Genomic DNA, 72089 nt, shown 5'->3' with positions numbered 1-72089 from the left:
TTTATTTATGTAGCTAAAAGTACATGACTAAAAGTAGAGTTTGAAGAATTTAATTGTATCTTACTTTTTCCCTTACCTCATTTCAAATTCTAATTCTCTCCTCCAGAACATTTATAGGTCTTCCCATCTCAGTGTCATCTATAGATTTAATAAACATACTTTTCATTCCATTAGCCATATAATGAATTAAAATGTTCAGCAAGTTGAAACTCAAGACAGGAACCAAAGGAGCACCAAAACCAATGCAAAAAACCCAATGTTCTATCTTGAAAACAAACTACTCTCAGCACAATTTTTCAGTGTTTACACCTGCATTAGAGCAGTTTTGTTCAGAATGTAAACCTGCAGCTTACTTTTAAATGTCTTGAAAGTCAACATCAGAAGCCTGAATCCTGAAAGCTAGAATATCTATGGTTTTCTCTCTCCCCAGAATATCTGTCACTTTAACAGAAAGATATTGGACTGATTTGATGCACTTTGTTGCCAACACCTTTTCTTGATTCCATTGTATCTCATTAATTTCTAGGTACTTGCAAATAGCTATATTATAATTTTCTGTTTGTTTGCTTGTTTACTTTTCCAGGAATTGAAATTACATTGGATTCTAATTCACAAAATACTTCTTCCTGCCTTTTGAAAACAGAAATCTAATTTGTCCTTTTCCAGACTTCTAAAACCTCAAATAATAGTCATGAGATTTCAAGGGTAACCTTTCACTCTTCAAAATTTGCTTCATCTTGCTTTTTAAGGAGCTTTGGATAAATGTTATATATTTTCAAATTGTATGAATCTGTATTCTGAATACTCTCTAACCTGTACTTTCTTTAGGTCTGTCAAGTATTTCTGGTTTATCATTCTTGTTTTGTTAACTGTATTAATAATCTGAGCACTGTTGTTTTTTGGTGAGAACTAAAACAAGGAACTTCAGAATTTCAGACTCCATCACATTTGGTGGCTTTGCCCCTGTTTTGAGCAGTGACAATTTTTTCCTTGACTCTCTTCTTACTAATAACATAATTTCTTGTTATCCTTTACAGCCTATGTAACATGCATCTTTATTTATTGATCTTGCCCTTTTGTCTTTGTCCTTCCAGGCAAATCTGACTGTTTTATACTTATATTTAGCAACTTGATCTGTTTTCTGAATCCACACAAGTCCTTCTTCTGCTCAAGGTCATTTAAGTACTGAGGAGTTGGCCATACTTGCTCTTTTACTCTCTAGCCTCCCTCTACTTTCACTTGTAGCCTTGGAGTAACTTCTTTAAAGGTCTTCTGTCTCTCTCGAGCAACATTTTCTCGAGACTTATTTTATATGAAAGCAGTAAGTTTTCTGAGGTGACTCTGTTCTTGCCTTACTTCTCTAAGTTTCTCCAGGTTGTTTGTACAGGAGTGCATCATAAATCACCAAGAAATACTGACTTACGATTTTGTAAGACTTCGTTATAATGTTCTGCCAGTGATGAATGTGGCTTTTTTTTCCCCATATCTTTCCTGGTGTTGTTTTTTGTTTTTTGTTTTTTTTTTTTTGGGGGGGGGTGGTTTTGTGGTTTTGGGGGTTTTTTTAGTCTATTCTTTATGCTATATAAAAAAAACCAGAAATGGTTATGGGCAAGTAAACAGCAGCATAAAGGATCATTTTGGTGAGTAGAAACAAGAACCCTCACTCTCTCTCTTTGCCCACCTTCACAGGCAGGATGCCTTTTAGAAGACTAAGGAACAGATACTGAAAGGCATAAAAGTAAGTTGTAAACATACCAAGGAAAAGGTATCACATTAGCAGTCGCAGCTAGAAATGGACTCATGCAATCAAATATATTCCCTTAGACAACTCATGAATACAGACAGCTCTCAGGCAGTCTGCAACAGTCCCTTTCACGGTGTCATCTATACAGCTACATAACAGAGGAAGCAAACACCTGAACCAACTCAGGCTTTCGGTACAAGCACAGAGAAATCCACCCCAGGAATTCTGCAGCATTTCAAGGTCAGTCTCCATGGCAAGGGCAAGAGATTTCCGCAGCAAACGTTCGTCAATCCTGCGGCTGTAATAACGCGGTGCCATCTGCAGCCCCACACCCCCCGAATCCCCTGTCAGCTGCTGCCGAGTCGGAGGAGCCAGGGCTTTTCGTAATTCCGCGGTCACACACGCGCTGCCCAATTTATTTAACTCTTTCTCAGCACTTTGGTATTGAAACAGCAACAAAACAACCTAAACAGAGCTCAAGAGGACATGTAAAGAGAGCTGAGCAGCAGAGGTGAGTTCTCACTAGTCCAGGTACAGCTGAACACTGGAAGGATGGACTAGGGAGCGGGAGGGGAGCCGTGCCATACGCTCACAGCACAGAGCGAGTACCTATTGACGTGGGAGAGGCTGCTGGGTCCCGGGGCCTGCTGAAGCCAACAGCTGACACCAGTCTGCGAGTCGCTACCCAGACAAGCCCATGCTGCCAGGTTCAGGCTCCAGTGGCATATCACAACTGAGGAGAGAAAAGAATACTAGCACGACAACCACGTTGTTGACTTTGACTCTCTTTCCAATTTCTAGCATTTCTCTAAAAAAAAAAAAAAAAAAAGGGCATTTTGTTCTGCTCAAATCTTCTGGCTTGCGTTTCTAAGCCCTTGAGCAGGCAGAGGCTATCTCACGTTTATTTCCAGCACACGTGCCATCCTGAAGCCTGGAGCTGGGAAGTTTGCCCGCTTCTCTGCAGACCCTACAGAGCGTAAGAAGCACCATGTAGGTTTTACATAACCTTAGCCCAGAGCACATCCACTCCAGGTTCACAAAGGTGACAGCTATTCCACAGCTTGCCACAAGCTGGTAGTGTGAAAATTAGAGATGGAGGTACAAGGCTGGCATTCAAAGCCACAGCCTAGCTCAAGTTTCCTTAAAATTTGTATGGATGCAGAGAGGGATGTGGATGAGGGGTGGGACGTTTGTCACACAGACAGTTACGAGACACAAAGAAATGGTTCACATCTGGCTTGAGCCAGCAAAAGCCTCAAATTTTCCTGTTCTCAGGACATCATCCAAAGGCAGCAAATCTGTCCAGCTGGCTGGGAGCAGTTCACTACATCATTCATCGTTCATTGCAATTTCAATGCTTTTGCATTTGCATCAGCCTGGCAAAATTCAAAAACCTCTGAACTGACATCAGTGAAAGCATGGAAGTGCAGAAGGATAAGTGAGGGAGAGCAGGAAGCCTTGTTGCTTCACAGTAAGTACTTCTGTCTTCAAAGCATTGCCTTAGGCTTGGCTGGGGCTTTAAATTTCCAGTCTGACTGCATGGCCAGTTCATTTCAGCTTGGCCACTAAATACATGAAATTTAACAGCATTATTCCACTCTCCAGCCCAAGCATCTCTGCCTTAAAACCACTTGGTTTGTCAGTGCTATACCAAAAGAAAACAAGGAAAAGTTTCTTTTAATAAGTCGTCTTAAATATCACAAATTGCATGCCATTCAGGACAAAACTTTAAAAAAAATCAGCTCTGATATAAGACAAAACCTAGCTAAATGGACACATTTTCATATACGCTAGATTTTCTTCAGTTCTGAATATTCTTTTCTTTTCAACTTGATGACAGTTCCTGAAATAGCATTTACTGGTAGTAAATTCTCCTAAATTATCATACCAGCTATTGCAACTGATCAATTTAATTTTGACTGATATGTTAAAGTGATTATAGAGGGACTAGGCTTCTGAATGTAATTGAATTTCAATAGAACTGTGGCACTTAGTTCCTTTCAGTATGTAGAAGATTCCAGACTCTAGGACTAATTATTAAAGCTTTTTAAAAAAGAAATTGCTACAAAAAATTTCCAAATGACCCCCTTTTTTACTTCAGAAAGTGCTCCCAAGTTTACATCATTTTTCACCACCACCAAAAAAAAAAAAAAAAAATCTAAAAGAAAATCATAAGAAACCAGGGAAATTTTTTATTGAAAATGATTTATGAAACATTTTTTTTAGCAGAACACATATAGGCCATCAATTTTCACGTTTTTGATTAAAAATTCTCACCCACTAATGAAAAATTAACAGATACCTGATCTAAATGAATTTAAAGCTAAGACAAAATATTTAATAATTATCATAACATACAGTTCTAGGATTGTAGCTGTTTCAGAGCTTTCTTTTTCTATCACATGAGCTAATGCAGATTAACATGGTTTCTTCAGCACTTAAGAAAATTGAAAATAATTAATCTGTAATGGCATTGATGGAAAAAGTGTTCAAAATGTCAATAAAAGTGCTGCTTTAACAGTACTTCAAATAGTCTACTTACGCAACTTAAGAGACACATTATCTGCCAGACTACACACTTCTCCATTAAAATCTATGAAAATCTGCAGGTGTTTAATTACCTGCTCTCCCATTGTTCCTTGGTTGCAGCAGGAGTAGTGAACACTACGTAAAAATTAATGTACAATTTAACATAACAGTTATGCAGATTAAAACTTTCCCTGGTTTCTATTTCGTATGAAGAGTCTCACACAGATAAACCATAAGTTGCTTTTCACCAGAAAGAGTTGTTTAAATATTTTCATTAATTTCAAAACATTTCTGACTTACAGAAAGAGTTAAGTGTTGTTATTGCAATAATCAACATAAAACCATAAAATACCTGGGGAAATACTATGAAGAAAATTATATCTCATGAGAACATAAGTTTAAATCCATGCTCCTTTTTCCCAAAAGTAGGCAACTGTTCAATAAATTCTTATTTCAGGAGATCATTCAAGTTTTCACGGAATCAAAGCATGGTTGAAGTTAGAAGGGACTTCTGGAGAGCATCTAGTCCAACCCCTGTGCTTGAGCAGGGCCACCTAGACCACATTGCTCAGTACTATGTCCAGATGACCTTTGAATATCTCCACAGATGGGAATCCACAACCCCTCTGGGCAACCTATTTCAGGGCTTCATCACCCTTATGGTGAAAAAGTGTTTCCTCATCTTCAGAAGGAACCTCTTTGTGCCTCTGGCACTGGACACCACTGAAGAGAGCCTGACTTCATCCTCTTTGCACCTTCCCTTCACATGAGATCCCCCTGAGCCTTGTCTTCTCCAGGCTGAACAGACATCACTATCTCAGCTTTTCCTCGTGTAAGAGATGCTCCAGTCTCTTAATCACGCTTGTGGTTTTTTGTTGAACTCTCTCTGGTATGTCCATGCCTCTCTTGTACTGGGGGAGCCCAGATGTGGACCTGGTCTTCCAGATGCAGCCTCACCAGTGCTGAGAAGAGGGGCAGGATTTGCTTTATCTGCTGGCATTGCTTCACCTAATGCAGCCCAGGGCATCGTTTGCTTCCTTTGTTGCAAGGGTATATTGCTGAGTTGTGTCCAACCTGCCATGCCCAGCAGGACCATGTCAAGCTGCTTTCCAGCAGGGTGGTCCCCAGCACGTACCAATGCATGAGGTTGCTCTTCCGCACACGCAGGACTCTGTATTTCCCCTTGTTGAACTTCACAAGGCTTTTGTTGGCACATTTCTCCAGCCTGTCAAGGTTTATCTGGATAGCAGCATGACCCTGTGGCCTACCAGCCAGTTTGGTATCATCAGCAAATTTGCTGAGGGTACACTCTGCCCCCGGGGCCCCTGGTGGTCTAGTGGTTAGGTTGCAGCACGCTCACCACTGCAACCTGGGTTCGATTCCAGGCCAGGGAAAAACTTCCCCGGGTAGATGGAGCTCGTCAGCCCTGTAAGGCCATCCATCTAAGAGAAGGTCACTCTAAACAAACCTACATCCTGAGGACCTCACTGCCACTGTCCAAGCTTGCTCGGCCCCGACAGATGAACCTCAGGATTAAAGGGTGGGCTCAGTTCAGTGCACACTGTGTCTCACCTAAAAAATCCACTGCGCAGGCTCGAAGGGTAAAGACCTTTCCCAAATCTTTGCTCGCGAAGACTGGTCATACACTCTGCCCCACTATCCTGACAATTACTGAAGATATTAAGCAGGACTGGATGCAGTATTGTTACCACAGGATCACCACTAGTCACTGGCCTCCAACTAGACACTGCATCACTGATCACCACCCTCTGGGCCCAGCCAGTTTTCAATGCACCTCACTATCTGCTCATCCAGCCCATATATCAACAGCTTCTCTATGAGGACCTTATAGGAGATGGTGTCAAAGGCCTCACTGAAGTCCAGGTAGACAACATGCACTGTCCTCCCTTCATCTACCAGACTTGATCACAAAAGTTGATCAAGTTAGAAGTCATCATTGCTGACTACTCCTGACAATTTTCTGGTACTTAATATGCCTGGAAACGGTTTCCAGGATTAGCTGCTCCATCACCTTCCCAGGGATCGAGGTAAGGTTCAGTTTGTAGTTCACTGGGTCTTCCTTCTTCCTTCTTGTCCATTTTGAAGGGCTTCTGGGTCTTTTCAGTTAGGGTTTCATTAATGTCAGAAGGACTCAACAACACAGTTCAATGTTTTTGGCCAAGAACATTTAGCATCCTGGATCTGAACAAAATGCAAAGAAAGTCATGAAATCTGGGATTCCTTCTGGAATTGGTTCAAGACCCAACCAGGTTTTTTGGCAGGCTTCTTAATTTTCTGTTTCATGCCTCATCCTTTCAAGGCAGACCCGCAAAAGGCAGCAAGTATTTAGTTGTCTAGTTCATGAATCCTGAATTAAATGTCTTTACACATATACACAAGGACCCAGAAGGATATTCCACTACATCTTCATTAACTCTACCTATTGCATGGTCTTTAGTACCATGCTTCATCCAAGGTCAGCAGTCCAGGATCTGCTTCTGGGAGCAGGCATCTGAATTCTTTCCTTACAGAGGAGGCCTCTTCTCTATTTCTAAAGCACTGTAGTATGAAAAAACAGGAAAGAAGACAAGCCATATTTTGTGGAACAGCTCAGTGGTTAAATATTCAGTTCACAGCTCAGTGATGCATTCACTCCTCAGGTTTATGTGTTAAATTCAGAGCATTGCTGTCCAAGCCGACAGGGGTTGCAGCATTCTCCACCCTTGCCATAGAAGCTATTCTACACTACAAATGAAGAATTAATTAGCAATGGGACAAAGGAAAGAGAGAGTTTGGATAGCAATAAGAAATAGTCTCCAGGACACACCTGGACCTCTCCCAAGGATAGTAGTTTTATGTGTCACTTGCTGGTCACTTTTAAACACTTTTATCTAATCAAAGCACCCTAGGATTTTGCGGTCTCATGATGTGGTAGTTTGGCCTAGGCCTTCCTTGGTGACCAGTTTGTAACCAAGGAAGGGCCCAGATTTACCCAGTATTCCCTACGATTTTTACGTAAGCCAGGCTATAAGAAGAAAGGAGGAGAGGCTTTCGCTCTCTTTCCTTCTGGCGACTTGGAGGCGCAGGTTCCCTGCTGTTGAGTCTGTCGGGTTGGGGAGCGAAGCCTGGTTAAGCCTTGTCGACCTTGGGAGACGGAGGTTGCCGGCGATCGTTCCAGCGTGACCTTCTGTTGTCCCAAGGAGAGTAGTAAGATAGTCTTTTGCTAATTTCTTTTAGTTGCTAGATCTCGGGCTACTGATTGGGATATATATATATTTTATTTTGGTTTTGTTCCTTTTCCCTTCCCCCTTCCCTTTCCCTTGTGAAATTGTATATATATTTCAATTGTCTATAACCGTACTATAAGTGTAAATATATTTATATATATTGCTTTAGCTGTCTCTCTCTCATTTTGGTTTTCTTGGTTGTTTTTTCCCTCTTCTCCCTGAGGTTTTGGGGGGGACACACTTCTTGTGGTAGGGTTTGGAGACTTGGCAGGGAGCCAGCTTCAAACCATATCACATGAGATTAGCACAAACTATGTACTTTCATCCCAAAGGAACTGGATTACATCCCTGTCCAAAGAGACACAGCTGATTTCTGGCAGTCCCAGCTCCTTGATGCAATGGTGAAGAACCATGTTATGTTTCACTTGACATGATGCTACACACAGTCCCGTAGCATCTTGCAACCCCAATCCCATAGCTCATATTCTTCCTGAACCCTTCAAGATAGAGATTGTCACATCATTGCATCTGCATTGCAGACAGACAGGCAATCTGTACCTTTTACAATCCTTTGTAAAAACAGCTCATTGCTTTCAAAGGTATCTTGGAATATATTTTACATTATTATTGCCTCTTTAGATAAAAGGGCACAATAGGCCTTTCACTTAGCAGATATTCCTTATGTGGAATTTACCTCCCAGCTCTCAAGATAGCTATGGCCATCAGAGGCAGATTATGCCAAAACTGTTGCAAAAATGTGAGATGGATGAGATCAACTTCTTTGTTATCCTTGTAGACTTTCTGATCATGGTACCTTTTCCCTGTGTAGAGAGTAGAACATGCCCCATCAACACCATTACAGTTAGTGATGCTAACTTTAGTTTTATGCAAGTTATTTATAAGCTTTCCACATTATCACTTAGGAACCGTAGAAGTCCTACTTTCATTGTTTCAATGCAAATTTAGGCTTGTTCTGTCTATGCTACAGACTAAGCAAAGGAAAGAAACCTGTAAGTTGGGTAGTCCTGTTAGCAGGCGATTGCACCCAGACTAATAAGCTGTGTAAAAAAACCTCCAAAAGACAAACCAGATATTCCCCAATTCAAGTTACTACCAGATTTTTATTAAGTTTCTGGAGGCGGAAGTTGCACGATCTTTGCTGTTTGGGGCTCAATGACACGCTCAGTCCTGAAAAGTGGTAGTCCCAGGCTTCCTCACAATATGTCTGACAGCATGAATCCTGCATGAGGCAGTAGTAAAAATCTCAAAAAGGGAGCTTCCTTCCTCTTTATACTTGTTGCTGTTCGCCACCAACCCTGACCAGCTGAAAAGACATCATTTCATATGTTACCAGATTTTGCTGATTCTGCTGAAGCAAATTGGCTTATGTAATTTTGATAATTTCACAAAGCTAAAAATAACAAAATAGGGAGTGGAAGGGAAGTGATGAGGGAATCATGTTGAGAGCTTTAAATATATAGAATAGAACTAAGAGAGCAATACTTGTATTTAGTATCTGGAGGAACCTTTCAGAGCATGAGAAAGAAAGAGAGAGACAAAGACTTAAATTCAATTCTTTTCTTTTCCTATTACGCAGGAGTGCAGCATCAACAGCCAGCAATTGAGAGAAGAGATACATCATTAAACTTATTTATAGCATTAACTACTTTGCATTCATCCACACAAGTAAAACTGTAAAAAGAAGAAAAAATTATAAAGGGAGTGTGTGGTTCTTTCATTAGCTTGTCTGTAATGTTGGATTGGTCCATAAATTAACGTGTAAAAGAGGACAGAAAAAAAAAGAATTCAAAGCTTTGCCATTGTAATTATAGCTCTTTAAATATCAAAAGACACAAAGAAAGATTTCTTTTGAAAAGAGCACCGATTCTCTTGGCAAGCCACTATTAAATACTTGCATAAATCTACAGACTGTATCCTGTAAGTTGAGGTGACATTGCTATCATGGCTTACAGGTCGCTTCACGTGACCATTGGTGCACTTCAGTATTATTTATATGTATTATCAGGACACCTTGAATAGATAAGACATCTCCCCTTCTGTCAAGGGTGAAGGGTTAGGAAGTAGCAACTGAGAAAGTTAGCAAGAAAAAGGGCCTTGATCAAAGGTCACCTAAGTGTCTTGGGCTGTTCCAAATACAGACTCTGAAAGTCTCTTTGGTACAACTCAGACATTCAGGTGCAATTTCATCATGGATTTAACAGCGGGTCCTCCAGAGTATGTCCCATATGCAAGTACCATGTCACAGTAGCATACCTGTGACTGACTCCCTCTGTCTTCCAGTTCACACCGTACTTGGCCCCAGAAAGCCACCAAAACTAACAGTCCAAATATAGTAATAAAACATCCCCTAATATGAAGAACAAAGTGGATTGCTAGGCACTGCAATTTCTAAATTATTTGCCACAGAGCTCAGTTCTCACCCACAATTCATTCCCTCAAGGGAAACCGTTCCTCACAGCCTCCAATGAGACTGTCTTTTGAAGGGTGCCACAGAACACAGATCTCATTCTTGACACCTGCCAGGATGAATCAATGTCCTTTGGTTCTATGCATTTCACAGATTGCAAGCTTCCTCAGGTACAGTCCCATATCAGAGCAGCAGCACCAGGTATTTTCTAAAAGGGCCAAATCCCACATTGCATGGGGTCTCATAGACTAAAATAGTCATGCACTACTCCTGAAATAAATCGGGGCAGGCTTTTTACAAAGTTGATCATACTGCTCCCACAAGGCTGCTTTGTGAGTAGCTGCAATATCTAAGGGTTTTTCAAGGGGCTGGCTGTTTCCTCAGGCTGCCCAGAAGTTGCCCTGTTGATGCTCAATAGTCATAGACAGATCTCGCACGGAGTGCAGCAGCATTAAGCCTTGGTAATAGCACAGCCTGTCTTCTAATTTAACACTTTCAAAAAAAGTCCAAGACATGGCTCATCAAACACACAATGGAATGAGAGAGCGCTTTAGTGAAATACAGCAACTTTTCCCCAGCTGCTAGAAACACAAGCCAATGCCCAGAAATGGGCATTTGCAGGACAACTTTTATGAAGCCAGTGAATTTGGGTTCTCTCCTCTTCTTGGTCCTCAAGCACACAGTGAGAGGCACCATCCTTTCCCACTTCCAGATATTAATGTTACTTTAAATGTAATCCAGCTGAAGAGAAGTAGTGTGACTCAGTTGGTCCCCCAATGGGAATGAACTGGACTACAGGAGGGAAAACAGGAATGGACCATTTCGGACTTTGTAACTAGGACATGACAGAAATGTAGACCTCAGAAATAGTGTGGGGCACACCACAGAGAGCTTCTTCGGTTAGCTCATACTGAGATATCATGGATGAAACAGTTAATTTCTAAGTGCAACAAACTTCCAAAACCAGCTACACAGTCTGGGCAGTATCTCTGTCAATGGTTCATATCTGAAGCAAACTGTGTTTAAGATTCAGTGGGAAGAAAAGCAGTTGCTATCACAGATGCCCTAACCATCAAAAACACCCAATACTTTTTCCACTGACTTGCCTGCTAGCGATGAAGAAAAAGTTCAAGAGCAGACCCTCGAGAGACATTGTACTGCCTTCTTCTAAGATTGACTTGACACCATTTAGTACAACCTATACTCTTTCTTCTCCATGAGCTAACAAGTCAATTAATTATGAAAGGCAACAGGTTTTGGCCTAAAGCCAAATTACAGTGGTGTCATTAGTCTTTGCTTTGTAGCAAAATCAAGAGTCCTACCTGGATTACATTCTCTGAACTCTTCAGTTTAAGGATACTGTGCTGTAGAACTCCAAGTAGGTGTTGACACTTACACACACATCCTAATAGCACCCACAATTGTAGCTATAATCATCTATATTTATAAAAGATTATGTGTTCAGAATCTCTTTGTAAAAAATATGACCTCAAACAAGTGCCTTTAGCCTGGAGGATGCTTATCCACCAGCAATGCTCCTACCCCTAACCACAGCTTGTCCCTGCTCTCAGTACTGCCCATCTCTGACTGCCTATACCTTAGATTTTGCGCAGATTATACCTATAGTCTGCTTACAAATTTAATTTCAAGGAACAGTATTTTTAGAAAACAGATGAAGGATGTATACTCGACAAATTTTTTGTTTCAATGAAGATACTTTAAATTAGAACAATACTTACATTACAAAGCAGATCTGCTGGGCATACAATATACATTTTAAAACTACACACATGCAGAAAAAAAAAATCAATAAACTCTGAAGCAGAGACACAATTTCAAGTAAGATGATGATCCCCTAAAGATTGTGCCCAATTAAGCTGCACCTCTACCACAACATTTTAAGGTCTTCCTCCTGAGATATCTTCACTTTCCACCCCATTTCATCACCCAGCACTGCTGTGCTACCCCCTGGAGTCACGCTCTGAATTGCTGAGTAGGCTGGAGAAGCTGCCATGAGCAGCTTCTCATCAGTGCACTATCCATCAGTGCACCATGCATGGTCCAGTGATATGAGTGAGCAAGCTAAAGCAAGCCAAGCAAATTGCTTTATTCATATATTGTAAAGGCTTGGTCTGAATCTCATTCAGTATTATTTATAATAAAGTGCCGTACTTTAAGCTAGCAGGGTCATTGGCTCATCTCATCAGATTTCTGTATAATGTGAAACAATGGGAATTCACCCTGTGACTTCTGTGTTGCTGTTGCTGCTTCTGATAAAATATTATACAAACATATTAAGGAAACCAATAGAAAACACCTGAGATGTCTATCTATGTTAGTTTTATTACTTCTGGGATCTCAAAAGGCTTAGGAAACATCACTGAACATTGTTTCATACATACTCGTGAAAGGGTAACGTAATAAAACCAGGTCAAACAACACTGAATATTAAATTTAATGTAAAGTATGTAATAGAAAGAAATACTGGAGGTGTTGGATGAATTATTAAAAGAGAAGGAACTGTACTTGTGATTGGGGGGGTTTGGTGAGGCTTTTCTGGGGTAGTTTGCTGGGTTTTTTTAACTGGCACACAAACTCATTTCACATCCAAAGAAAGATGCAATTAATTTTCTTCTTTTTTTTTTTCTGACTAAATTTGGAGCAGCTGAGAGGTTGGTTATTTCTATCTTTAAAAATGGACTTATTATGTTGCCATCTGTTGGCATATGACAGATATAGCACCCCCCCAATTCCAGATAGACTCACAAAGATGCAGAAATTTAAAGGGACAGATGTGAGAAATACATGCTCTCATTTAGTTCCAGTGTTCACATCTGTTCTCCTCCAAGATTTTTCATTCATATAAATCTATCCTCAGAAGCTAGTACCTTAAAATGTTATGGCATTTCTGGTAATCATAAAAATCATATTCTAGTGGCATTTACTGCATTCCAAAACGTCACTGGATTCATAAAATCTGGTCTCCATCAACAGGATACAAAGTACACAACAACATTACCTGTTTGCTTAACTTCCCTCTCCTTCACAAATAATGAGCAAAAGGGTAGGTGACTCGTGCAACTGTAACAGCATTGCAAGAACACAATTTCAACAGGTATCTGCAGATAACATATGTTTGCACAACACCTACAAAGCAAATTGACATCTCTTTCTAACAGTCACTGGATGTTGTTGCCCTGTCCCTGTGAGGATCAGAGAGAGCATGATCCACACCCTGCTGGTGTAAGGGCACTTCTTGTCACTGAAATTGCTGCCTACCATTGCAAGCACCTGTCTTCATTTGCAACGTCACTGATTTCTTTGTACAGTGACAGGCTGGCTGCTAATGCTTCCTTCAACCATCAAGATTTTTCCCTCTCCCTGCTTCCCTGTCCCAGCCCTTCTACTCACATGGTACCAGCCTCCTACAGCCCCCTCACCAACTTGGAGAGTATAAGACCTCAGGAGATGAAAAAAACACAAAAACAGTCACATGATTTATTACTCTTTGCTCTACTACCTTAATTTTCTACACCTGTTACCCATTTTCCTTTGAATTTGAACTTTGCTTATGATTTTCATCCAACAAGGATGAGAAAGTACATAACCTACTCCCTCTTTTCTGTTCATGGGAGTAGAGACAAAAGGGTACTTGTGAGACACATACATATGCTTCTATGGGCAAACTTGTACCTCCTTTTTTATTTATGGATAGGTTTTAATGGTGAATAGAGAAATGATGCTTACATTCTTATTTCATCTTGGATACTGTGAACCCTTTTTCACCTTAGATACAATATACCTCCTTCTCTGTAATACACTACATAAAATCTTTCTCAAAATGGCAGTGCCATAAAAAATTAAAAGGTATACTACAAAGCAAACAATATTGGAGCTACATAAGCATGCTGATTATTCACATGAACAGTTTTTGGTATTTACAGAAAGCATTGACTGTTGCAGTTCACCGGCCCCATGAGCAGTATGTTAAATCATTAAAGTGTGAGCAATCTTTATTTGTATTGCAATAACATTCTGTATTTCCATCCCAGAACCCCAGTGTACTCAGCGCTTGCAAACAACCACATGATGTGCATTTGAGAATTAATTTTTTTCCTTTAAGAACTAATTTAATCTTTAACAGCTCCTCATTTTTATACATATTTTCAATTATTTTGAAGCATAAAATGACCTGCAGGCTACAAAATGGAAGACAGAATTCCTCCACATGGCTCTTACATGAAACATTGAAATAAGTAGAAAATCTTAACTATTGCATATTCCAGAAAGGCCAGTAACCTGCATAAGTTTCACAATACATAAGCAGTCACATGCTTGGCTTCAATTGATATGAGATAGTTGACAACAGATGGTGCCTCTTTCTTCTCAGGTAAACAGCACTTAGCACTACCTCTCTAAATATGATAGAAGTTTGAAAACAACACCAGAAGTAACAACAAACTTCTAAAGTTTCAGATACCAGTAATCAGTAAGACCAATGATTCAATATACCCTCTGTGGGTTGGCCTCAGCTTAAATCTTGTGGCCACATAGGAGTGCCATGCTTAGTATTGCCATGAGAAGCCAACCCAGGGAATACAGAAAATACAGAAAAATTAAATAAAATTAAAGCTGTCATGTCTAATATGGAACTCTTAGAAGCATTTTGTCTCATATTTAATGACACTTAAAAGTAAATTAGATTTATGTACTTAATACAATTCAGTCAGAAAATGGGGTTAGGCTAGGATTTGTTGCAGAGAAATGTGCACTTGCACATTGTTTATCTACAGTTAGCTATTTCTCCACTTTTCTCATGTTCTCTTCCATACTGATAATTCTTTGCAAGACATCCCACTGGAGTCAACTACTTATACAACTACTTGTCACTAAAATTCCTTCTTCAATGAGTTTTTTTTCAAATTAACTCTAGAACTCTCAGGAATAGGTACACAAGCTAACTTCCTTCACTCAAAATCCTAGCTGTGGTAGAGATTCATATCACCTAAATTTAGTCATCTGACCAAAATCCTACATTGAAAGTCGAGATGCAGAGGTTAGAGACTGGTAGTTTTAAACTTTTTTACACAGCAAAACCTAAAGCCTCTGGGAGTTGTTTCCATGTTCTTAAGACCCTAGTCATGACTGGAGACAACCTGCCTCTTTCCCTTCAACAACTAGGAAGCCAGCTCCTGATCAGGTGTGGTGAAGCTGAGCTGCTGACTTAAGAGCTTTTGAGAAACCCTTAGTGCACTTCCAAAACAAGGTGTTCCATAAAAAAGAATCACTATGATATCACACTTCAGCTGCACTAAAAAGAAGAGCAGAAGCAACAACCAAGTTTGTGAGGCACCCTATTCTGTCAGGCTTGCATCTCATCCATTAGGTTAGGGGCATAAGCAGAGAAATGCTCAATATTCTGAATCCCAAAAAGGCTTAAGCACAAATAAGGTAGTGGGACGCTTGGCACTTGCAAAATGAAAACAATTCTGGCCTTGCATTGAATGCATTTTTATATTTTATAATTAACATACAAAATCAGTAAACTTGCAGAGTGTGGGTATATTCAGGTTTAGACAGCAGTTGAGCAGGGAGTTTCAGTGTGAGACGAAACACTTACCTTCTGGCATCTGTGTACTGAAGGGCATGACTCATCAGCAGAGTACACTGGGGAAACAGGCACTCCCCTCCAGCCCTGACCTGAGTGAGAGGAGGCTCTGGAGTCAGGACTGCAGATGGAAGCAAGACCCATATCCACTCATGCAAACAAGGGGATAACAGCTCCTTATATCCCCCTCCAATAAAGCCACTTCTGATAAATGCAGAGCGATGCATCCTTAGAAATTAAAAGTTACCAAAACAAGTTGATTTGAAATCCTGCATCAAGATGCAAACAGCTTTTTTAAAAGACAAATTTATAAATCAGAAAATGTTCACCTGACCATTTGTAAAAGGAAAAACACTTGAAGATGCTCAATGCTCCTGTGTCTCTAGGGAAAGGCCTTGATGTAAAAAGTACTTCTGTTTATTGCATTAGCATCCTTTTTCATTAATACCCAAGATGGTATCATTTCACACATTAGAAAGCAATTGCCAAAAACACGCTTTCAAAAATGTATCAATTGATCAGAAAATGCTGATGAGATGAATCAACTTATGCAGACTAAGAAGAAATATGTTCATAATCCCCTCGCAGCTGGAAGAGACTGAGTACACAGCAGCTTGAAAACAGCCATAGCAAAGCCCTTGGGGTTTTATGGTAACGCTTAACACTCCTACACCACTGCCATCTGCTGGCAAATAGGAGAGTACAGGTTTCGGACTAAAATAAACAAATAAAAAAAAAATTAGTAGTGCTTTTAACCATGAAGTGCTAAGGCTGGAAACAACGTATTTGGCAAGGTCCAGGGCTGCAGCAAGGCACTTGTTTTCAGCTTACCACTAGAGACACCACAAGCTTGGAAAGCACATCACCTTCCACCAGCAGCATTGGTAGCACTAATTAATATCACTGCTCCCTTTTTGAAAGTATTCTCCTTCCTACAAGAAAAATTAAATCTTAAATGTTTCTTTATTAGAGACAATGAAAAAGCCTCTATTGACTATGGTGAGAGCTACAGGAGACATTTAAAAAGCAATGACCTGTTGGATAATACTTTTTTTAAAAATGATTAATCTATGCAATCAAAACAGGAAACAAAAAGAAAGTGCAATGCAAAGTCAATACACCATAACATTTTCTTCCTCTTGTTAGTCAGTTTAAGTTTTGCATGAAATCCAGAGTAGTCTTTGGTGACAGGCACAGCAACACATGACATAGACCTCAACAAACCTTCCTGCTAGCTTTTTGAGTGCCAAAGTGCTACATAATTTTCACCAAAAAATTTACAGTGCTGATGTTTTTTTATTTTCCCTGGCCAAAGAGTGGGTCAGTTGATCAATACAAATTGGAACAACAGCAGTGAGCTTTCCTGTGCATTTCTTTGGGATTAACTGATTAGAAGTTAAAACATTCAGTTCTCAGAACTCAGGTATCAGCCCCCAAAACGGAGCATCTTTCACAGTTCTAGAACTGATTAAATTTTTTCAATTAAAAATTAAACTTTGTAGATAGAATAAAATAATAATAGCAGTAACAGCAAACAATTTGCTGCCAACTCTTTTAGGAAAGAACATAGATTTTGTGATTTTACCAGTCTTCAGAATTTTTCAATAGAACAAGATCATGCCTTAGGAAACCAACAAAAAGAAAATCTTTGTTCTGTAATCATCACTCTGTATACTATAACTCTATAAACTTTATAAATTGACACATCTATATTATTCACGTTATGACAAGTTCTAGGACACTTGGTCATGGGGCACAACTCCTTTCAGCAGCAGGACAATTTAAGAACCTACAAGGTTTCTAGGATAACAGAAAAAAGAAATACAATGAAGTCACAAACAGAGGATTTCATCCATCAGTTGGCCAGGGAATCATCCTGGCAGCAATAACAAGAAGTTTCTCCAAGCTGTCTATGTGACTCACATCACAGAATGCAGCAAGTTGCCCTCATGCCTTGCCATGGACAGTAGGCACTACGTATGGATGACTCCTTTCAAACAGGCAGCTGTATAAAAGCCAGCTGAACCTCACCTCATGGTGAGGGAAGTACAAAGAGCTGAGCTGCCTCTGGTCAGCATCAACCTTTCTGGTCACATCACTTAACAACCCTTTATAAAGGTGGAGAGAAGACGAAGATTTTGAAGGAGACTGTTGAGATAAGATGGTAGCATGAAAAGAGAAAAATGGTATTTGTGTGAAAATTAAAAGATAAAAAGAAATTGGCATCTTAGATTACTTCAGAGGAAGAAGTTGGCATAGTCACAGTGGAAGAAAAGGTGGGTAGGCTGGGAAGAAACTGTGAAATGAAGTTAGTGTGCAATGTGCTAAAGAAATGCTAAAGTCTAAGCAATGGCTTAGGGGAAAAAAGAATTTTGACAAAGTTGAAAACTTTGTCCTGCACATTTGAATAGAGTAAGGCTGCAATTCCTGTGCCAAGATAGATTATAAAATAATTGACACAGAAAATTAGGAAAAAATGTTACCTGTGCAATTTGATTGGAAATACCAGAAAAATCTGAAACAATTGTCTTTAACATGCAAGAGAGGCAAAGACAATACCCAAAAATAGATTACCCTTTATAACAGAAAGTACAGTTTGATTTCTTTTTATATATTATACATATCCTTTTATATATATATATATATATGTGTGCATATATGAAATAAAACTTTTGTATTTATAGAAATATAAAGGCTATAAATACAGACCATTTGGGGACTTTGGTTAATGACTGGCCATTCGAGAAAAGATATCACAAGGATAGAATGGGAGGGCGAGGGTGGGAGTGTGAAGAAGGTAGTTTGACCACAGACAGTAAGTTTGCAAGTATAGAAATAATACCAATCTCTAAAAAATACAACTCAACTATGAAATCAACCATTAACAGAAGCAACAGCAAAAAAATGCAAAAAAAAAAAAAAGGAACAGAGGAATAAAAGTTGAAACCAGTCTGGATTACCAAATACATGTAGTCAAGGTCAGTATTATCACTGTTAAGAATTAGAAATTATCAGGAGCTCATGATAATCGTTTGTGGGGAGTACAAGGGAAAGAAGCAGGATAGGAAATGGCCTAACACAGAACTGGAACAGAAAATGACAGCAGATAGGACTTCCAGTGGTCCTGGAGAAGCAAAAGTGAGGAGGGGAGGGGAAAACCCAGGAGCCGATATCAACACTGATAGATCAACAGTTGGAGAATGAGCAAGGGAAACAAAGCATGAAGCCAATGTAGAGTGGGTATTTGATGCCAAATAAAATCTGAAGTGTTAATTCACATTCAAGTCAGAGGAAAGTATATCTATGGCTCAGTTTTTTGACCTATGATCTAGGCAGTCTCAAGAGATGAAGCCTTCTCTTTGCCCAGGAATCCAGTTTCCATGATAAAATATTAAAGCATGTGTGTTATGGAACATAACTAGATAAATGGAGCATCATAGAGAAGTAAACAAGAAATACGGCATTGAGCACAGGTCTTGCAAATGAGAGGAAAAATATCAGCATTTTCATTCAGTTTGGATTTGGAATCTATCCTGAATTTGAATTAAGTGTGAACATCAAACGTGAGTGTAGTTAATTATTTAAAGGTATGCTTTGGGGGAAAGCCTTGTTTTTCTGCTTTTTTGTGGTTAACTTTTAATGTTTAAATTTTCTTTTTTATTATACTTTGTTGAATAATATTTTAAGCAGTGTATCCTCTGAAGTTCCCATGAGCTCTAATTTGAGTGTGGTAAATAACATGCTTTGGAACTCACAAATAATCTTCCATATTCCAAACATTATAAACTTGAAAGTGTTAGAATACTTTTCCTCCCCCTTCTTTGTGTAGTTTCTTTTTCTTCTTATAACTTTGGGAGACTTCTTTGGTTGTAATGGAAAATATTGTATCTCACTTGTTGTCCACTCGAGCCCCTAAGCTCTATACTTAATAGAAGAACAAGTACAAAACTACATCCTGTATTTTGAAAGTGTAATAAACACTACAAAGGCTTATCTAGATTAAGTATATTTTTCTCTAATTGCCTTACCAGCATCAGAACAAGTATGGATTATTGGTTTATTCTTTATTTCTAATGTTTCATTCAGAGGGATTAGCTCACTCCTCAAACTGTGTTTTGCCATTCCCATTTAGGAAGCAGCTAATCTAAGGCCTAAGACGGTGAAGTAATAATGTCATGGCAAATCTAATGTACAAACTGCATCTCACAACACTTCAGCTTCTACTCTGTCCACTGGAGTACATAACCCAATATTTAATGCAATGCAATTCACTGCAGATCTTCTATCCCGCTTTTCAAGAAGTTGTGCTTTACTATTCTAGCAAAAGGTCCCTGGATCAAGTATTTAGAAAGCAGCCATCCAGACTGCATATCATCCATATCCTTTTTCAAGTAAGTATATGAGATATCTATTGCAACAAGTATAACAGCAATAAGTAACGTTAGATGAATGATAAATTCTTCAATAATAGCTGGTTTAGATCTATTATTTGTAGTTAATCAGAGAAAGAAAACAAATTTCTGAAGGCAAAAAGTATCATATTGTGCTTGGCCAATGGAAAACCTTCTTAGATGAGAACTTCATCCCTTACACATTGTTTAATATCTACAAATGGTCATAAAATTACCCAGTTAAAAAAAACCCCTCATAATTCTTTGAAGACAGAATGAATCAAATTAATACAAAGTTGGTTACAAGCAAATATTTCAACACTGAACTAACAGCACGCTCTGGGAGAAGTAAACAGATCCTAACTTCATGCAACTGCAGTAAAATTCAGCCTCCTTTAATAACATTAAAGTTAAAGGATATAAAAGATTACATGGCCTGAGCAATAACCTCTGAGAAATTTAGTTGCAGGCATCAGCAACCTTCGATATCACCGGCACAGAGGACATCTCAGCCTTTCTGAGGAGCAACACAGGTCTCCAGGCATCAGTAAAATATTCTATTTCAGGCATGAAGATCTATCTCCAAGGGCTAACAATCAGCTGCAGCTCAATATCCACAATAAGGGACCAGAGTTTACAGACCGCAGACTACTTCCATAAGGGACTATACTCTGGAGTGGACTTGTGCTTCTACGCATAACACCAAATAACATTATTCTGAATACAGCCACAAGTTAGCTTGCCTGGGTGCTTGTCTGGTTGCCTTGTCTTTTTAATGCTTTGCTAATAAGCAGTTAAGTTGTCAGAGTTCATAGAGTGACTTCAACCTCATGATCTCATGAGTGTACATCTGCCCACAGGAATAAAAGTGCCAACAAGATGAGTTGTTTATCTCTGGGCCCCAGTGGCAGAGTACAGCTATGAAGGTCAGACATTACATTTGCAAGAAGTGACAGAGTTTCAGCATTAGCTTCATAATTTTAGTGGCTGTAACTGAGAACTATCTAGACATGTGAATGGCAATAAGGAAGGACAACTACATATGGGAAGATGAAGGTCGTTGCAGCATATAATACTATGTTGTCATGACAGTTGGAACTTAAGAAGGTCAACCCGTCTCCAAAAAAAAATCTTAAGAAAGTAATTGCAATGGACAGATGTGTCAGAGTGCCCCAGCTTCCATTTGATGCTGTGTCTAGGAATTAAGAATGTCATTATTAGTTTGCAGAAAAGAAAGAATGATATCAACAAAACTACTGAAGTAAAAGAAAGGTTAATTCTACTATATACTGGAAAACTGTATATTAACCTAACAGTTGTTAAAAACAGTAAACCAAATTCCTCAACTTTTTTTTCTCTCCTCATTTTTTATGTTTTTTTTTAACTTACATGTTTAAATTAATTGCAAGTTTCTATAACCTCAGGTTATTAGATTTTTGCGTTTCAGATTCAGGAGTTGTTTCAAATCAACTGTTAAAACTCATGAACAGTGAATGATGCCATAATTCTTCTAAGAGGAAGATGGTAACATGGCCAACCTTCCACCAGCAAATAGATAATTTAAATGAGTGAGTGGGAGCAAGAATGAAAAACAAACCATAAGGATGGTGTGAAGGTTGTTTTAGTTGTAAGGACTCTCTTATGCCATAAACATACATTAAAATAAGATTAAAAAAAATAAAGTTCCTTTACAAACCTCATTTTTATTAACAATAGAAATTTTTCAAAATAAAAACATGAAGGAGATTATCTGTATGACTCATAAAAGGTCTCAGTGACCTTCTGGAAAAATAAAATACACTTCTTAAATGATACTTTAAGTAAAACTGATAATCTCAATTGAAGAATTAGCTGGTATAACAGGATTTGAAATGTAATTACTACACATAATGCAAAGTTAAATTTTGATTCAAACAGGGTCTTAAACTGCAGTTTAAAAATTACTATTTCTTTAACCTAAAAACTAATGTCCCCAGACTTTTGCACATCCACTTGAATGAACAACAGTGGAAAATCTGTTAAGGCAGATAAATTGCTGCTATTAGATTTCAGAAGAAGCAGTCTTTAAAAAGGAGAGAAGCTTACTGTTCCTTCCTTGCTGTCCAATGCAAAATCCCATCAAATTACAGCTATGGCAGTTATTGAATTAGAAAAATGAAGACAGCTCTAAATTTTGATAAGCCTAAATCTCAAGATATTAGATATTAATTCAATCTTTTAGAAAATTCAAAAGCAAGAAAAAGTGCACGTTCTGATGTTTCAATTTCACACAAAATACCCAAATCCAGGCAAAACATAAGACGGTGCTTTTATTTTGATGTCATTGTAGGTACTTATAGTAAAGTAAGACTCTATAAATGCCCAGAATCTTGCTTTTAATTGCCTATGTTTTCTTTACAGAACTCTACGTGTACAGATTTCTTCCTGGAAGGATCATTTTGTTGTTTAGACCAAGTACTAATAGATTCATCAAAACAAGAAGGATTTCTATCATTTCTGTTTAAAGGAAGCAATCGTCTTGTGGATTACAGAAATATTGCAGGATCATACCTAATGGCACACATCTCATTAATTGTATTGGAAACCTACCTGTTGGCAAGTATGAATTTCTCTCTTTCCCTAGTGAAGATGTCAGAACTGGACTTCTGGATTATTTTGACTATACATGACTATTGTCTACTTCAGAATATTTTTACTTGACAATTTCTGAAGTTAATTTAGATACACTCAATACAACAGATACTACAACATACAGTATCACATTTGGGCTTCTCAGTTGAGTCATATCAGACATCAGCATCAAGCCAAGCACTCAGCTTCTTTATGCAGCTCTTTTGCAAAGGAGACTGTCAGTCCTACCAGTTCCATAGGACATTGACCTTTTTATTCACTTTTATTGGGCTCGGGCTGCCACCACCCCAACCAGATACAGGTGTTCTGTAGTAAAGTTGCTTATCATTTACAACTGAAAACCATTTTGGTTTCTTCCTCCATCACCTTACATTAATCCTTTGGTTCACACTATATTCAGAAATCGCATGTTCTCCTTTTAAACACGAAACCATACAGCTAACCCCACAGACAAACCCATGATCTCATGGCTACCCATTTAACATTCAGTAGAAATCACTCCTGAGTGATCTGGAAAAGTCTCAGATTCCTAGTATAACAGTAACTGATGTTTCCCTTTATCCCTCTTGATATTTTCCTATTCCTGAGAAGTTTATAATGTAAATTCTGAACTGAATTTATCCTCAAGCCACAAGGACTTAATTTACTACTCTTTTGAGCAGCAGAGGATGCAGACCTTCTCTATAAAATAAACCTGATTACAGGCTTATTCTATTATTACAGACAATCTCCTTGTAGATTTTTATCTCAATTAGCAGCAACCAAACAAGTTAACCTTATCCCTACTAGGGAGGTGGTTTGACGCACCTCAGAAACTGGCATAAGCAGGACCCTGGCTGCCCAGATGCAGAAGCAACACATCACAACCCCACAGAGGCACAGGTTGCTCTGAGAGTAACCCAGGTACAGGGACTGTCTAAGAAAGACCAGAGACCAGAATGCAGAGAAAGATTAAGACAACACAGATATTACTTAAAAATTCTCCTCTTTTCACACCACCCATGTGCAGCAGCTTATACCTCATATCATCTACTGCACAAGGGCTTTCCACAAATCTGGAAGTTGCAAACACCAGATTTGATTTTATAATGTACTTCTAGGAGCACTCATTATGTATAAACCCTTTGGCAGCTTAGTTTACCATCTAATTTTCTATATTTCAAAACTACTGTCAGCACCAACGTACAGGGAGGTGGCCACTGCACAGAAGTGAGAGGGTCAGCAAATCTGTCCCTCTTCATGATATATTTAGCTCTAGAGCTGGTATAGGAGCAGCAATGCTTGAAATGAAACATAAAAACATATCAAGCAGTCTGGCTGCAGTTAGGGCTTCTAGCATGCCCATAAAGTCTCACTTCAATATGCATGTAGTCTCCGGACTCTCATTTCTGTTTGTGTATAGGAGAGTCTGGGTTTGCTAAACTGAGAACATAGGCTTTGGTCCCAAGCACATTTTTGTCTTCAGCTAAATCTCTTTGTGGAGATGCCTAACAACCTCCAGTTAAATCTTTTATTATTAAAGAAATACTTAATAAATGGCACTGAACTCTGACAGATCTGTATAGATCTGACAGATTCTGTATAACAGAATTCTGTGCACCAAAACAATGACTATGAACCACCACCATTTAAACAACTTAGAAGTTTCCCTTCATATCCAAAACTGAAAACCTTCAGTTCCCTTTGATAACAAGATGAATCTGCATGCTGTCTGGCCACACAGGCAAATGCTAAAAAAAAAAAAAAAAAAAAAAAAAAAAAAAAAAAAAAAAAAAAAAAAAAAAAAAAAAAAAAAAAAAAAGGTTTGTTGAGGTCCATTCCAACATCTGTATTTGTCAGAAAATATTCAGTGGCTCTAGAAGGTACACCAGAACAATTGCCAAAAAAAGCATGAAATTAAAATTTCCCCTCAAAGACACAAGGAGTGTTCCAACATTGAATCAGGATTGCATCTCAGATGTTTTCACAAAACAAACAAACAAACAACTCCCACACCTGTGAACTGAAGAAGAATAGCTGCTTTATAAGACTGGTCAATGTGTGTTCAGGATGTAAGTAAATGGGAGTCATTATTAAGAGTACACCTGAAACCCTTACTACCGCTGTCCAAAAACTAGATAATGGGTATTGCATAATAGTGGAGTCTGGATGCAAACTAAATGCAGTAAGCATGCTAAACACTGCTGCTAATGCAAACATTATCACCTAGCTCTAGTTTACAGCAACTATGACACCTAGAGTAAAATCTCAACTGGCACTGATCTGCTGTAGGCAGCTAACTTAATCTTCCCACCTCCACTTTCTCCTCCCACACCACAGTTTATGCCACACTGTTTGATTCAGAGACCACATGCCTCAGTGTTTTTGGGGACAGTGTGTAGCACTGTGAGCTAGCACTTTTTTGTTGTGGTTTCTAGCAAGTAACCGGAAGAGTCAATCATAAGAATTTAAGCTCGTTTTTCTTCTTAGCCAATTGCTGCAATCTATCTGTTAACAAGACTTTTAAAAATACGGAAACACATTTTGTGCACACATAGCTTGCTTTTGGGAACTTCTGTTAACATTCTTGCAAAGCCCACACAGCTTCAGGCATTGTGCAAACATATGAGAATATACAGACTGAAGTAAACACAAAACAGTAGAAAGAAGTATTAGTAGAGGTAAAAAATGAGGCAAGTAATAAATGCAGGATAAAAATAACACAGATATATAGTACAGATTTTAATAAACAATACCCCATATTCTAGTGGAGACTTCATGCATTTGACACACTAATGCCGTTGCTTGGTGCACAAAGTTGTGTCCCCAGAATTTATTTAGGAAGCTGCCAAGAATGTTCATATAATCAACTACCTGGAGCATCTCAATACCTCAAGTGACGCTAGTGTAAAATGTATTGAACTAACTTGGACTTTTTTCCCCCCAAATTCTAATTCAGTTAAATGTGGAGGGGGAAAGTACTCTATAACTTGAAGTCCCAGGTTTTTCCTTCAAAAGAGAAGCAAACCAACCAAATCTCAATGGCTCCCTCTGCTGTCACATCTTAGAAGTTTCATTATATTCGTAATTTTGTAATTTTTTTTTTTTAACAATTTTTTCCTTCCCCAGTCAGCCAGTATCTGGTATTTTCACACATCATACAATGAGCCAGCTCTAAAGAGTCAAAGACACCTTTATCCAAAAGCAAATTCCTCAAAGTGCAGTATAATGCCAGCTTATCAAGGCTGGAACAGTAGCATCCCTTTATGTTTGCACAACAGCTACACGTAGTATTATGGAAAAGTATTTATGAATGGTTTATCATCTTTGTCATCAGCTTTGCAGTCGAGCTGGATTTGACTGCAGAGATAGGGATCTTGACTCTAACAAAGCCAGACTACTTTGAATGAAGCAACTGTATCTGTAACAAAACGATTTGTAACAAAAAATTTCAGAGCCATGGGAACTGTCCTAGAGACGGAACATGTTTCTCCTAGAACAAAAGAGGCTCCACCACCCATTAACCAAGCTGGAGAGCTCTACTGCCTCTGGCAAGCATTTCACGTTGCTTTTTGCCAGGCCCAAGAAACAGGTAACGGACATTATCTCGCACAGGTGAGTAGCAAAGAAGCAATATCAGGGTGTCTTGCCACACAGCTGACAAGGACTTGTCTGACCCTTGGCATCCTGGTAGGAAGCTTAGCAACAAGCACTCCATTGGGGATCTAACTCCAAGCTGCAGAAGTCAACAAGTCCCTCAAAAGAAACAGAACCGGACCCTAGGATCTGCCCTTAAAGAATAAAGAACTCTGGAGGATGTAATTTAGTCCCAGCAATGTACAAAACAGGAAGATAATAAAAATCTGCAGTGCTCGGCACATAGGTGTAAGTTTGAGAGAAAAGTAAAATACTTCAGTACTTCGCTTTCTAGACAGTCTGTGAAAGCCACCTCCCAGGCACATGGTGTGTGTGGGGGGAGGCAGTCGAAGAGGGTCATCCCCACCAGCAGTTCTCCCACCTCTTCGGCTGCCCAGCAGAGGCATGCACTACCAAGTGACACAGTTCCTCGGTGCCACCTGAATGTAGATTTTGTGCCTGATGTTAATGGAATGAAAGCAGTGAATATTTCCACAGTCACAGAATTTTTCTCAATTGCTTCCGTCTTCCTTCCGCTCAGAACCTGATACCTCCCAGACCGGGAGCTATATTTATCCCTCACACACTGCAGTGTTCGATGGTCTCATCATTCTAAATTAAGCGGCTTCTGTCATGCCCAGCTGTAACCCTTCTCTACCAGGTCCCCACATCAGAGTTCTTGGTCCATTTGCAGTGCTCTGTCTAAACCAAACAGGTGTACACACTTAAATAGCCAGCGGTCGTCTCATTCATCTGGCAGTGAAAGTTGAGACTGCTGGATGTTCCACACTGTACTTCTCTACCTTTCATTCAGTATGCATTCAAACTGCTGGAAGACAATCTCCCTCTCCTCAAAGTGCCAAGGTATCAAACAGTTACAGCCTAATTTTGCCTAAAGATTATACTCACTGCATCTATCCCAATCACCTTATTCCAGGAAACATGCTAAAAACCATCACATTTCCACTCCTCCCATACCTTTGCCAGAGCATATCCATCCTCCAGATCTCAACTGTTGTTTTCTTTTTTCTTTTTCCCCATATGTTTTTACCATAGTGGTAGGTTAATTCACCTACAGGAAGCAAGTATATTTCATTTCTTGTAAGGAGATACAAACACTGATTTATTACTAACAACCTCAGCATGAAACGGCTTTGCTCTCTCGTTTTACAGGGCTAGGTTCATGCATAAATTCTACCCATCCAAATATAGATAATACTTCTAACATCCCAGATTTAGCTTGGAGGTAGATCATCCTATACTGACAATAAAATCTGAAAGAGCTTTTGAAATATTTCAACTGAAATCTGCCCAAATAAAATTAAAATAGCTCCATATTTCAAATTTTCCATATGCCTTCAGCTTACAATCATGTTTTTTTGCTACAAAAGTCCACATCCAATGAATGTAATACTGGTCTTATTTGCCTAGGTTGCAAGTACAAACTACTTCATCATCTTCTTAAGAGGTAGATACTACACACAAGTATCAATGGCAAAAGCTAACTAGAATGTTCAAAACACGTTAAAGAATAATTCTTCATAAGGAACCTTGTGCTATCAAAAACTTAGTTATAACAGAGTGATCTGTATATTAATACCCTCCAGATTAAATCTTTTTGCATTCATGTTTGTAAGAAGCTGCATCTTTATTTCCTCGAGTTCAGCCCAACTGCTGTATGATTTCTGATTTACTGGCATTACTGGTATTACTTTCCTGACTAGCAGGCTTGGAAGGAGCAATTTTCATACAAGAATTGCTGATATTACAGAGCCAAAAAACCCACCTGGCACACTCAGACCTGCCACTTCAAGATATCTGATGCTGGAAATCAAGAGGGTAGAAGAGGAATACAATTAGTTAATGTGAGAAGTGATCAAGCTCACTCTCTGTGTTTTTTTAGACAGAAGAGAGAACAGAGCCTTCCAAAGCTTCTCTTGCATCTATTCCAGACTCAGCCTACAGAGCTGGAATAATTATCCTGACTTGGGATCAACTAAGTGTCAGAAAGCCTGAAACGAAAGAAGTTTGTGAAACTTATCGTTAACAGTATTTGCATGCTCAATTAATTTATTCCCTAACCTCTGCTAGGTCAAGGAGAACCATTACTGACATGAAACCAAGGCATGAAGATTAAAGGATGTTTGCTGTTCCACAGCAAGTCTGAGGCACCATCTCCTGTCCCTCCCTTTTCTGTAATGCTGTTAATCCGTGAATTAAGCCAAATCTTCTGATTTCACCCCAATGCAGATGCACCTGTTGTACTACATGTCTTTTGTTAGCTCACCTGGTGGATTTGAACTGAACTGCCCAGATGTGATCCAGCTGTGAGACAGAAGCCTGCAGCAGTCCAGGAGTGCTGCTGAACTGGTTAAGTGTGGTTGAGAGCAATCCAAGTAGCAAAGCTGAGTCCAGAGCTGTGCTGCAGAGGTGGGCACACAGGCAGCAGAGGTGCATAAAAACAGTTGGTAACTAGATGAGCACTTACACAGGTAACAACGACCACAGTGTATAAAATGGACTTTTTCCATCCTAGCTGTCACTCTTCCACAAACAATAAACTCATTTAGGTAAAAATATCTTTCTACTGGCATTAAAATAATCTAAGCAGTGTAAATTACACTACACTGGAAATTCAATCTCTTACTGTAAAGAAGGCTAAATACTCATGTTAAAATCTGTAGAATATAAGAGGGAATATCCAGTAGCATCTCACCCCTACTCTGAGAACAGAAGTTCCTAGAAGGAAAACCTTGAGTCCTAAGCACCTTTTCATTTCAGAAAGTATTTTCTCGAGTAATTACATTTTAGCTACAAGCAAAGGATCCAACTTTCACCTGGGAACAGGTTTTCCTATGCTAATTCCCACAGGCCCCACCATGAGCATGAGGGAAGAAATCAGTAGGGAAGAACAAACCCAAACCAGTAACCAACCAAACATCAAGTACATTTTGTCTTTGTACAGGGACAGAAGCACTTGATTCAGTGGGAGTGCAGCACCTGCCCCCATCTAACTCCTATATTTAGTTCTCCTGTAGGTTGCTTTAGTATGCTTCCTCTGGAATACCAAACACATATAAAGATGGAAACTTTGACCAAGTGCACTTCAAGGTAACTAATTGCTAGAGGTCTGAGGTATTTTTCCAGGGCAAAACAGTGTGAAAAGTCTGAGGACAGCCCTTCTGGACACACACAGTAACACAAACTTTCCACCCACATTTCTGTCATGTGCAGCACAGACTTTATTTTGCAAAGTGCCATTTTGCTTGGAGAATAACATTCTATTTATTATCTTGGTAATTTTTCATTTTTGGTTAAAGTTTCTTTTTAACAGAGAGAATCCACGCTTAACTTTGTCCTTGAGTCCTGAATGGACTTTTTTGTCCTTGACTGTCAAGTGATTCAGGTTGCTACAGCTGATGATGTAACAAACTTTAAAAAATGATGTTTTGCTACAGGATTTTCCTTAAAGGTTTTCTGAGTCTGTTTAAGTTGCACTGAGCTATTTATGTAATCCACAAATCATAAAGCAACTTAAATAATTCAACAAAGTAAAAATCCAGAAAGGGTCTTGATTTAGAAAGTCTCAGCTAGCTAGAGGCTAGATGAGCATGCCAGAGGCATCTTCTGTTTTCCTTGCTCTCACATTGCTCTTCTACTGTTTGCAATTGGTCATGGTCAGAGGCAGGATATCAGATCAGCCAGATTTTTGGTCTAACTGGCATATCCATTCTTATTGCAAAAAGGGCTCGGTTTAAGTTTCAAAATATTTTTGTAACAAACTTCTTGAACTTGTTAAAACTTAGGACTGAAGTATCTTCATACTTTCTGAAACTCGGTTCAGGTAACAAAATGAAATTCAGTTTTATTTACATATTTCATGTATTTATTTTTAGAATCTTTTTTGAGCACAATGATATGAATACTAAGCCAAAAGAAAGTGTTTAAAGTAATTTGATTTAGAAAGAATCGTGGAAAAAAATTAACATTGTGCAATTTAATACATCTTTTCTGCATCCAACATTTTGGTGCATTTCTTTAGTTTGTGGGGTAAAAGACTCCTACACAGGCTTTTTTTTTGTTTACATTACTGCAAGATTTCAACTTGCTCTGTATTGCGTATTAGTCTTCATGACATTACTGACCAAGGACTTCAGCCTCATCATAAGTCTGTGAAGCTTTGTGATTAAAAAGAACATGGCCCCAAAACTTTTTGCAATATCAGAGCATTCCATACAGATTGTAAGGAGACATACAAAATTGGATCCAAATGAGCCAATGAGCCTTTTATTATTAGTGATGTTAGATGACAGGGGAAGGCTCGAACTGTCTTAAATCTCTCCTGAAAAATTTCGCAGATTTCGCATTCAGAGGTATAGTCTCCCTTCAGATTCAGCATTTCTTGTCTTTGAAAAGCTGCACAGAGCTCATCCTTTTTTAAATCTTGTTAGCAGATTAGTGGGTAAATTACTTACCAACCTGGATGTTTCCCTCGACTTCCCTCCTCAGGTAGATGTGATTCAAGGTCAAGCTCTTACCTTCATGTGGAAAGATGCAACCACCAGAGAACAGCAACCATCCTGGGAACAGGCTCCCATACTTCCAACTCTTCCGTCCTACCAGTGTGATGAAATACTTGTGCTATAGTTCCTTTCTCACAGATAAAACTTTAGACTAAAAAAATCTTCAATTATCATCAACAAATTTATTTCAAGATCCCTTTGCATCCATTTCTACACCTTCTCTATCCCTGGTTCTTCCTGTGCCTCCCCCACTAAATCCTTTTCAGTCCCTAATACGCCTTTACCTTCATGGTCTTTCCATAGCGTTTCCACGTATCCCACTACTATTGACTTCTACTTAACTCTTTTCCCACTACACACACAAACAAAAAGTATTTGCTGCCAGTACATTCTTCCTTCAACTTCCTTCCTATCCCCGTTTCCTCAGTCTGTCTTCATTAGAAGCTTTTAAGTCCAGGCACATCCATGTGTGAAGTCTACTGCAGTGTTTCACCCTTTGTGTGTCCTCCAACTCTCCTGCAGAAAATATGATTTATTATAATAGGAATATTACATTATCAGTTACATATAGATGAGTTTATGCCAGCTGATGGTTGACTAGATATAAATGTAAGAATTACTGCATTACATTTGTGTATTCTAGTTGCAGATCTGTTTGTCTAAAAATACAAAGCGGAGAAATTTGTGTACACCAACCTTTGCAGAAATAAACATTTAAAATATCATATTCAAGATTATCTTTTACCTGCCAAATGAGTAACAATTCCTCTTTCTCCAGCAGTATTTTGATACCAGAATTTAAGAAAAATTAGCTAGCTTATTTAAATAAATCTTACCACACTGAATGACTTAAAAGCACAGCACAGTATGTAGGTATTCTGTTCTGTGCACCTCATCACACCATTATCCTAATGCTTCATTAAATCTTTAATTGCCAATCTGTACTCAGAGAGTGCTTTCTTCTCCCATTGCTCAGGATAAGAAAATACTCTGCAGCAGGCACGGTCTCACATGGGGTCTCTAGTAAGTCCGTTGCCTCAGCAGTATAACTTTTGAGAGCAGTTACAGAAACCAGCAATTCATTTGATCAGAGATCTGACATAGGCATAACCTGTTTCAAGTCTCTTTTCACAGTCTCATGTTGAACAGTGAGCTGCATTATCGTCCTGGGTCACCCAGGCAGCAGGGCCTCAGTGCTGCTCTTTGTGCGCTCCTCTGTGGGCTGGCAGCTTGCCGCCAAGCTCACCAATTTCACAACTAATTGTACAACTGTCTGCGTTACACAAACTCTTCCCTGCACTGTTGGTAGGTCTTTCTGGGGGATTTGAAAGAGGAAAGGAGAAGTACCTCCCAACTTTAAAAATACGATAAAATTTGGAACTTTGCTGATCTTAAACCTACAGTTCTGATGATTACTAAGAATTAAAAGCTGGGGTTTTTTTCAGTAGGGAGACATTCAAACTGCTTCAATTATGAAAGGACCCCGACAACCAAGCAAAAATACCCCAAAACATAAGACAAACTTCGCTCCATACTGAACCAACATACAAATGCATAGCAAAGCAGTACATTTGGACAGCGTTTCCTCGATATCCTCTTACCTTAGGCTTTGCTGGTGCATTTGCTCCCTGCAGTTGGAAACACCATACAATTCAATGTTTCTTATTTTCTTGAAAGACCTCCCATTATCCCTCCCACTTGTTTCAACCAAATAAACCAAGAGCTCATTGTTCTTTTATGTGCCATAGGTACAATTAACTGAATTGCCAGGAATGGGAGAAAAACATTAAAAGAAGGCAGAAAGTCAAGGTGTTCTTTCAAGTGAATTTCCTGTTGCAGAGAAAGCAGGCAGGTTCACTGAATGAGATTTAAGTTTCTCAGTCACAATCTGACTCCTAGGTATAAAGAAAGACACTGAAACACTCCATCATGGTATAATGCTGTGGAAAAGTTGTGTTTAACAGGAACATCTTCAGTCCCCCTATGAAGACTTGAACACCATTGAGACAATTTGGCACAGAGAAAACTAACTAGAACTTGAAAGAAAGTTAAGCAGTGAAGTGTTTTAAAACACAGCTTGTGTGGGAACACTTCAGTATGTTTTTAATCTAATGTAAAACTTAATCATATTTCATTGTCATTTAATCAGTATGAAAATAAAAATGATGCAACTCATCAGTATGATGCTCCAAAGACTGTTATTCTCATAAATAAACTAGTAACTGAGTAACTTCTTCAGATAAGTAACATTAAAAAGAGAAAAACCACTGGCCATGGGATCAGCTGAGTAAGTCCAGTGAATAGCAACAATGACCTGGGGCAAGGGAACAGCCTACGCACTGAACACAACTAACCTTCAAAACCTTGCAAAATCTACTGCTTATTTAAAGAAAGGGTGAAATAGGGAACCTTTTCACTGGAAAGCAAGTTAACTCTAAGACTGTAAACTGATGTAAGGCCAAGAGTGAAATCATAACGTTAAGTGAAAAGCAGAAGAGAAATATATGAGATAAATGGTGAAAAAAAAAAAACCAAACCAAAAAACCAACCCAAAGCAGACCAAATTAGGAGTTCAACTGGACTGTGTGAACGTACTTAATATTTTGCTCAAAAGATTCTTCCAGCATCTGAAAAGTTACACTGAAATGTAAGTGAAAGACCCAACTTCACTTTCTTGGCTGTTTAACATCCTTTCTATCACACAGTTGCGACTTCTCTTCAGTGTTCCAGCATTTCATCTACTTCCCAGGACAAGTATTCCTGTCTCCTCCACCTTTCCCTTTCAGTTTTCAAAAAAATCATCAATACTCACTAGCAACCCAAAGAGCAGATAATGATAGTTATTTATTAACATTTAAAATAAGCATAAATTTCAGTAACTAAAAAAATTCTCTGAATTGTTTTGCATGTGGTATTCTTGAAATTAAAGAAGATCAACACAACTGAAAGACCAAGCATCATCATCAAATATGAAGTTGAATGGAATACAGATCAAGTTAATAGCAATTACATTACATTAACTTGAAGAAATTAAATACAGTTTTACACATTTTCTGATGAAGCACCACACCTCACAAGACCCAGTGAAGCATCTCATGAGAACTAAGCTGCAAACCAGTTAAGCAGCTAAAAACAAATTGGCAGCCAATTTAAATTAAAAAAAAAACCAAACCAAACCAAAAACCACAAAAAAAGATAAGAATTTAGTAGCAATGTTTTCCAGGTAACTAGCAGAAGAGGGATAGATATAACATCCAATGTATTCCAGTCGTACATCACAAACATCTCAATTTTAATCAATTTAACAATTCTTTATTCCAGGAAAAATATTTCAGTCCTTTCATCCTATATTTTACAAAGCTGCTAATCCAAACTGATGCAAATACTGGTAAGATTCTTGGGTAATACTGAACAGCAGCTGTATATATTAATGCTTGCAAAATAAAATTTCAGCTTTTTTTTTCTTAACAGTAGATATACAATTACAGCAGATAATGAATGATCCACAACCTTTAATCTCGCCCCTTTGCTGAAATATAATAGCTTAGCTCAAACTAAAGCTAAGCCTTTATTTAGCTTGCTCAAATGCTTAGTTTAGAAATTTTTATTCCTGGACTAAGCGTAAAGCCAGGATTTATTTTTTTAACATCTGAAGTTCTTTCAGATGTTTGCAGAACAGGAAAGAAAGGATGCATAAATTCAGATTTTAAGATTAAAGTGTAATGCTTCACATAAGAGGGCACAAATCAAGACAGCTCGTTCATTTGACAATCCATAAGCTCAACTTAAAATACAGTCAGTCATCAATCTAGAGTATCTTGTTTCATTTTACATGAATATCCACTTCATTCTCAAGATGCACGTAAACTTGTACAGGCAGATAAAAAGTTATGGTATCTCTGAGTGGATGAAATTCAAAGCAACAACAAAAAAAATTAAGTTTCTCAAGTGTTACAAACTAATTTTACAGGTAAAGGAAGTTAATTCAGTATTAAGATGACAATGTAAATGCACATGGGATATGCAAACAGCTTATAAACTCTCACTGTTAACACTTTGGTTATCACCACCACTAAAATTCAGAAGAACACTTAAAGTGGACCCTTGTATTTTAATTACTGTATGCCCTTGAAAATTCCAATGAAATACTGTCCGTTTCCACCTTCCAAATGAAAATGCTGAAGAGTTAACTTTAAAAAATGGTATACACCACATGGGAGACTGAATTCATCCAGTAATAAAGCAATGTTTCTCTATTTACATCGTGGCAAACAAGGTAAGACAGACTGAGACACGCTAAACTCAGAAGATTTCCTCATTCCAGAGAAGGAAATAAGTGAAGTCGGGAACTTTTTTGTAGATTGTGAGAACAGCATCCAAAGCCAGGCTTCTCTAATGGGCATCCGAAGGATACAGCTGACAGACGTAACAGTGGAATTTTCTCAGAAAAGGTAGGGAAGTGGAAAGGAATGGTTACTTAGATGGGAGTAAGAAATTCACTGTCTCTTGAATGTTTGATTAAGAATAAGCTTCTGGAGGAAGAGACCTGAAGACCCACCTATTTGCACTCTGCTCGCAGTGTGGCAGAACAGTTTCTTGCGAAACACGTAGGGAAATTGACTGGAGAAAAGGTCCAGCTGGTTATTGACTTCTGTTGGTTGCATTTTCACTTGTGGGGAAGGACAAGGTCAGAAAAGAACAGATAACACAAACATTATGCATCCTCTTATATTAATAAGCAGCAAGTTTTATTATTAATATTTGGCTTAGAGATCCCTGGACACTGACAGTATCATTAATAAGAATGCTTCAAGATTATTATGAGAGGAGAAAAACTGTTGAAAGCCTGGACTGGATACAAATTTAAATTCTGACCTGAAATGTTCAATATTCATCATATTAAAATGCACTTTATTAAAATATATAAAGTAGAACAGACAGTATAGAACAGATGTTTTGAGGAAAACATGTCAGTTGTACACTAATATTTTTATGAGGCCAAACTAATTTACTTAAAAGTCCTATGATCTGTAGAGAAATTATTTCTTCTCCCACACTAAACTACAGTGGATTTGTCAGGCTGAAAATAGAACAAATAAGGATGTGAACAGGTTGCTTTTGTGAAAACTTTCAAACATATTTAATAAGACCGAGTGGTCAATTCTTGTGCCAAAGAATTCTCTTCTAAGTTACTATACTTTAATGGTACGGACAAAAAAAAAAACCCACAAAATTACAACCTAGGTTTTGCTGCACTCGAATGGAAAAGAACTGCTCTCAATCTATCAGTAAATCATATGGATCTTCACCTGGCAAAAGGATATAAACAAGACACTGAAAATCTTCCTGTATTTCCTTAAAAAAATTATAGGAAAAATCAGTACAAACAGCTTTGAAAATACAATTAATCCATTCCTATAGGGTAATTTGTATTTGAATACCTAGAATTATTAGTTTCAAAAACAGCGCTGGAGAAAATTCAAAGACTGTCCCCACTGGATTTTCACTGTACTAGAATCAGCTGAAGTATGTAAACATCTCTCTGGTAAAAGAGTCACCAATAATTTTGAAAAATTAAGGTAGTGGCTACTTACAGAATTCAAAACACTGTTGCTTCAACTCAGTTTCAGCTATAAAAGATGCACTGATTTTTTTTAGGAATTTGCTAGGATGACCCTGTTTGAGCAGGAAGGTTGGACCAAATGACCTCACTTCCAACCTTATCCATTCTGCGATTTTGTGAATATATTTCAAGTGTGTAAATTCTCCTATGAAATAGAAAGCAACTTAAAAATAGAACTTGGACTAAACAGTGAAAAATATTTCAGATGCTTCCTCCTAAGTCCATTATTTGCACTTGACCTCAATATTATCTTTTGTTTGGTGCCACAGGTTTTTCTGGAATAAGAATCATTTTGGCAAGGGGCTTTTGCATCTAAATTTTGCAGACATTGAACTATGAAACTGCCAGAGTATCAAAAACAAAACAAAACCAAAAAAAAAAAACAAACCACCAACCCCCCCCAAAAAAAAAAACCAAAAAACCCCAAACCAGAATGCAGAGAAGCAAGTATTCCATAAATTAAGCCTAGAATAGCAAAATAATGAAGAAGTAAATTTGTCTAGTTGTGAATACTGACGTTTTTCCAATCTAAGTCCCTCAAAATAAAGCAGTGCCGAAGTTTTCTTCAAGCCAGCAAATTGTACATTCAGCTGTCAGAAAGTCAAATACCAAAAAACCTACTTTAAAGATACTGATGTTACAAAGTCAAGAGATGCTCAAAGGTGAGCAAAGCTCATACAACTTTATTTTGTCCCACTTGTGTTGGTAGGACAAGCCTTTCAGCAACAACTGTCTATGAGAATTCTCAGGTCTCTTCAAAACAAAATAAGCACTCAGAATGGAAAATACTCAGCATTTCCTCCCTCCTCCTTGTGTCACTAAATGTGTGTGGTAACATTGTATCTCACTTGTACACTACCAAAATCTTAACACTGAAAACGGAATTGGATTTTTTTTTCCCTTGGGGAGCCTTTCCCAGTTTTAAACATTCTGCTGCATCTCTGGCTCATCAACCCAGAGGTGTTACAGTGCAGTTAAGTCTATTCAACAGTGGGTACCTCCTTCTGAAAGGACAAATCTCCTTCCTTACCCTCCCACCATCTCCCTTCTGCACATCTAACCTCACAGAGAACTGGCCAACCATTAAGCCAGAAGAAAATGGCTTGAACTGGCTCAGTTTGGATCACAGGAAAACAAATGCTGGCACAAAGGAGGCACCAGGAACAGAAAAGGGGTTCCACTGATTCCTCCATCAGCGAGTTATCAAGCAGCCATTACAACAGCTTCACCGTATTGAAAAATCAGACCAAAAAGGGTATTTCTACATTTATTTAAGATATTAAGCACCATTCCTTTTCTTTCTGGAGGAAAAGAACTTGTGCATTAGGAAGCTGAAGGCTAGAAGTTTCACATGTCCATTAACTAATACAGCACTCCACAGCTGATTTTACAATGTTATATACTATTTTTACAGTACTTTATATGCACATAAAATCCCTTTTAATTTCAGCTGCACATACTAAACTCTCAGCAGTCAGCAAATCGGTCACAACATGACTAACACCATCAGCAATCAAACTCTTCTATTTGTAGATTTGCTAACAATCCTGGAACAGTGTAAGAACTGTCACAGCTCTCTAAATGTGATCACCTCCTTCTTCTCACAATCCTGTCTAATTTTCCAAGCTTTGAAAGCCTGCAACAGAGTGATGAACGCACTTTCTACTGAACCTGATTCAATCCAAGAGCAACGCTCATGCTATTAGAATAAAAGAGGCATAGGGTAAAGCAGGAAATATTAACAGAGCCTGCAAAAATATGAATACTGCAGTGGAAGCAAACTAAGGTTGCACATGCAATCAGTTCCTGAATGCCTGACTCTAACAGCAGCTTTCTTTTAACTGGAAACTTCTGTGCATTTTCATAAGATATTTTTGTAATAAAGAAGCAAAAACATGCTGACCCCTCGATGGATCATCAGAAGAACTACATTCTTTGGACTCACAACATTGACCTTTGCCACTTCAGCTGATCAATGACAGTTGGAATAATAGGCAGTAACCCATAAATCAGCCAACAGAGGGAAACAAAAAGCTATAAAACCTGTCAGCAAGAAGCAGATATGCGTGGAAGCAGCAATTTTTGGGCTGAAGCCAAATTTCACAGTAATTGGGCTTGAAACCTTTATCTCCTAGTCTTCTCTTACAATATGCACTTTGCTTATCCTTCCTTTATCCCACCTGCTATTTGTTAAACATCTACATTTATGTGACACCGCTTCTTTACTCCAAAATATAGGAGTAGCTTCCCTTTTGAGCTTCCAGAAAACTGCCAGTAAAAATTAAAATTTATATCTGCTACTTTGAAGTCTCAATATTTCAAATAACAAGCAAGAAGTGTGTACTGAACTTTTTGTGTTTGCAAGGTCTTAAGAGTGCAAGGGGCTTTAGAAGAGAGGAAACAAAAGTTAGCAAAATAGTCTGTATTCAAAACAAACCTTTGCTACTTAAGCTCCAGAACTTTTGATTGCCAGAATCTGTAAATTAATGACTTGAAACACAATAAAAACAACTGTGTTGGACAGTAAGACATGAAACACATTCAAATAATATGTGCTATTGCTATTTTAAGCTATAACATATCTGACTTCTACATTGCCGTTCTAAAAAGAGAAAGCTATCCCTGGAGTTTGGTACAGGTTGTTCAGTATTTTGTACAGTCAATACACTCACTTAACAGTTTTTCAATATTCTCTTCCAGCAGACAATGTGTTGCTGTATGAACTGAAACAGAAGATATATTTTTAGAAGGTAAAATCTTGTGTATAACTGCCCAGTTTAATATGTACTCTCAAATTCTTGTTGCACGGTTCTAACAAAAATCATCTTAACACAGTTATGAATGTTAACTCCATGGACCAAAGTATTTTTCTCAAAATAGTTTCAAATAGGGGGAAAAACACCTGGATGTTGGGACAATGAAACAAAAAAATTTGAGAAACAGAGTATATGCTTGCTAAACAAGAATTATGTTTATTTAGCTAGTGAATCACCTAAAGGAGTAAATTTTCACTTTCATGATAGCAATCTGTCAGGCTTGCAAACACCCAGAAATAGGAATTAAAGATTATTTTAAATGTAGTTATAAAGGTCATAAAAAGTCTGATTTAGACTGAGGTACATTTACTCAAAACTGAGATTCATTGAGTGGTAGCAAACAAACAGTTCCTCAGACAAATGCACTTTTTTCAGTTTACATGTTACAGGAAAAGAAATAAAGAAATGTGCATTAACTGGTGGTGTCCACCAAGCTGCATATTAATATTCTCTTACACCAAACAGTTTGAAACAAGGGAAATGTCATCCTAATATAATTTCATGTTACCATTCATTTGGCTAAACTGCAGCTTAGAGTTGCTTTGCCATATTAAAAGATTACTACAATAATTTTCACATGAACATTTAGACTTGAGTTTTACTCCAGGACTAAATATGGCATGATTTGCTTTTAATCTGTTGAATAGCTAAAAACTGACAATTAAAAAAACTACAACAAAGAAAAAAATTAAGTTGAAGCAATGTGAATCTCACATCATTGAACCACTTCTAATGGTTAAATGTTAGTATTTAACAAATTCAAAGAGTTAATGAATCCTTGCATTCGTTCGGTCTCCTGTGCCTTAGCTAGGATGCATAAATACAAAAGACAGCAGATACTGGTAAAAGCTTCAGGACAGAAAGTGCTTGACGAAGGTACAGTTCTCAAGTGTGTTTGGTGAGAGAGTATAAGGGCAGATGCACTGATGAGAACCATTACAAGAAGAGTCAATTTCGTGTTAAAGTGTTCAAAGATGTCACCTTAAGCAGAAAAAAGCTTTAATAACGTCTTCTTAGACATATTAGGCATTTCCAGAGTCTACATCATTAGTGTTGTATTCTAGCAGGACATCTCCATATAGTTATTGTTTGTTTCTATTTCTCTCCTGAAAGAAAACAAAGACAAAAAAGGAAAATCATATTAATGAACACAGATCAACATTATGTCCTTTCTTCACATTACAGCAGTTTCATTGCTTGCAATTTATCTAAACTGGGCAACAAGCTCTCAAGAAAAAAGCTTCAATTATTTTCAGGAACATGAAATTATCCAGTTTAAGTCAACTTCTTAAAAAGAAACACAGAAGTACACATCAACCTAAAAGGTAAGTATGTTCCAAAGAATTGCTATGAAGAAGAAAAGAGTTATAATGTCACTTTTAATTAGCTTACAATAAAATATATTGCACAAAGTCAACTTAGTAAGGAGACCAAGGGACCTACAAACAATGCAAGAAGGTTTCCTAAATCTTCCGCTCGTCAAAAAATGCTCTACTCTCAACACATTATATCCCTGAAAAAATACGGTAATCACAGGTATCTCCTTCAAAGCCCCACATAATAAAATGTTCCAGAGTGCATAAGATCAAAAGGTAAAGGAACTAGTAAAGGAACTAGTTGGCCCAATATCTTGTCCTCCATCCAAAGGCACAAATGGCAAGAAAAAATTTTTTTTTTTAAAAAAGGCAATCCATACTTTTTTTAGAAATTACTTTCAATAACAAAAACTGAAAATCAGTGAGATAGGAGTGGCTACAAAAAAACCCTTGAATGCGAGCCTGAATTGCAGTCCAGACCATACTCACTACAAAGCCCTCACTGCATTGCAAGATGCCACATTTGGCATCAAGGGCTAAAATACTAATTGTATTGTATCTCTGTCAGGGACTAACAGATCTGTACTACATATTACAAGTCTAACAGAATAAATAACACTTTCAGTGCTATATCACCATCCTCCATTTTCTATATTTTGTTCCAAGATAAACATACACTTAACCATTAGGACTACCTCTAGGAAAAAAATAAAAACTGATCAACAAACTATATCTTGTTGCTTTCATAATGTATCTTCTAGCCTGTAAAAAAATACTATAGCTTGAGTGTAAAAAACTAAGACCCTATCTTCCAACAGCATTTTCTGTAATACTTTTCTTTATATGTACAACTGAGAACTTTATACACATGTATTAATATCTGCATGGAAGAGTGGTAGGTTCCTATTACCATTTAAAAAAAAATAAAAAATTAGAAAAATACTTCCCCATGTTTTTATTATTGCATCACACAGCATGTTATAAATGGAATATAAATATAGCAGGGAAAAATCAAAATAACCCAGGAAGCATTTGAACAATTATTTCAAAACCACTCAATCCGATACCACATTGAAACTTTATTATGCTAGAAACTATTTAGGGAAAATCCAAATTAGTTTATGAACCCACATAGATGCTGCTAAAAAGACACTATAGTGAAAGAAGAGGATACGAAACATTTATACTGGTTATTACTGGTGATCTAGTCCTCTCCATGACAGACTAAGTTGCTTCAAGACGAACATCAAAAAAGTAAAGCTCGTTCTTGCTCCCAATAAGCAGCTCATGGTCCCAGCAGCTGGGGATCTAAGATTGGACATTTGCTAGGGCACAACTTCCATATATTTAAAGCACTATTCTGCTAGAAATTATTTTTTCCTAATTCAAAAAGACATGACTAATATTTCACAGTAGGATGCTGGTTTTAAAACATAAGATTTATAGTATTAGTCATTAATACAAACTGATACGTTAACAACGCACTCTAGGCTGAAAACAGATGATCAGTGGCCTCATGCCTCACTATGCATGTAAGGCATGCAGAAATAGCCTGCCCATGCACATCTCAGATTATTCCTCTAATATCAGCACACTTCAACTGCAAAGAACGACAGTGTTGAAAAACACTACTGTGGTATTCAGTAGGAGCCTATGAAACTGCAGTGTTAAAATACTGATATTTTATATTAAACAATTTTAAAATCAACCTGTATATAACTAAAATCATGGGCTCCTGTTCATCTGTAAGTATTACATATGTAACCACTGACTCAAGCTATCTAGAAAGACACTCTGCGTTGCAAACTGCTGCACTGTAAACTGACTGACCTACTGCTTTGCAAAGCCCCTGAACTCAAAATCCATTTATAAAAATTCAACACAGAAAAGGAATGATATCCTGACTACCTGCTTCCAGTTGATGAAATAAAGGATGTGTTGCAAATTTCATGTTGTTTTTGAATTCTGCAGAGGAAAAAGGCTTCAAAACATCAGCACGCCCTCCCTGTGATCTCAAAATTACATATTACTACATTTGTACTTAAATACTTAAAGCAGGCATGCACATCTGACATTTTTTCAATGCCAGTGAACAATACATTCTTCAAATACTGGTAATCAGTGACATTTGGTATCTGTACAGCAAAATAGAGAGAAAGATGACCTGATTTATTCAAATCCCGGGCAATGGTCTTCCACTCAAAAACTAACACCTGTCAAACTCTTAAGTCAGATCACACTCCAAAATCACGGTCTTTTCCTGTCTCAAAAAGCATTTTTCTTCTGGGTTTTATTGGTGATTATACACAAATTAGCAGAAGACTTTATTCCCAGAAGGTTTCCACCACAAGAGCAGAGGAAGCTTCCAGCGTAATCTCCTGGATTCCCCTACATTTCTCTTTCACCCATTTAATTTTTTTTCTTCTTTGTTCAGACAAGCAAAACCTTTATCACCTCTCTTGCACTACTCCCGGATGAAAAGTTCCTGTATATTTAAGTTCCCTGCCAAAGGCCAACTTCACTTCAGAACTCACCAGGCTCAAGTTACTCAGTTTTAAGGGAAGTTTACTACCAGGACATGGAAAATAAGTACCATCTGAATTAGAACAATGTGGGAACATATGGGTTAGTTAAACGTACCTGCCAGCTGCAAACCATGTGCTGAGCAGATTTCACACATGCAAATAAATTTCTACACAAACCAGCAAAACCAAGTGAAGGTGAACCTAAAAAAAATGCTTAGGCCACAGAAGCGTGCATCAATCTAGTGCAAACTACGGAATTAACTTGATCTTATCCGTGAGGCTGACTTACTTTCAGAATTTAGTTCTCTGAATTCAGGGCATTAATCAAATGATCCCATGCTGAAAAGAAGCTGCAATGTAATTTATCCTCAGATGTAATGAAATCTCTATGCTAACAAAATTTCAAAAATCAAAGCAACAAAAATGTTTACTGGTCTGATTTGAAAGAAACTACTGAGATGCACACAACATTGACTTTGGGATTTCTTTGTCACACAGAAGGTAAACAAAAAACCCTCATTTAAGTAGCCATAATGTAAATGTAGTCTAATAAGACCAAGAAGAAACTACTAAAATCCTTGGCTGTATTTTTTTTTCCAAGATCCCACAAACTGAAGCTCAAGGGAAGATCTGAAAGGGTGACTTTGGATGACTTTAATAGCAGTTGCAAGTGTAAGCATTTCAAGGTGCCCATTTTGAAAGCTACCCAGGATTGCAAGGTTGCACAGGCAAATTGCAGAGCTTCCACACAGTACCTCCAGTACTAGCAACTATACTTGCAAAAAGCCCCTAGAATTTTGCTAAGCCTTTGCCTCTTACTCCAGTGTTTAAAGCGTTCATGCCTGGAGCTGTCTGCTTTGCACCTCTCCCAAGAGGTAGCATTCTTTCAACAACTTCAGAAGTTGCTTTACTGCAAACTGTGATTTAATCTTAAACTTAAAAGCCCTGCTCATCTGCAGTGTAAGCTAACATGTCAGACTGCATTCTGTGAAGTGAGGCGCAGGCACTTATCTCCTCTGCCAACTGTGCTGCGTGGGCAGGAACACCTGGCAGAGGCAGAAGAGACAGCTGTAGAGGTGGTGAGAAGAAGCCACAGCAAAGTTCATGAAATCTCATTTACTAATGGCATCAGTCACAATCTGCAAATTATTTCACCCCAGTGTACCAATACAGCTAGGACAGTATAAACATTGAGTTTAGTGCTTGAGAACCACAACAAAAAAAAACAGATTACTGAGAAAACTGAAAAATGCCAGAAATTGTTTACTCTATTAATGACAAGGATATCATTGGCTGTTAACATAAACTAGATTACTGAAATTTTAAAATTGTGTAACATACCAGTCCTTTTTAACTTCTCACTCTTGAATTCCAAACTAGAGAGGGTACATCTCCTGAACACAGAGATTATCTCAGAACTAGATAAAAATATTTAAATGCATTTCTCTGAGAAGCACTTCTGGGAATTCTGGGAATATAGGAGGGAAAGATCTCTACAATCCTTACACAGACCTAGAAATTTTCCTGTGGAGTTCCCCTCCCTAAACACTCATTATCTTCTATTCCTTAACGCAACATGAAAACCACAAGACACAAATTAAAAATCAAAGTTAACATACAAAGTTGAATGAGGTTTTACAACTTCAGAGTAGCTCTTTCCCTGGTAAGTCTTATGAATCATCTGAGACCCTGCTACTGCAGATGATTTGAACTACAGACATAATATAAGGTTTTCAAGCATATAAATATTAAGAAATTCCAAAAAAGCTATAAGACTTAGCCTTCTAATTTATTTATTCTTCCCATTAGTTTTGAAGGCATTTTACTTATTTCAGTCTCTGAAACATACTTAGCAATAGGAAAAAAAGTGAATAAGTTACAGTAAAAAGGTAAATTTAAATTTGAGCAGACTCATGCACTGTTAGTAGAATGTGGAGAGACCATATTACTTTATTATGGTAATGATAAAGGCAATAAGAACGTAATCCACATCTGAAATCCCACAGAGCAAAACATTCAGAAGGCAGAGGTGGAGAAAGAAAACCAACTATTTTAAAGACATCATACAATAACACACAACAAGAAAAGGCTCTGCAGAAATCAAGCTTGAACTCCCTGAGCCATAAAAGCCCTTGTTTTCCCAGGCAGATACTTTCAGTGATGGATCAGCCAATTCTAACTACAGGTAGGAAGTGCTTCCTTTCAGTGCTGTACATCATCACACGTTGAAATATCAGACTTTAATTAGCTACAAGATGGCCATTTCAGTAAGTTCATTAAAAAGTAAAAAAAAGAAAAACAAAAACAAACAAAACAAGCCTCTTGATCCCCACTGTTTGTTAACAACACTCACAGTATAAAATTGGCTTTTGAAGACTGACAATAGATAGCTTCTTACTAACTCTATGGAAATTGCATTTAGTGATGAACTCTGTCCCAGTAAAAGAAGCAGAAAGATGACTGACACCTTTGTTAATTTTTGTCAGATGCCCATAGCAACAACAAGAACATATTATTTAATTGCTCTGCTAAGGAATCTATACTAGCCTTGGAAAGGAAATGACATGCACTGCAGGGCTTATAAAATACACTGGGGAAGAATTTCTCAGGTAATTTTTCTTTAGGCCTCACCACTCATGCTCTTTGCACACATGTGTAACTCAAATTCCAATCTACCATGAGGAAACATGAACTTATTTTATCTTGGTTTCCTATTATATTTTATATGGAAATGCAATGAACATGCAAGTTTATGCTTTTTCATAACTGACTATAACCCCTAGGGTACAGAAGCAAAACAATAATTATCTGTCAATATTAACAACCAAAACTCTGAAAAAAATCACACAGAACTGGGCTGAAACAGCTTAGCAACTGATAATTTCTGTAACATCTCATTTCAACTAAATGAATATGAAAGTTTAAGCAAATCAATTGATATAAAACAAACAGTACTAGTTCAACTGAATCTACAGAACAGCTTTAATAGACACACTAGATCTGTATATTTTAAAGTGCCATTTTTTCCCAGAAAGCACCACCAGCAATGAGTTCCTGCTAACTAGCCCATCTGCAGTATGAATCAATGAAGCAAGGATGAAGCACTTTGTGAAGAGACACATAGGTTGGGATTTCCTTGCAATACACAGGCATATTTCTCCCCTGTTAAATGCAGGAAAATCATCACTGTTCTAGTCAATTTGTTCTTAATACAGCACTGAAATCTGAGGAGATGCAGCAGGAAGCAGAAGGCTGCACATCATGAATTTTAACAACTATTTGGGTGTACTCAAGGTTCTGCTTTTGCTGTGGAACAAGAGACTTAGAATTACTCCTTTGCTTTAAAAGACACAGCATTTAGAAAAAGGTACAGCTGCCACAGATCCAGCTCAATTCAAGTTCTAAGTCTTGTCTTACACAGCTATCTTGATATTTAAGAACATTACCACATTAGATTCCAAAGACTGACTCGTCTCTTGAGCATTAGGGTAAATCACTTGGTTGATATTCCTAGCTTTTCCAATAGGGGTCCCTATTTTACAGGAGAAATTGGTCTTTCGAGTCCCAGAGTCAGAGAAATTAAATCCACTCTGTAAAAGACTCTGTATGCTTGATTTTGCAGGTAGTGATTTCAAACCAAAAAGAAAAATGTGACAAGATCCATACATGTGTTGCTCTGAACTAAGACTGCCTACGAGTTTAATTACATTCCATCTCTTTTATTCAACAACCCAATATTGCACTTTTCCTCTTGCATCACCCCTAGAGAAAGGCAGGCCACACCAGTATTCAAACTCCTCCATAGTCACTCTATACAAGACCACATTATAACATCCAGACTTCTCCATACTATACCCACCCTCTAATGAATTCTAAGCCTTTCCTTGGAACAGAAACAACTGACTACCACATGCACAGAGAACAGGCACATTTGAAATCTCTGTATCTGTAACATAAGAACCTGCAGCTCATTTTTAAGTGTTTTGAAAAGACTAAAGATGCAAAAGCAAATGAAAAGTACATAAGTACATCATCACTGAAGGGAAACTCTGGAGCAATATTTCCAAAATTATTCTAGCTCCAAACAATCCTTTTCTCCCATGACCAGGGGTACATATTCATCTCATGATTACCAGGGGAGAACAAATGATCTCCTGTTTCTACTTTCTCGGACATGAGACCTGCAATATCACTTAGAATTATTAAGACGAAACTGTTGATAAACATGAAGTTCAAGGAAATTGCAAAATAACGTCCCTTGAAACATCATCAAAAGCATACAGGAAATTCATATGTTTCTCAGAAGATATTACATAAAGCTCTTTTAGAGGGTTTCATGTTTATTACATGAACCTCTTTTAGATGTAAATAAATACACAAACTTTTAAGTGTCGTCTAGTACAAATACTCAAGTGCATTAAAAATTTTGGTCAACTATCTGTTTTCCTTGACTTTTACAAGGACTGTGCATGTATCTACATCTGATTTTGACATTATAACCTAGTACTTTCTGGCCAGGGGTTAAGGGAAAGAAGAACTGTCTACAGCTCACTCTTAATGGGTATTTTCTCCCTTCTTTCATGATATTTTTAAGAAATATCAAATGAAGTATAAAGTCAGCAATGTCCTGGAAAGGAAAGGAGTTACACTCCTTAACATGGCAGCCTGATTATGACCCAACTATCAGAGAAACAAAAGTTACATTAGTATCAGAATTCGAGGGGGGGGGGATTACTCCTTTTGAGAGTCAGGAAGTTCTAGCTATGTCAGCATTCCTATTACAAGACATATAGTACAGCAGGAGAAAGCTAACATTTTAAATGCTTATTTATCTGTCATTCAAAGGTTTCCTGAAAAGTAAAAATATTTCAAATGCAAATTAGATAAACACAAACATATACCACATTCTTCTCTCATGAATAAAAATTAATTATTTTTCTGGACTATCGCACTAAGAAAAACATCTAAAACATTCCAGAGTTACATGAAACCATGGGGGTTTTTTTCCAATGTATGAAGCAAAAGTAGAATTCTCCATCAAAAAGCACCAAAAGATGACCCAGGGCAACAGGTAATTGTAGGTTAATAAGCCACCATATGAGGGCAAGGACCTTGCTGCCTTACAAAAACTGCATTTTTAATCAAAGCCACATTTGAATTTGATTCATATATTTACTGAAGATCAGGAGCATAACTACAGATGGAATGTTTTTATTTTCAATATCTTTTATTTTCTAAAACGTAATTACGTCCTCTTAAACGGCATATTTTAAGACTTCTGTTCCTTTTTTTTTTTAAATCTTATCGCTACAAGTTTCTGTTGAAAGACAATAAAACATGTTTTTAAATAATACACACACAAATAGACATATTTACGTCACAAGGCAGCAATTAACTAAGGACTAAGGGCATTCCAGATTATTTCAATACACATCTGACAGAACTCATGAAAAACATCATTCATTTCTTTGATCCTTTGGTAAAAGATCACAGCACTTGTATGTTTAAAATAGGCTACTGGAACCTGAACTGTAAGAGAAGCGTGGAACAATCACAGCACAGTCCCAACCATAAATACTCTGCCCTGTAGATACCAGGGTCACATCAAACAGTGGTAGACACTAGAGTTCTAATATTTATGGTTAAAGAGACTGTTCATAGTCATTTGTAAGTAACCTTTACCAAATGGCAAAGTTACCGATGTTAATCAGAGACTATTCCTTGCACTTTCACAAGTATACTGCCATGTTTTAATAAAACATACTGCTAGGTCATATTGGAAATGAATTATTGATCCCCCTGAGTTGTTAAGATTAAACTTTTACAACCAATTTTTTTAGGATAAGTTAGCTGTAATGATGAACAGCTATAAAGTAAATTAAATCCCTAAATCATATGCTGTTTACAATGTTTAGATCACTAGCTGTATGGAAGTTTGTTATCACCTATGCAACAACAAAACATTAACTGAACTTCAAGGAACATGGAACTGACTACTGCTGCTTGATGTATTGAATATTTTATTAACAGCAATAAGCATATTTTTCATGACCGAAACACTGGAAACAAAGTGATTGTCACAACTGCTGAAGAAAATGAGCAGGAACCAAATTTACACAGTTCTACTGGCAGTAGAAAGTGCACATATTTTACCACAGCTCCATAAAAGCCTAGCTGGCACTAGGCAATAAAGGATTACTCAATTAACCATAAACCAGAGCTTACGATACTAATTGTTGCATTTGAAACTTGAATCGTAAAAGAGTTAACAATTGTATGTTTACAATGTAAAGACAGGCTGCTTGTACACTATGTGATAAAGGAGAAACCCAGAGATTTAAAATCAACACTCAGTCATAATGATAAAGATGAACTCTCAGTAAATATCATTAGTTTAATTTGGACTTCCTATAATTTAAGTCCATATTCATTTGCTTAAGGCATAGCTCAAATCCATCTACAAAGACAAAACCTCAAACTACCTATATACAGTTCTAAAGCAATTTTTCAAAATTGGTCATAAAACCAATTGGTATGATGCTGTAAAAGAGCCAATGGCTACTGTGCAAGTATCTTGACAAGTACGTTGTCTCTTAACAGTGTTGAGAAAGGTAACTGTTTACAAAGAAATGCAGAGTTCAGTACTTGAGTCATACACATCCTGTATGTTTTCCCAGAAGATATTACAGGAAATAGCAATGTTCCTTTATTACACAAATATGCATAATCACAGTCATCTAGTTAGAGACCTACTAAATGCTGAAATTAGTACTTTGAATTTTAAGTTTAGCATACATAGAAACACTTCCAATAACCTACATTCCCCCTCTCCATTACATTCTGTGGCTTTCACCTACTACTGAGGGAACAAAACCACAAATAAAACACAATCTTCCTGAGTTACTAGGGCATGTGTGAATTATGATTCCTTTAAGTTTCACAAGTAGGTACTTTTGAAGTACACCAGTTACTTCTGGAGTGCCTTAAAACTTTAAAAATTGAGAAAATACTGAAACATGAAGGCTACAGAGAGAGATTATAATCTTAGTCCTCCTGAAATATTATAAAATCACAATTAATCACAGAATCATAAAATATCCTGAGTTGGAAGGGACCTACAAGGATCATAGAAGTCCAACTCTTGGTCCTGCATAGGACACCCCAAGAATCACACCATGTGCCTGAGAGCAGTGTCCAAACACTTCTTGAACTCTGTTAGGCTTGATGCTGTGACCACTTCCCTGGGGAGCCTGTTCCAGTGCCCAACTACCCTCTGAGCAAAGAACCTTCCCTTTTATCTGACTTAAACCTCCCCTGACACAACTTCAGGCCATTTCCTCAGGTCCTGTCTGGTCATCAGAGAGAAAAGATCAGTGCCTGCCCCTCTGCTTCCCCCTGTGAGGAAGCTGTACAGTGTGCTGAGGTCTTCAGGTGAAATTCTTATGAAGCCAGAATTGTGTCAGCTTCAAGTGAACAAATTCACAGTTTCACATGTCACAGGGCCCCTAATTAGCCTAAACCCTAGACTTTTGGGGTTTTTTATGCAATGGGTGGTGTGATAGGGTGAACAGAGATCACAACCACCAAACTGCAGTGCTGCAAACTCCCATTTCTGAATACTTGCATATCATCTAACTGGTTCAACAGCTCCTGAAATACTTCTAACCATGAGACAAATCATGTATTTACCGTTACTAGCAAGTCTGGAAAGAAAGTAAATATAGAAAAAGTAAATATTGTGGCCAATGGTCAACACAAGTGTTATGATTAGGGAGAGTACACACAAGACAAAGTAGACAAGTACTATAAACCAGTTTGAATTAAATGTCTTTTTGCCTTGTCTGGTTTACCAAAATACCTCCAAAAATAAAGCTTCTCTACAGATTTATCACATTTATCACATGTATACTCTTCTTCACAGAAAACTACACATTACTTTTTTAGGAAATACATTATCAGAAAGGTCCAAAAATGATTTTGACACTGTACAAGTCATCACTGTATTGCTTCTGTGTTTCACAAAAAACAAACTGAATCAAGGGGAAAAACTGCTTTTCATAGCAATCATGCTGTTAACATTTAATTAAAACAGAATTTGAATCAAAATGCTATGTTAGATAAAGTAAGTTTCTTCTGTAATTTTTGATCCTTTTTATGACATCCAGAAACCGTAAAAATCTAAACTACAAGACTTCAGTTATGGATAATACCATCAAATCAGTCTTCACTTACATCGAAGAAGTAGAACATGTCAGATGTCTGCTTATTCAGGCCTATGTTAGTACTGCAATCAAACACATGCCTGCACTAACAAACAAGTTATGAGAAGTTAAATCTTTTCACTAAGAGCCAGTTATATCAAGTACAGACACTTTGGGCAAAAAGCACAACCATCTGATTCAACACTTGCACACAGAAAACTCCAGTTGAATGAAAAACAAGGCTTCCTAAAACATAATAAACAGGAGAGCTACTATAATGACACTGATTTCTTACCCTACGCATGGCTTCCTCCTCCTCTTGACGCTTCTCATAATGTGCAAAGTCATCAAAGATTGAGGTGGTATGCTTGAAAGTAGCAATTATTTTAAGCACTTGCTTGGCTTTTTCTAGGGGTACCTCTTGAGTGTCCCTCGAATTGGTAACCGGTTTGTTGTCATTGTTTTCCAAGCGAATGTGCCGCAGTTGGTTATTGGGAACGTCTTTGACAAAGATCCATTTGACATCAAACTTCCCCTTCCACTTATCCTGAGACCAGACACCAGCATATGCATTGTAGTCCACAACAGACTTCATCTCAGCCACTCCACAAAAGTGTCCACTGCCATTCACACTGAAGAGTAAATAGAGTGGGCCTTTTCCATTCAGGGAACGGTAAGCAGCATCCAAGCGCTTATTACCATGCTCAGTACTACACCAGATAGAGTACTTAATGGAGCGATGAATATCGTCCTCTGAATAACTTTTGATTATAAACACGCGTCCGTTCTTCAGATTCCAATCGAAGTCTTTGGGATTGTAGTTGTTTATGGCCTTTAGTTTCTCCAGCACTGGGTGCACTTCCACACCAGAAGGTGAGGAGCTGACGGATACAACACCTAAACCAAAGTTCTCACTACCAGCTCCATTGTTCTGGCTGAAGCCCACACCCCTATTACGAGGAGCTACCCAGCGGTTTTGCAGCTGTTGCTGCTGCAACTGGTGAGGCTGGGCCTGCTGCTGAGGTCCTTGTTGCTGTTGTGGTTGCTGTGGCTGAGGCTGCTGTTGAGGCAGTTGGCTTTGCACCAGTGGTGGTGGTTGAATTAATGGCTGAGGCTGCTGGATTATAGTCTGAGGAGGCAGTACTGGTTGAGCTGGGGGTGCTTTTACCACTGACCCTTTGTCATCCCAAGTTCCAATATTCATGTTGTGTTTTATTGGTGGTGGTGGTACAGCAGGGCCCCCAATGCCCACGTTACCTTTAGGCTTGAGTTTCGGCTGAGGTTTAGCAGGTTTCCTTGCAATTGCAGCCCATGAGGTTGGTTTAGGTGCTGAACTGCTAACTGGGGGCACGCTGTTAGCTGCAATGCTTGTCATACCTGTACTGCTCAGAGCTGAACCTACAGTTTTTGTTACAGCAGCCGTCATATCTCCACCAATTTTCAGTCCAGTCATGCCTTGCTCAATGCTGCTAATCCCAGGCACCTTGCTCAGAGTATCACTGCCAAATCCAGCCTGTCCATCTGCTATGGCTCTCCCAAGAGAACTAGGTGGATAGCCATAACTGCTGCTGTAAGCAGAGCTTTGCGTTGATTGTCCCTGAGATCCACTTGTCCCCCATGTAGAGAAGTCTGCATTCCCAGGAAAAAAATTAAATCCATGCTGCCCAAGAAATGGAGGGGTATTTCCTAATGCCCCAGGTTGACTAAACACACCATCGGGTATGTAATGGTGTTCACCATTACTCATCTGTCCATAAGTTGTCAAATATGGCATTGGAGGGTCGCCTGCAGTTGACCATGCTGCTTCACCTAAAGAGTATGGAAATCCAATGGATGGAGCATAATAGCTAGGCATATATGGGTCTGACATTGGTGGATAGCTGTTACTCTGCAAGAAAATAAAATAAAAATCAGCAATACTGACAATTATGCTCAGAGCAAAAATCCCTGTAATACAATCCAAGACATTTTTAAGGGTTATATGAATGCACTTGTAACTTTCACCATTCCTCCCAACATAAAAGATGAACTAAATAACTGTCAGATATGACCATTTTTTTCAAGGGACTGTCTCAAAGCACTAAAGAGTCGCATTTTTTGTAACATACTATCTTTACTTTTAGTTACTAAGCTAGGTTAAATATGCCTCCATGCAAACAGTATCAAGAAAATAACTTAAAGTTAGCTTAAAGTAGCTTTAAAAAACAAGTCGTAACAACTGTACTTTCATAAATAAAGCAAATTGGCTGCAACTATGATTTTAAGTTTTGGTATTCTTAGCTTTTGCCAAATTTCTCACTTCTCACTTCTGCTGGAGACACCAACAGAATACTACAGTGAAATGGATGCAAGGCTGCCTGTTTATTTCATAAGAAACAACAATAAAACCATAACATTTCCATGCTATTGAGAATGGACTTTAAATCAGTACTACACCAGATAGACTCCTGGGAAATCACAGAATTTACTTCTTGAGACATTTGAAGGACTAGCCCCTATGACTTCTGATGTTGTTTTGGGGGAAAAAATGCACGTTATCATTCTCTAGCTGATGCCTCCTTAATGTTGAATTCTCGTGAAAAAAAAAAGTGAAGGCAATCAAAATTCTGAAAGTTTTTTAATAATTTGCACTTTGTCCCTCTCTCAAGACCTTACAAACTTAACACAATGCATATAAACTTTTGGTTACAGAGGCAATTCACAGCTCTGAAAGTCAAGTCATTAACTTCTTGGCAGAGAAGTTGTACCAAGCTGTAGTAATATTAAGTTTCAACCTATTATGCCATCAGCTGTGAGCTACTTCTACCACCTTCAAAGGAAATCATGTCCAAGCACTTAATATATTCTCAGAGCCAATAAAACTGTTGTTTTGAACTGCATCCAACAGATGATAATTTTGTGGCAAATGTAAGGGGCTGGGTTTTGGTCTGGGGGTTGTGTTTTGGTTTTTTGGTTTGTTTTTTTCCTCGAGCTTCTTGTACTGCATCTTTCTGAAGCCAGAACACAAGCACAACAGCAGGAGACATCAAAGCATGCTTTTTAACTGAAGCTTGTCCAGAATTCTTAGGAATACTTTATCTGCTTAAGATATCATAAGACAAAATATGATATAAAATTATATTTCAATGGATATTCAGGCAAGTAAGTAATTCTAAGAAATATCCAAAAATTAAGTCTGGAAGTCAGCTGAACGCCAAAATTAACTTCAAGGTAGTAAATAATGTTCACTTACCTGATTTGTCTGACTACTTAGATATGGCTCAAAATCATCATCATTTACTGCATCCTTTTGATGAATCGAACCGTTTTGTACTGAAACTAAAAGTAAGTCTGTATTAGTATACTTTCTCGAAGTTCTGTGCTGCACTTTTAATCTAGGTAACAGTTCTTGATCACCTGTGCATTGAAATACGTATTATTGTCAAGCACTCGTCCAATTTAAAGAAAATACCTCATTCTATTGATCATCATGATCCAGTCTTAGGAGAGGTCTGCAAAGATGACAACTAGAACAGACTATTCCTGACTGTTCTTTCCTGAGATCCATAGATAGAGGCAGAACTACAGGCACACTTTTATTTGCACAGGCAGTATATCCAGTGTTTCCAGAAGTACCAGACCAAGTGCAAATGTGCAGACCAACCAGATCTACAGACATATTCAATAGGTTCAGGGAAAGTTGCAACACACAGCTTTCTCCTGCCAGGAGGAAAGGCAGTTACCCACCAAGACAACTGTGAAGGGCACCACTATTCAGATATTTAACTCTGTATTTCCTACATAACTATACTGCCTTAGTGGCATCTCTGAAGCTCTGAGGGGACAAAGCAAAACAGAAACAAGAGCTTAAGTCCCAAAGGGTGATTACAAGCCTTTCCCAACATATATGCTACTATATGCTGGAATCTTTTCCTACCTGCTCTTCTTGGCCTCCTATTACCTTTCATTTCATCTAAGGCATTACACCTACCTGGAATTTTCCAGCTGCCTAAATTACTTGAAGTGTGTCTCTACCATCCCCCAGGCTACTATTCAAACAAAGCCACACTGTAGAAATTTCTGCTAAGTTCCACTGTTTCCCATGGTGCAAAGCAGAATAAGGACTTAAACCAGCACTTGCAACTATATAACTTGAAGATGAAGATCTCTTCTCAAAAAAAAAATTTCTGGTTTTCCAGATGCAACTTTTTTTTTGGTGTTATAGATCAAAAAGGTTTAGTGGGGAAAAAAAAGTTTCATAAACCACAACACCAGAAGTTACAGTAAAACAGCAGATTTTCTGAGAGCTTAAGACACTGAATTAAGAGGTGATTCTGTGGTTTCCCTCTTTTAGTAAATGCTCTGAAAAGCATATACAACCATATAACTAAATCTTCAACTTTGTTGAAATTAGTGTTTAAGAGTGGAAGGGGCTTCTGTTTCATTGAGCGGAGGGGCGCTGCCACACAAAAGTTCACATTGCAAACCAAGTGGTGCCTGGACTAAGTAATTTGAATTTTTTTCACATTTGACTTCAACACCTCTAAAACAAAACTGCCTTCAGTGAATGAAACTAGCTGAAAAAAAATGACAAAGGAATAGATATAATCACAATGAACAATCAAAATCCTGGAAAATTTTATTAACTTCAGACAGCAGTAAAAAGAGGTAAAAATTCATAATTTAACACAGAACAGAATATTTTTTTTTCAAAGCAATTACTGGGAAGGAAGAAAGCAACTTGTGTTTTGAATACCTTCTTGAAGTTTTAAAAGTCAGAACACTTGACAGTTCAATTATTATAAACTGGCACAGAGCATTTCTATACTAGTTACAATAAAATATGACCGGCAATGATAAGCACAATAGGGTCTAGAACTGGACAGAACAATATTCCTAATTAAATACCACACTTAAATTAAAAATTAGGTGTTGGGGGTGCTTTTCCCCCACAAATAAAGAGTTTCAGTTAAGGTCATTAATCATCCTGAATTTACACACAATGGTAACATATGAATGAGCTGGAACACTATATTCCTCTTTATATTTGGCCCAGTTACACATGGGATGAGCCTCAAAACATTTTGTCCACGCCATGCCCACTTCTTAGACTTCACTAAATAGTACAAACAGCTCAAATACAATTCTGTTATAATGAAAAACATGGGCGGCAGCATATAAGTTTCTTAAAAGCATGCAACCACAAATAAAGGAATAGACAGCTGTATGTCAAGACTAGCATCCTATCAAAATTAATCTCATACTGACTGCTAATCTTCATAAAACGTGCATGTGCTGTGTTTATTGTTTCACAAAGGTCACTGAAGACAGAATTATTTTTTGGTTTGCCATTACAACTAACTTGGAATATTCTTGTAAATGTATTTTCTTTCTTATTCATTCTGTACTGAGATCCTAAGTCAAAAACAAAATATTTCTACAATGACATTTTTCCTAATAAATACATACATTTCTCAGTGAAATAGCATCACTAGAAGCACGTTTCTTTGGCTTTTCATTCTAACTTTACTTAAAGTGTTAATAGTGAAGAATGTAGCCCACACAGACATTTAACAATGGCAAATGAATGCCTCATTCCCAAAATCTCATGTTAAGTATTCCAACTGAACAGGGCAGTGATGAAAATGCTAATTGAAACTAATCTACAGATACTAAAAATATCCGTATCAATACAATGCTGAAAATACCATGTACTTCCACAAACACTGTGAAAATATACAATGTAATTAGCTATTGGGAAGAAACAACTCATCAAATAGAGGAACTTAAAGCTAATATTCTTTTAACTATTACTATCCTTGGAATAACCAGAATGGATAAATTATAGTCAAAGGCATAAGAATAACTTTTTCATTAGAAGTCATCGCACCTTACTGTGAAGAATAAATACTAAAAGAAAAAGTAACATTTCATTCTTGTTTTAAACCTAATAATTACATTTAAACCTTCTACAAAACAAAAAATTATTATATACAAATAAGTGTAAAAAACAAGTCAGCACCCTCCTATGACAGGTGTGATACGCTGGCACAATAAACAAAAGCAGAAAAAAAGGGAGTTCCAGGAATGCCTTGTTTCTCCCCATCACCATGCCCCTATAGGACATAATTTGATTGATGTCAGTTCTGATGTTTTATGTCAACTGTACAGTAGTTGACAAGTAGAATAAGAAAACTTTGACGACAGTATGATTTAGTCACAGAAGTCTCTGAAATACAAACATTAATATCCAACATAACAGACGGATAGTGCTGTTCTACACACTAAAACGTCAATCCCACAAATTCCGGTCAAGGGAAACAGCACAGTACACCAATTTATCAATTAAAACAAAGCACCCAAAACATTTTACTAGACAAAACAAATCAGCTACCTTCCGATATAATTTACAGGTCTAATATTTTTCAGTTCAGTATGAAATATGCACACATCCCTTTTACTGCTCACTCACATTCTCAGTCTACCAGACATGCGGACAGGTTCTACCACCCTTTTTAACATCACTGCTCTTATGCACAGAACCAACTTCAGATTAGTCTGTTAACTCAGCATCATATCTTCCTTCAAAGCTCCTTTAAGCTGAGACCTATCATGACAATTGAAAAAGATTATTGTCTGCTAACATGTGGTCAGTAAGGACTGCTGATACTGACTTAATTTATCCTCTTGAAAAAATCTCTAACGCAAAGCCAACTACTCATGCTACACTGTGCTACCATCTTCAACCTCACAGACCTTTAATCTAATGCTAAATCATAACAGTTTCACTAAGCAGACATTACACCAAATAATTTAACAAAGCAGAGATTATTGTTCTGTTCCACTACAGTTTTCATTGAAGTTATATTCTCACCAAGAGAATACATCATAAGCATTCACTATTTAAAAGGATGCACTCCATAAAAAAAGTCCAAGTTCAGAAATGCAAAAATCTCTTCCTTACATAGCAAACCGAGAGATGTGTTTTGATTCAAACATTCCACGGCAGTGACAAATTATAGAACACAAAAATATGCTAACATAAATAAGCCAAAGTAGAGCTGACTAGTGCATTTTCACACACTGCACCCAAATAGAAATGCTTAATATTTTCACTCCAATTCACATATAAAATAGTTCAAAAACTACCTGTATGATTCTCTAACAGATGCAACTCAGTAACCTCGCTAAAACTGTGAAACAGTAATTCAATGATTGAGAAGCCACAAACTACTTGCTACAATGAATTTGACTTTTCTTCTCATTTAAAGGCAACTTGGAAGGTAAAGCCAGAAACTACTGCAAAAACATGAAGTAGTTAAAAATTGCAGTTCTGGGAAAAAAAGTAGAGGTATCAGAATATTAGAGAACAAGTATTAAAGACTGACCAACCTAAGAAGGTCTGAGGAGGTAAACACATGTTCATTTTTCTCTGAATGCAGAGAAATTAAAACAGGTCAAATTCAGCAAGATTTGGCAACTCTCATAAGCAGTATATGTAACAAGAAACAGATAATCTGCACACAGACAGAATAACAGAGTAAGTACATTGCGAATAACATTAAATGACAGCTCACAGAGAACAATTAGATTAGTTCAGATAATGAACAGAGGGGGGCAAAGAGTACCTGAGCTCACAAAAAATGTTTCTTATCTGCTTAGGTATAATGAGCATATTAACACACAAAGGTACCTGTGTGCATGCTATTCTATAGCTCAGTTTGCTGAGCAGCTCAGAATTAAATGGGCACAAGAAAGGCAAAAAGAAATTCCAAATAGAATGTTAGTAAGAAAACAAATTTCAGACTAGAAACTGCAAGATACAATCTGAGATGCTGTTTACAACTGACTTGCCAACAATTTTAGAGAGAAGAATATTAAGTAGTTAGTAGTTCCTTCTTTCCTTGTGGGAAAGAAACCTCACAGAGCACAATATTTAAAAACTAAGATGCTGACAGAAACATGAAAAAAGCAGAAAAGCAGAAGACCTACAAACACTGATAGAAGATTCTATACTGATGCTAAAATGAAGAAAGACCACAAAAATTTTGAGAATAAGGAAGGTGATGTTTTCTGCTCAGACATGAGTAACTAGTCACGTGGTTGCTGTGTAGCAAACTAAGGAAGCTGTTCAAAAATATTCTTCCTATGATTCTATTCACTGGACAGAAAGACCCGAGGTGTACTGGTAAAAGAGATTATACAAGTGTATCACAAAGTCAGCTAAAAAGAAGTAACTATGTTACTGTACCACTTCTGACATTAAACTTTTGCAAAATAAAACATTTTAAACTGATGCACTGCTGTGCCACAGTAAAAATGCTGGGAAATGACACTTTGGCACACAATTTCCTGTCATCCTGCTCTGAAATAAAAGATATCTTATAGCTACAACCCCTTCCCATGACTGTCTGAAGACACGTGATCCTCCATAAACAGCAACATTACAGATTTACACAGAAATGTGAGGTATTAACTTACCTTTATTTCCCTGTCCTTTAGGTCTCTGTATGTAGAAAAGTAGGAGGAAAAAAGCAAAACAAGTTCAGTTAGAATCCTCTAATATTAACTTCAGGGTAATTACATTTATTTGCCAATTCTGCCCTTTTAAACATAAATATAATTTTAAAATATTATTAAAATCATGATATAAAAATCTTGTGACATTATATAAAATATTACAAAACCAAAAACTGATCAAATTTCACAAAAAAATTTGGAATAATCTAGTATTTACAGCATATGAAGCTTAAATGGTGTTGAAAAACTGAAGTGCACTTTGTTTGCCCCACACACACCCCAAAAAACATAAGCAATAAACACAAAAACAACGTATTGAGTAAAAAAAAATTAAATTAGTAGCTTTAATTACTGACAAAATTACGATATGTCATCTTTTAAATTGACTGACAGGTAGGTATCAGAGAATAATCTACAATGCCTTGCTTTTTAGATATACAAAGGAATATATACTGATATTGTAAGCTGAACTTCAGGCTGTGCATTCCTCACCTAGGCAATTACATGGAGAAAATGATACAGCCTGTACGAAGCTTTCACACAAGGAAATAATACCTTAAGGAGGATTTTTTTTTTTTTTTAGGATTAGTCATTACAAAACACTGTTAATCTGTCATGCACTGAGAATCAATGTAACAGTACAAGTTACAGTATCCTTAATTCCTCTATAGCAAGATAAAATCGTTTAGAAAAACAAACATTAGTCCATGAAGACCTAATTCATCTTCTCACATATTTTCAACTGAGCATGAGTGAGTCCCCAGGCTCCATCACTCTCTTAACAATTTTTAGTCCCAGAAGAGCTCAGTACTCAGAGGTTTGAAAGTTTAGGAGGTAACCACCTCCATGTTGCTTTTATGCGTATCTGTCTCAGAGCTGCCTGTACACTGTCCAGCACTGCTCCCTCTAAATCTGCACTGGTTAGTCACCCCCCTCTCCCACAACCAGATAACTATCTCTGTAACCTTAAAAATCCCAACGACCTCATCTTGTGGGATAAATCTAATCCAAACACAAAGGCATGTAAAGACCAAGATACACAGAACGAGAAAAGTTTGGAAGAAGTAGCTTTCATGGAAACCAGAACAATCACAAGCTAAGAGATCACTGAGCTAGAAATAAGTACTTAAAGGAAACTGAAGAGCATGCACAGAAACAAAAGAAACAAAACATTAAAGGCACAGAGAGAAAATAAAAGGAGACAGGACACTGCGGGGCCAAAACTTTTGGGGAGTGGCAGAAGCCCACGGAGGAAGCAGAGACCAAGACAAAACGCTTCCAGCCTGAGAGAAAGCCCAGCAGAGGCCTAGCAAAGATAAGGAAATAACAAATTTTAAGCTCCGTGGAAGATCAACTTTAAAAAAGTGTCCAACAGCGCAAGGAGATAAACTGACAACTGGTGGAAGAAGCAGAGGCCGGAGGGAAAGGGCTGGGTGAGGAAAGCGAAAGGCAGGAAGAGAAAGGATGCGGTAAAGAAGAGCCAGAGGGAATTAGGGGTTTGCAGGGGAGAGGATACGGCGCCGGGCACCGCGGAGAACCTGGAACTGAGGCGCTCCCGGAGCGGAGTGAAGAACCAGGAGACCGGGGGGGGCTTGGCGAGGAGGGCCAGCCCGGGTGGGTCCTGCACAAAGGGGCCGGGCGGCGGCGCGGGCTGAGCGGGGCCGAGCTGAGCGCCGGCGGGCCCTGTGGCCGGGCGGGAGGCGGAGCGGCTCCGGCGGATCCGCGGTTATAAATAGGGGCGGCCGGGCCGGGAAAGGGGCCCGCCATCCCGGCTCCCAGGGACCACCGCTCCCCATGGCGGCGGGGACGGAAGGAAGCAGGGGAGGGAAGGAGAGAGTGAAGAGGCCGCGAACCGCGCCGCCCCGGCGGCGAGGGAAGGTGCAGGTGGCCGCCCTGCCGCCGCCCCCCCCGCCGGCGGTAGCGACGGGCCTGGGAAGAGGGAAGGGCAGGGAGCGGGCGGCCGCCCCTCCGCCCCGCGGCCGGTACCTGGTCGACGCTGGTGGCTGACATTCTTCACGGGGAGCCGCGATCCCCTCGCTCCGCTCCGCCTGGGCCTCGAGTGATTCCGCACGCCGGGGCCGCTCGCTCGCCTCCGCCGCCTCCTCCCCCTGATTGTCGCCGCCGCCGCCGCCTGGGCTCGCTGCCGCCGCCGTCGATCGGGTTCCCGCTGGAAGGAGCCGCCGGCCGGACGCAGCGCCGCTTCCCCCCCCTTGCTCTGGGCTCCGCTTCCCCACAATGGCGGACGGGCTCCGGCTCCCACTTCCGCTCCGCGGCGCCCTGACCTTCCGCTCCCCCCTCCGCCGGCGTCGCCGCCGACCTTTCCCTTCCCGTCCCCGCCTCCTTCATGTCACGTGGCCCGGGAAGCAGCGCCGCGCGCGCGCGCCCATGGCGCGGGGGGGCGGGGCCGGAGGCCCCCTGTGGGAGCGCGCGTGCGCGCGGCGGGAACAGGGAGGGGGGTCGGGCCGGCGGAAGGTGTGGGCGCCGCTCCCGCCTTCGGCGGGCCTGGAGTGCGCGTGCGCTTTGGGAATGCTCGGGGGCGAGGGGGAACGGCGAGTCCCTGCGCTGCAACGCGCGGAGCTGCCGGGGCGGGGTGTGTGGCGGGCGGGCGGCAGCGGGGCCGAGGGGGGACCCGGCCTGGCCGCCGTGAGCGGCTGCTGCTGCCTGCGGGGCGCTCGGGCAGCCCTGCTCGGGCAGCTCCCGCCCCCCGTCCTCTCCCCTGGATCACAGCGTGGGTCAGGTTGGAAGGGACCACAGAGGGTCATCTGGTCCAGCCTTCCTGCTCACGCAGGGTCATCCCAGACACATGGCGCAGGACTGTGTCCAGACAGTTCTTGAATATGTCCGGTGAGGGAGACTCTACAACCCTTCTGGAAAATCTTTTCCCATGCATGGTCACCCGCACAGCAAAGAATTTCTTCATACTGAGGTGAAATTTCTGTGCATCAGTTTCTACCCATTGCCTCTTATCGTATTGGTTGGCACCACTGAGAAGAACCTGACTCCATCCTCCCCTTGGATATTTATACACACTGATAAGGTCCCCTCTCAGTCATCTCTTCTTGAGGCTGAACACGCTCAGCTCCTTCAGCCGTTCCTTGTAAGAGAGATGCTCCAGTCCCTTAATCATCTTTGTTGCCCTCCACTGGACCCACTCCAGGAGCTCTGTGTTCCTCTTGTACTGAGGAGTCCAGAACTGGACACAGTACTCCAAATGGATCCTGCTGGTGGTACATGTGACCCTGCTACCTCTCCCACGGCACCCCCGTGCGGGGCTATAAGTAGAGTCCAACCTGGGCTGGAGTCCAGAACCCTGGGTAGCTATACTCTCCAGCCGGGTGAGCTCATGGATGGCAGGATTACCTGCTCATAACCCTTATCCTGCCACCCACGTCCACTCTGCTCTACCGCTGGCCAGCACTTGGAAGTCTGTGCTTCGGTACAAGTTTAGTGGGAAAATAAACAATGCTTCATTAAACATGGGGTTTTTACTTAGTTGCTTTCAGTTCCATCATTAATGAATTACATATGCCTTAATCAGTATAGGGGCTTCCTGTAGCAGCCATCAGTAAAATCCAAGACCGCTTCAACAATGCCACAGAGGAGAATTAAGCATTTATAAACTCCAGTCTGAAAAGACAGCATTGTAGTTCATATACTGTGTTTAGTGTTTGGAGGAGACAATGCCATAAATCCAACACAATTGTGTAAACATAGCTGTCAGCACAATGGGAAGGTGCATCCCTCAAGACTCTCAGTCCAAGTTCATTTTGAAACTTGATGCGTGTGTTTTTTCTTCACAAAGTAAAGTGGTTTGGTTTTGTTTAGCAATTGCACAAAAGGATCTTGGGAAAGCAACATTTCTGGATGAAGTCAGTTTATAATTGCAAATCATTTCTTAAAATTGTCAAAAAGTGAACATTATACTGGAAGTTACCCAGAGTTGGTGTAGGTAAGGCTTGTAGAGTGTTCATTTATTCCACTGCAGTGAAGTCTGTAATTTTGACAATCACTCATCAAGAAACACCCTAGAGTACAGAGGAGAGCAACAAGGATGATGTAAGTCTGGATCTGGAAAATAGATTCGAAAAGAAAAGATTGAAAGAATTGGCTTTGGTTGGGCCAAGACTGAGAAGAATGAGGCTAGGATATGATATGAAGAAAGTCATTGAATATTTTTATGCATTTCAAACAAGACAAAGTGTCATGGATTTAAACTGCAGCTGGCAAGGTTAAAGTTGATCTTTTATGACACCTGGATGAAGTATTAAACCTTTCGTAGATCTGCAAAGGTAACTTTGGATAAAACTCATTTAAAACACTATCCGCAAGTAAGACTGCACTCCCACCTCTAGCACCACAGTTTCAAAGGAGGTGGAACCTTTAGATTCAGTATTTCAAATCATATATCTGTCCCTTTTTTCCAGTTCTTCTAATTCATAGGCAGCTATGGTATGAGGGGATTTTCACTTCTTGGTGAAGTGTTATAGTTTACATACAAAAAGTAGACCTGGAGTAGACAGAAGAAAAGTGAGTCAAATAGAGCACAAGCACTTAAGTAGAAGTTCCTGCATTAGATAGTCTCCTTACCGATAAGCTAGGTGTTCATTTCTGCCTTCGGTTTGTTGGGGACTTTTTGTTTGTTTTTCTGGCATCTTCTATCCTTGTTTCATTTAACCACAGTGAAATAGCTTCAACTCTTCAACCTTGTAATGCGTTTTGGTGTGGTGATAATGCCTCAAGAAATGTGGGTTCTAATCTGTCCCACTGATGAGAGAATTCAGATCTCAGCATTTCTTAGGTCGTGGGGACTACCAGCCATGGGTACATCCCACAAAGTTACATGCTGAGTACAACAGTGAAAATTCCAGGTTTGATCTTGGAGACCTAAATTGGACATCAGTAACAGTCAACAAGAGTCTACCACAGAAGTCCATTAGAGAATCTGGGCCACTGAAACATCAGATTTTAAACCATCTGTTTCATAGCACCTTACCAGTTCTCAAGATTTTTTCCTGTGACCTAGGAAATGTGACTTTTTAACCCTCTGTTTTTGGAATCATAAAATGATATTAAATGGCCAGTGTTTCAAATGGTTTTGGCCCTCCTGATTAGACAAAGAAGTCTGGAAAGAATGCAGCCAAAAGCTTTGAAAACGAGCATCAGGAAAGGAGGGCTCAAATTTATTACATGTTTAACATCTCATTGGTTTTGACCCAAGGCCATTAATTTTATGAGGCTGACAGGTTTTTTTGAATATTTGGGCTTTTAAATGTTGCTCTTTTCATAGAAGTACTGCCTTTGAGATAGTGCTGGCCCCTAGTGACTTAATAACATCTATTTAGTTAAATATGCAATGTAATAGGGGAAGAAATAAAAGCCCTAGGAATTTTTTTATTCAGTTTATAATGGTTGCTGTGATTTGTATGACAAAAATCCAATGTGCTGCAAATATTTCCAGTTTTTGATAATGTTGGTGTCTGTGCTGTGAAATGGTTCTACATCGGTCCTCCTTATCTATACTATTAGAAATGTGGTAGAGTGAAAATTATCCTTAAAGAAAATGCAAGTTCAGCAGGATTCCAGTCTGCATTGCAAGCTTAGGCTCAAATAAACCTTTTTGATGGGGAATAATGCAAGCCTCTGAGGACTTGCTGGAATGCTCTGTGGCAATTAGTTCTGTAATATTATAGTTCAAGTTCTGGCCTTATGTGGCTCTGGAGACTTTGGAAATATATACGGTTCATTTTTCAAAATGCTTTTAGGTCTAGTTTTTATCCCCTCTAATTTTCCATTGTCCAGTAGTTACGTTCAGGAATGTTATTTGTGATCCGAGCTATGACAAATTGATTCCACCACCCTTTGCCGTCAGATTATCATATCGAAGATCTCCATCATCCACGTGCATGACTAAGGTAAGACAGCATGAGGTAAGAAGCTTTTCACACTGGCAAGCTCTTCTCCAAAGAGATGCTAATGTACGGTATTAGTATATTTGATACCAGTATGTGCTGTCTATTTGGCTTAAGGGAGCATGTAGCCGTATTACAGTAGGCTGGGTCCACAACAATGATTAATTAATGGTAGATCTTCTCTAATTAGTTCTTATGAAAGACAGTCTTAAAAATTATATGTATATGCTCTTTATTTCTTCCGTCTCTGTGTGAAACCCTCCTGTCCTTCAGTCTATTTTTTTAATTTAAATTTCATTCAAATTTTGTTTAAAACTAATGTCTCTTGCTGTCTTTGCTCCCAATCCCATAGAGAAATCTCCCTTTTGGTGTACAACGTGGCTCATCGTAACTACACGTTTGGGGCTTGGCCCTGTCATCGTCCTGACTGCAGTCTGGAGGGCACAGTAACGCTGTGCTACAGAAGATTCCCAGTGGACATAGTTTATATAGCTAGGTTACTTCTGGTCTGCATCAGAGTGCTATTCAGATTGTACTTTTCCCAGTCCATTAGCAAACAGCCTATGGCCTTTTCCCACCTATTTCAAATTATTTCATATGCCAGACCAGAAAAAGCATGGAGCTGTTGTACAGACACTGCTCAGGTACCATACAGTTTATCCAAGTATTTTTAGGTGACTTGTAGTAGGAAAAGCTTCTTTAGTTCCATTTAACCTATGACATTTTTACTCCAGGACAGTTTCATTCCTATCTCAAGATCTGGCTTGGATGAGCTGTAGGTAGATATACACAGTAAGCATTTTAGGAGCCTGACATGGTAACCTTCCTGCCTGAGAATATGCACTGAACGCTAATCTCTAATTTAAACTTTATAATTTTCCTGATGTTTAAGAGAAATTGTCATGACCTGGATTCTGTAATTGTTTCAAAGACAAACCACGTGATTTCTACCTCAGACATTAGATGTAAGAATAAATCTTTTTAATTAAAATAAAGTTTACTGTATCAAAAAGACCTGGTGTGCATTTGCTGAGATGGTCACCTATTCCACAGATTTGCTTAGGCACTTATTTCGGAACAAAGGATTAAATAGATTATGGAACAGATACATGATTCTACTACTGTTTTAATGATTTTCTGTTCACTGTGGTGGAAAATACCTGTAAACCTTTCTGAAGTCACATTCTGCATGTAACTGCGGCATTTTGACTCCTGCACTTTTTATCTATTTCATTAGATCAATGAAGCATTTTTACTGCCTGGCTCTTCATGTCACAGCAGTGCCCTGTTTCTCTTTTTTCACCTAAAAACTTTTACTACTTTTTTAGTCAGAAATGGCAGAAAGTCATGTCTTTTTGCGAGTATTCTGTGTTTTTCATTCTTGCTCAAGAAGTCCTGCAACTTTTCAGTAGAATGAGGGGTTTGGCTCTGCTCTCAGCATCCATACAATATCCCATTCCATTAATCTGATTTCTGAACTTGGAAATTTTTCATCAATTTCATGAGCTTACAAAACTTTCTAAAATCTTTCTATCACTGATGCTTACATTTTTTCCTAGATGCTTTTTGCTAAGTAGTTCATTAGTGGTTAGATTCAAAAGTTGTATAGCATAATGTAGATGTTAGCTGCTAACCAGAAGGAGAGGAACTGGAAGGTTATCTCCAGCACTCTCTCCAAGCTCACTTGCTCTGACAGATCCAGAGAGAATTAAAGTAATCCCTCTCCCAAACCCTGTACCTCTGTCTAGATCTTGCTGTCTACAGAGGTATGAATATGCAAGATGAGTCCTCTGTTAATGTTCTTAAACCATTTATATAAGGAGAGAATGTTGTCAAAATTCATTATTTGAGTGTTTAAGGTCTACAACACCTATATAATCTCTGTTGTGCTCCATAGAATTTACTGAAATTCAAATCAGTGTGGTGGTCTTCCTATCAGAAGCAGTATTTTTCAGGCCATGCTTTTATATGTTGGGTTATTTCTGCACACTTCTTTTTTTCTCAAAAATATTGCACTCTTATATTGCACCCCCACCAAGTAAGGGTGTAATAAGGCAGTAAGTGAAGAGTTGTGTTCCTAAAAGACATTTGCTTTAGAAATATCTACAATAATTATCCTTTCTTTCTGTCTGTCATGTTGCTCTGCTAAATTATATGCTTATGTTATACCTATCACTTTATATTATCACTTATATTATCACATCATGCATAATAATGTAGATTATGTTGTCATATTTGTTTATTTAAGATCTATTTTAATAGAATCAGCATTTTGGAATTAAGCTTATTTACATTGAACTATGGTAAATTTGTTCTTGGATGGCATACTGCACGTATCTCCTTAAAACTGTTTACTGTCTGAGGTGCTGAAATCTTGTTAAGAAATCCTGATCCAAATATAAACCAGGGTTTCAGAGTCCTTGCAAGCACCATTTTGACTGGTCAGAAAGGTTGTTGGTTTTCTCTGTGTACTTTGAGTGCCATGGTCTCTCATTGACCAAAAAATCAGGAATAAAATGTGCATCCATTCTGCCTGAACAATGCAAGAGGATAAATTCAACCCTAGTATTGGTGTACAGTGTCAGTGGAATTTTGCCCATTGACACTAGGCTGAATTTGACCCTCAGAAACAGAGAAGCTGCAGAAGGCAGCAGGTGTTAGTTCTGCATTGCTAAACCATCATTACAGTTTACCTTCGCTAGCACAAAATCCAGCCACCCACCCTTTTATCAGTGTGATAATAAAAGGAATTAATCACCAAAGGATGATAAAATGTAGTTAATTTTTCTATTTGACTATTCTCTTGACCATAGTATGTGGGAGAAACAAACCTATGAATCAGAATATTTGATATTTTGTATTCAGTTGTGCCTTCCTGTAAAATAGCAAGTTAAATCTAGACTCTGAGTTCGGTGTAAAATGGCTAAAAAATACTTTCAATATACAAAAGGTAGGACTAGGACCTTTTTTTTTCTGAATATAGATTAATTGAATAAATAAATATAAAATACAGCTGACATTACTAATTAAATGATGGAACCCATAACCCCTTGGCTGTTGTGAATCCATTTTTATTTTAACAGCCTCATCAAAGAGAGATATACAATCCTTTCTACATTCTGTATTTCACTGCAGACACAGAAGGTGTCCATTTTTTTAAGGTTTTTCATTAACCCATGAAATCAAACGTCTGATCAGCTGCTGGATCAACATCGTTAATTCTAGTTCACTCAAAAGTGTCTCCAGGGAAGAAAGCTCAGGATTATTTTTTTCTGAGCAGTGGTTTCTGCTTTCAGTTATTTTACTAATTCCTGTTTGCCTACTGCTGTTTTGATCTTTCTTACTGTTTTGATCAGTAACTGCATCTCGTAAATGGTACTGTTGATTCTGACATGACAGTGCTTTCTCTTACTGCTGACACTTCACAGTATTTTTTTTATTTTACATTTTAGTTGCCTAGTCATGGCCATCTTTATTCCCTGATCTTAATTTTGTGGTCTGCACTGACTAACTCCCTAATTAGACAAGGCACGACTTCTCAGGTGCTCAAGGTTTGGTGCCAATGCTCAGTCAGGGCAGACTCAGTTTACTTTAGGCTGACCACCCATAATTTAAAAGATCTCAATATTTTATTGTTTTCAACCAAATCTCAGTTAGTCTGAAGTCTTGCTGAAAATGCTCTTTATAGGTAATATTTAATGTATGGATTATACACATTATGATGCAATGCTCAGATCCAATACAGAATTTAAAATAAGTAACCATCTCTCATACTTAAATCAACAAAAAATAATAGAGGTATTAATAAATTTACTGTATTGATTCACGTTACGTTATTTTTATTTTAGGAAATTGCTGAGATAGGAGGCCTATCAAGTGTCTCTTAGATTAATATACTACATTTTTTTAAATTATGTACTTACATAATTATATAACTACATTTTACTTACTAGTGAACAGAATTAGAAATGTCTTCTTTGGTTAGTTAAATGACGTCTCAGTCTTGTTTTCGTTTAAAGGCAGAAGCTAATTTTTCTTTACTTAGGGAATTCTGATCATTAAAGACATATGTCTCCTAATGTTTTGGGTCTAACAAGTTGGGAAAAGAACGTCCTATGCTGAAGCTCAGTTCAAGACAAATTTTGTGCATCCTCAACAGTATTTTTTCGCCTTTTTTAGTTTAGTGTTTTTCAGAGCTGTTGTGACTTGCTACTAAAAAGCAATCAAATAGCAAGATTTACTGCAGGGAGACTGACAGCTGCCATTCCTACCTTCAAAAGGAAAAAATATTTTGCTAATTGCTTTATTTTTGGTAACTTTTAAATAGATCCACTAGGTGGTGCTTGAAATAAGCTACCCCGGTGTGACTTGCTTATGGCTGCCAAGCCCATCTCAGAAATCCAGGTGTAACTGGAGGTCATTGTGACTGAGAAATATTAACCTATATTTCATTAGTCAACACTCTAACAGGAATATTCTGGGCAACACGAATGAGATTGCTATCCGAGTGCTTGGGTTACTCCTTTTCCAGAATTAAGTTTTCTGTTTCAGAAGTAAAGCAAGATGTTCACCATTATGGAGATGCACTGCTCTCCATTATAAATTTAAGTTATTCTTCACCTCTGGTACTCTCAGGATAGATAATTTTCCACTAGTATCTTTGGCATTTGAAGAAAAACTTTATTTCCAGGCTCAAAGTGATTTGGATAAAGACAAAGCTTGGAACTGCCTGAGCGATTCATCAGTCCCAAAAAAGGTTTAACTTCCAGTAAGGAATAAAGGAAGACTGTTGTGATGTTACTGCATATGGCCATGGGAAGGGGCAGGAAGACCCCTATGGCCAGTTATGCGGGTATGAATTATGGACACGGTGCCAAATTCCTTGTGGAGACCAAGGCTTGTTTTCCTGAGTTATTCTTTAGCCATTTGCTGTGTAATCACTCATCCTAATGTAAACCAACTTATTTGGAGCTTTGAAAAAAACAGCTGTCACAGACTTCTTGGTCAGCTGCACACCAGTCAGTTGCCCAATAATTCCTCTGCCTTTCAATCTGACACTGAAAGCTTCTGGCATAATTATTTGTTCCTGACATTGCTTCTCTATGAAAGAGGGTGTTAGTCCTGTCAAACTGCTGCCCAGTGCCCTGATGGGAGATCTTAAGCCCCCCAGCTGCTCAGAGAAGCTGTGACACTCTTAGTCCTCAGGTCACCTCCAGGTGCCTCTGCTTCTGCCTTGCGGGTGAAATCAGGCTTCACTCATGTTTTCAAGGGAAGTACCCTTCAGAAGGCATTTCTCTGTTTGCAATTTTCTTTGCAGATTCCAGGAGAACAAACTCCTTCAACTCATGGCAAGTGGGGGATAGATGGAGAAGGAGAGGGAAGAAACACGATGAACTTGTTTCTATCCTTTTTACTTGCCTGTGCTCAGGTGCTGAGGCAGGTGGCTGAGGGCAGCTGCCTGGGCTGTACCCATGCAGTGCTTACACATGCACCACCCATTTAAGTCTTGCCTGAGAAGCAGGCTGGCAAAGGTGAGACCAATGAGAGGGCTCTGATTATTGGGGCAGGTCTAGGAGGGCTTCAGTTTTGGGGCAAGGGAGCTGAAGAACTGAAGTGGCGGAGCCCAGTGGGAAAGTCAAGGTAATACTGAGAGCTGGGCAGGAATTGGAAGTGCTGAACTAGCAGCTACTGAAGATTGGGAATATCAAAGTAACCACAGTTGAAACAGTTTAAGAGACACAAGCCAAATTTAGAGTAAACCAGGTTTCTGTTATTCACAGAAAAAATGTTTAAAATTACTGTTGAGGTAGGGTATGAAGGAAAAGCATGTGTGAATTGCCAATGGAGGAAAATCTAGAGAGTTTACAATAAAAGCCGCTAAAGTGTTCACATGTGAACCCGGATAATATAGACCTAGTAGCTGGTAAGTGCACTGCAGTCACATTTAATCTGTCATTTAGGTGTAGTGAAAAGTCTGTTTTGCTCATGGCCAAAGCACAAAGGCTCTTTTCACCACAAGGCTGGGAAGCAAAGTAAGGTATGTAAACTAGGATGATGTATATGAGAAACTAATCTTTCACCTGTAGTATGTCTATATCATGCCAGGTATTTTTTGTCTATGGAGAAACAGCCTAAGGGTATTGATCTTAAAGAAAATAAAGGATCTGGATCACTGGAAAGCTATAAAGAAGAAATTAGTCAGAAACTCAGCATTTTGTGCAAAGATTATTTATAGGACATGAAAAAATAGGCTTAATTATCTGCCGTGCATCTTGGAATAATGCTGATATCCATAATCTGAAATATGCAAATTAGAAAATATTAGTGCAGCCCTCAATTAGTATGAACTTGATTGTTCAAAGGCTTCCTTCTTCTCTTTTTATTTGTTACTGTATGTCTGAAATGGATACAAAAGTTTTATATTTATACTACTTTCTTTCTTCAGTTTGTTGTTGCTGCTCAAGTTTAACATCAGTTTTAGTTTTGTACCTGAGTGTCTTCATT

General features: G+C 38.5%; 1 protein-coding gene across 1 annotated transcript; it reads right to left on the bottom strand.

Moving 5' to 3' along the window:
• Window positions 1-35422: 35422 nt before the first annotated feature.
• YTHDF3 (YTH N6-methyladenosine RNA binding protein 3) lies at window positions 35423-62037 on the bottom strand. The gene is made up of 5 exons (XM_027748158.2): window positions 61663-62037; window positions 59638-59662; window positions 54410-54495; window positions 51473-53065; window positions 35423-40241 (listed from the first exon to the last, which is right to left on the bottom strand). Exons 1-5 carry the CDS (start codon window positions 61684-61686, stop codon window positions 40218-40220), a joined length of 1752 nt encoding a protein of 583 aa, XP_027603959.1. The 5' UTR covers window positions 61687-62037; the 3' UTR covers window positions 35423-40217.
• Between the last annotated feature and the right edge of the window lie 10052 nt (window positions 62038-72089).

This window comes from Pipra filicauda, unplaced genomic scaffold, assembly GCF_003945595.2.
Source record: "Pipra filicauda isolate LSUMZ 115617 unplaced genomic scaffold, ASM394559v2 scaffold138_size1969278_pilon, whole genome shotgun sequence".
In the NCBI taxonomy this organism is placed as follows: domain Eukaryota; kingdom Metazoa; phylum Chordata; class Aves; order Passeriformes; family Pipridae; genus Pipra; species Pipra filicauda.
This window is presented reverse-complemented; position numbering and strand designations above follow the sequence as displayed.

Coding starts and splice junctions, on each gene's coding strand:
- YTHDF3 (XM_027748158.2), bottom strand. CDS start 61,686: ATGTCAGCCACCAGCGTCGACCAG. Junction 59,663..61,662: donor CAGCCACCAGCGTCGACCAG/GTACCGGCCGCG, acceptor TTCTACATACAG/AGACCTAAAGGACAGGGAAA. Junction 54,496..59,637: donor TAAAGGACAGGGAAATAAAG/GTAAGTTAATAC, acceptor ACTTACTTTTAG/TTTCAGTACAAAACGGTTCG.